We start from the raw sequence: 72,089 nt of genomic DNA on the forward strand, positions 1-72,089 counted from the left end.
GTTCAGGTGCCCTAATGTAAGAACCAATGAGTTCCTTAAGGTAAGAAATTTGAAACACACTTATCTGAGGTGCTGGGAGTGCTAAAAGTCTATGAAACAAATAAGAAGTTGCTTCGCTGATCATCGGTGCTGTTATCCCCGCTACAATCTGACCATCCATACTGTATTGCTTCTAGGTTCTGTATTGCTGAATTGTTTCTAGGTCCTGAAGAAACCGCTGCTCAGTAGATAAAATGAGAGGGATGTGGTTCCCTTTCCTACCCTTGTCCTAAACATTGGGAGCCATAGATCATGCAGAAAGACGTCCCTTCTTCATAGGAGCCCTAAATGTTTGTTCAAGGGTACATTTATAAAGTTATTTGCACCAAGCCATTACCATGAACTAACTAACATGATTTTATTGTGATTTAGATATTTCCATATTCCCACTGGAGAATGCCCCTATTGGACACAACAGACGGTACAACATGGTACCATTCTGGCCTCCTGTGAGCAATAATGAGATGTTTGTTACAGCCCCAGAAAATCTGGGCTACAGTTATGAAGTTCAATGGCCCGGTAAGTTCTTCATTATATAACACTCTGCATGTTGTCCTGTAGGGTTTATTTTCTCTGTTTAAGTAGATCAAACGTTGGTTTACTATTTACAAAATTATGATGTGTGACATAATTGCAAACACCTGTTCTCCTTTTTCTCGCTGCCCTGGCATGTCCATTCTATGTCCATAAAACACAAATGTTTCAACTTTCAATCTATTAGCCAAACTACAGTTGACATTAAATCTGTCAATTGCAATTCTATGCATGTCTGCTCAGAAAGCCCATTGTGTTCAGTTGGGCTTACTCCCAAGAAAGACAGGATTGCAGCCTCCGCACTTCATTCCAAAATAGAATGTGCAGATCAGGACTTCTGAGGGTTGAAGGGGTCTTTAACCCTCTGCATATTTATGGTTCTGATCTGAATCCCCCCCTCCTCCCATGGTTGCCATCTATCTTGGGATCATGCCAAGGCCAAGGGTTAAAAACCCCTGTTCCATCTGCACCCCTGTTCCGGATCTCTCTCCCCCCCACCACTACATTGCAACTATTATTGAAATGACACATCAGCACTAAATATGGGCTTAACATTAGGGATGCATGTGTCTCTCCTAATTCAGCCCAAGATTTGGCTCAATTATTTGTGTATATTCCAAGTGCATCACCCATGATTTTTGAGCAAACCACAGACTCCTTGCACACCAGCCTGAAGGGACCTACTCCCAGCTGCATCTGTTGCTGGCTCTCCTTCTTTCATTAACAAGCTATATTGGAAAGCAGGCACACAGTTAATTCCTCAATTTCAGCATAAAGCCAAATCAGATTCAACAGCCCAAAGTGCATGGAACAAACAAACAACAAATGGAAGTCCCCATAACAATATTACAGCAGCTGAATAGACTTCCTTTCCCTCTGGTTTGCTCATTATTTTTTGGTCCTCCATTCTGATTCAGCAGTTCCAAGAAGAAGGGGCAAAAGTAAATCAATAGGGCTATGATCTGCCCCAGGTAATTGACAAATAACGAATATATTAGTGGATCTGATTTACAGAGCAAATTGTTGTTGTTGCATTAGGTGAAGTTAGACTCTCATGACATCATAAAAACACAATAGTTTGCTTTGTAAGACCAGTAAAATCTAGTATCTTCAATGGGAAATATTCAAAAATGGTCAACTCTACCTGAACATATTTGCAATTAAAAAGAAGTGAAGGGATTTGGACTTTTGGTATCACCCATAACCTTTAAAGCAAGGTAGATGGATTGGTATTTGGTCAATAACACTGAGGATTTTAACCCTCTGTGCCCTTTCTTCTGCTTCTTCCTAGCTCGGGCTCTCCAAGTTACCGAAATCATCACCATTGCCATTGTAACTGCCTTGATCCTTGTTGCCATTATTTTTGCTGGTGCCACATGTATTGTCCATGCCAGGAGAAACAAGGACGAGCTGCATCAGCCTCTTCTCACTGACCAGTACCAGACCTATTCTGATGAGTATGACAGCTTGCCCACTCCAAGCCAGTCCATGGTGTGAAACTTGCACTCTGTAGCACCCGTTCTTTCTATGGAAACGTATCTGATTTGCAATAAAGGACACATTACTTGTGACAAAACCTTTGCTAGATTTCCTTCTCATACTAGGGGAATCTTCAGTCGTTTGTGTCAGTCGTGTATGGGTGGGTGGTGGGTATCAAACCATCTCAGAAATTCTCCTGGCATCACTCGCTTCTTTCTGTAGCCATTTATCTATAGTATGCAATAAATGCTTGAATTTCCAGATGATGATTTTTTTTTTATTTGAAAGAGTAATGCAAATGATTGAGTGTACTCCTTCCATTTACCCTCTTCTAAAGTTTGATTCTTGCTTCTTCACTGCACAGGATTATACAAAGATTAGGATCATTTCCATCAGAATCAGCTTTAAACCAACTGAACCAATTGCTCCCAATTGCAACCCAAAACTAAGGGGGCCCTCACTAGGGTATACTCTAATCTTGTATGCAATTTTATATTAAAATGTACTTAGACCAATTTGGTCCATTAACTCACCTGAATTTTAAAGTGCACATTTTGATTGCTTTCCATTCTACCATAGAGATATAAAGTCTATTATAAATTTTATTTCTATATCTAGGATTCTACAGACCTTGGCTGTGAACAGTGGCATAGCTAAGGGGGTGCACGGGGTGGCAGTCGCACCGGGCAACAAGCTTTAGGGGGGCAACAAGCTGAGCTTGACACTAGTGGCCAAAATTTTGAAAATCTTGGTATTCGAAAAGTACCATCATGTTATATTTCATTGGAAAGGTAATTTAGTGCAGAATGCAATGAAACAAACCACATTAGAATATCTGTATTCTATCAAACGTGATGGCCGATTATCCAGAAAACAAAAACACAACTGCCTTAAAGAACAAAAAGTAGATTTCTTTTACTCAAAACTGACCTATGAGACTGATTGTTCTGAGAGCCAGTGAGATGTTATTATGATACTGCATGGAACCAATAAGGTGTTAATATGAGTCAGCTCTCATTTCCAAGTATCATAATACAGCTAATCGGTCAACAGGCACTTTTTCAAGTGGTGATCCTCTTATCTTTAGTAGGGAGAGAATAACTACCCGTCTTCACCCCAGCACAGTGTCTCTAACCAATAAGGGGCACACTTTTTATTTATTTACTTAATTTTGATTTTGTTGTTGGGGGGGGGGGGCTACAAAATCTTCTTTGATCCCAGGTAGCAGGTAGATGCCTTAGCTATACCACTGCTGGGGGGAGATGGCAGATCAAGTGGGTGGAGAACTGCTGGGGGGAGGAGGCAGATTTTCCCCCAATTTGCACTTTTTAAAAAGCCCAGGCATGGTGTCACTTCTGGTTGTGACATCACTTCTGGGGCATCATTTTAAGCTCTGCACCAGGCTACATGTTCATTAGCTACGCCACTGGGGGGCCTTGCAAAACCTGAGGCCCTGCAAAAAAATGTTTCCAAGTGGGCCCCATAGCTTCTAAGGTTGGCCTGTGGTAAAGCCCTACGATGCCCTGACTGCCCATTCCATTGGGCACTGCCACCAGTATTATGGATTCAGGCTAGGCAGACCCCCTCTTATGAACTGGGTCCTCTGGAGAGCCCAACCTGTTTGGCCCCTGACACCATCTGATCACAACAGAGCCTAGAGTTTATGGAATTTCAGTGAATATTTCAATCAGTGTTAAAAGACACCTAACTCTTTCAGCACATTGCGGACATTATTGTGAAAGGGAATTAAAATGTTCACCTTTCCAGGAGTTACAGGTGGGATCTCAGTACGCACTGATTTGGTATCCACTGATTTGACTCACCACTGATACCGAAGTCCACCTTTAAATGCCTTGTAAAAAGGAAAAAAAGCACCAAAATCCAATTTCTTACCTTCACACTGCTAAATAATTATAATTACATTCCATTAGATACCATCATCTAGTGGCTGAATGCTGTAGTATACCAATGCATTCTGGGGCGACAATGGAGGAGCAAGAAATATGGAAGTGGGTATTTAAGGGCGCAATCCTAACCCCTTATGTCAGTGCTTTCCAGCACTGGCATATCGATGCCAATGAGAAGTGTGCTGCATCCTGCAGTTGGCTGTCACTCACAGAGGCCTCCTCAAAGTAAGGAAATGATTATTCCCTTACATCAGAGCTGCACTGCCCTTATGTCAGTGTGCTGGAAAGCACTGACATAAGCGGTTAGGATTGTGCTCTAAAGCTATTTTTCCACTGATTTGTTATCCACTGATTTTTTTTTTTAATTCACTGAGGGTTTGGGAACAGAATCCCAGTGAATAATGAGACACAAACTGTAATTTCCTCATAGTAAGAAGACATCCCCTTTAAAAACCCCTGACTGCCTATGTGACCAGTCCAGGCAGCACTGCTCTCAGCACACAGCTAAATCTGATTGTCTGTATAGTGTCGTGATGGCATCAGGTTCTCTCCTGTGGTTGGAATCAATTTAAGAATAAGATAGAATCTCTTATTCTTAGAAGTGTCACAAAAAGCGCAACAGTGGGGGGGGGGAGCACTGAAAATGAAAAACTTCTCCCTTAAAAAGGTGAACATTCAGATATTGAACATTCCAAAATATTTTTTGAAATATTTCTTTCCTATCATTATGACCCCAAAACCAAAATGGGGAAACATTCAGTGTTGTTTTTGTTATTGTTATTATCAATAGTAGTAGTAGTAGTTAATATGGACAGTAGATTATTAAGAATATCAGTACAACCATAATAAAGGTGCCCTCCTTTCCAAATATACACCATTGTTCTACTTTTGTGTTTTTGAACTTTGCTCATGTTGGCATCCTTCAGTCTTGGAAGACTATGGTATCGCGCTCTGAATAGTAGTTCTGGAACAGAGTGTCCTCTCCAGTGCGCGAAGCCTGGGTAAAGTAGATATGGAGGATAGACTGTTACCCATTCAGCAAATCCCCCCTCTCCACGTCACTGAAATGGTCCAATGGAAAGGCAGAGGCCAATACGGTTGGTTCCAGCGGCGTCGTAGGAGTTGCCAGAACGTGACTGTGTTCAGCCATGAACTGTCTCAGGGACTCCGGCTCTGGAATTTGCCTCGAGGTTGACTCCTGAAGCCTTTTCTATAACTGGATGTAGCCACTAGGCAGTGGAGGTTTGGGATCAGAGTTTTCCTTCTCTCAGATGAGCTGCCTTCCTAGGCAATCAAGTCCCATCTATCCGGTGGTTGTTTAGTCGTCTCTTATGACAAGTACAGCCAAACTGAGGGCCTATTCTTATCCCCAGCCCCCAGGGGATATCCCCCCACTGGGACTTTTTTCCCCTGTTGTGATCCTGAAATAGTATGTATGACATTCACAACTTATATTGTCTCCAGGCTCCCACATATGAAAATATATGCAGCTAAGTATTCTGCCAAAAATAGTTTATTTGGTCCACTTTAAGTTGCAGGTTTAAAATACAGCAGGTTGATATGTTATGCTTGCCTCCTGTATATACAACAAATGGAAGACAGAACCAATTATACAAAGCTGCCACAAGATGGCAGCGCTGAGTGGAGTTTCACGTTCTTTTTCTGGAAACGAACCAAACTTTTATAAATCAGTTGTGTAACGTGATTACATGGAGGAAAGAAAAATGCTTGAAATCCCATTAAACATTTGCACTCATTTGCAGAAAAATGAGCAGGAAAATATATAAATATATATATATATATAATTTCTCATTTTAGGGATGAAAGAATTGCATCATCATCATTAAGATTATTCATATACTGCTTTTCAACAACAAAAAGGTTCACAAAGCAGGTGACATTAACAAGAGAAATGAAACGCTGATTCCCTGACCCAGAGGGGTTCACAATTTAAAAATGGGTAAAGAGGTAGTAGCAAACACATAGCAGAAAAGGTGCTGAGCTGGGATAAAGTGGAACAGTTCTGTAAGAGAACCACCACTTCAAAGATGCCTCTTTGTCAAGTTAGTAGAATTATGGCCCTGAAGTAATGTGGTGCTTCAGTTGTTATAAGATCAGCCTGTACATAATTTACAGCACAATACTATGTGTGTCTACTCTGAAGTAAATCCCATTGTGTTCAATGAGACTTACTCCCTGGAAAGTGTGCATAGAGCCTCAGAGCCTAATCCTATTCCCTGCCAGGCCAGATCGTGCAGTGCCACAGTGCTGCATGCTATGGGCCAGCAGAGGACCAGACCACCCATGACAGTAAAGGAAAGAACAGTTTGACCTATAACCCCATAGGCAGCCTGGTCTGCAGTGGGTTACTTCAGACCTGTGCCAGTTTTGTAGCTGGTATAATTCTGAGGAGATGCAGGGGTAGCTCCAGACAGGAAGAGGGATAGGATCTGGCATGCATGGCTGCCACCAAGATCCTCTCCCTCCCACCCCTGAACTGCCCTGGCTCAGCCTGCTCACTGCCCCAATCCACCCAAACCCTTCCCAATTCCCTCCTGCTGTAAACTTACAGGCAACAGTGGAGGTTCCATGGGCCAGTGTCTCCTACACAGAAGCGCCAGGGCTTTGCACTGGTGGTTATGGCCCACAGAGCAGGTGCCACGCAGTGGCCTAGGACTTACAGTGGAGGATCACAAGATCAGCCAGCGTAAGGCCCAGATAGGGTAGGGTCAAAGGTTATTCTGATCCACTGTGTCCTTGTGCAGAAGGAAAGTCTGATGCATCTTCAAAAGTGCATCTTTTCCGTTTCCTTCAGTGGAACTATCCCTTCCATTGAAGAGATGGGGCTAGCCTCATCAAGAGATGGGGTGGCGTCTCAGCTCCAGAGGGTCCTGGATGAAGTGGATTATCTGGATCCTTTTCAATCTGGTTTCAGACCGGGCTTTGGGACAGAAACTGCCTTGGTCACCTTGGTGGATGACCTATGCTGGGGACTGGACTGGGGGAGTGCGTCTTAAAGACTCTGCAGTCTTAAAGACTCTGATTGCTTACTGAGAAATATCCATATAGATTAGAACAAACTATGACGGCAACATCTAATAATGATGTGCTGGCTGATTCTTGTGCTGTATTGATAGCCAAAAATGCATTGTTTTGCATTGCTCTCTTTGTCCCAATAACATTCCTCCAACATATTGAAGACATTGAAATTCCCCCCCCCCCCCCCGTGCCAGTGAAAAGTCAACATAGCGGCTCATATTTTTTTTTGTTAACAGTACAAAGTTTCCTCTGTCCAGCCCAGAGGAATTTGAATGGGTCTGCAAAGTGGAAATAATGCCTATTCTCATTAAGCTTCTTGGAAGGGGAGTGCTCCGCCTGTTGTCTGTTAGGCTGGCCAAGTTGCAGCCAGCACTGCTGTTGCAGCCAGCCTCTGCAGTGATGACATCACTTCCCTTCCTCGCTCTCTTTAGCTCGCTGTGGGAGGTGAATCCACCTGTTTTGCCAGCATCTCTATCCACAGCCATCCTCATAAACAGAGCTCAAGTTTTCTTCATTCAAACACAGTGCAAGAAAAGCCTAGACAAGAAAGTATAAGAAAGGCCTGTGATGGGCAAAGTAAACCCCCTCCCACCACAAAATTAAGATAATAGACAAAGGCATGTCAGAAATATTCAGAGCTGGCATGAACAACAGCTCAGATTCCAGGGAACATTCCAGGGCCCCTATCATGGGGAGGAATGTTCCCTGTGCGCAATGTTTGCACCTGCAAACAAAAGCTGACGTTGGGGACAGTGGGGCCAGGGGCTGAGAGATCCTGTATTCCTGACATGAACTTCATGCATTTCCCTCTCCACAGGGGAGGGAGGAAGGCCTGAAACAGTGTTCTGAGTTGACTTCAATCCCATGAATCCAAAGGGAAGACAGGAGCAGGAAGTGCTACTTCCTGCCCAAGGCGGTACACTGGCCCATGTCCCCAGTCAGTCAGAAAGACCACCTGGCTGGGCCAACCTTTGAACCCTCAGTACTGACCACAACTGTAGCACCCATGTATCGCCGGGGGGGGGGGGCTGAGGAGTGCCATTTGAATCCAGTGCAGGGCTGTGTCCTGCCCCCGCTCTGATGTCTTTAAGCATTAATAACGTGGCACTGAGCAGTAGGGTGAGCAACCAGTAAGCAGGGAGAACCATTTGCCCCTCCCCAGCCCGGAAATGGGCCTCTCCAACTCTGAAGTCTGGTAATGTTGGTGGAGAAACTTCCAGTGAGCCATAGATGTAGCATGCAAGAGAGTGTCATCTTCTAAAATTCACCCCTCTCGATTGCCCCAAACAGCTGACCGCCACAAAATCTCCGCGCTAACATCACTTTCATTCTAGTTCTCTCTGATCTCAAAGTGGATCCAGATGGGAGTGTTGCACCTGATGGAAAGTTTGGGACCCTTGTGTTTTGTTCTGAAGTGTGCATGGACACCCTCCCCCTTTCCCCCACCTGCGATTAGGCAGGTTTAAACCAACAGGCCTGCTACCATCATGGATCACTTGAGCCTGAAACTTCAAACGTGTACTCTGCAAGCGGCACAAGGCATGTAATTTGTATAAATGCATATTATACTCTACACTTTAAAGAGCAATGAACTAACCATGCAATTTGGCAGCTTGCAAAGGTAGTCCCAGGCACTATAATAATACTGAAATTGGTAACAGAAATGATGGGTTTTGATGGTGTAAAATTATTGCTCTCTTAAGGCATCTCTCATAGTACTAAAATACTCATTTGGCCCATTTTGCAAGTACAAATAATAGCAGCTCAATAGAAAAGAGAGTTTATGGATCTCAGTGCTATGGAGAGACATGAGAAGCCAACAGTGTAGTGGTGGAGAAAGGAATTTCTGTGGATGCATTATCTGGTTCTGATCATCCTTGAACTAGTTGATCCGCTGGGCCCATTCCAACTTCTACTGAGTCCTGTCCAACTACGATGACGAAACTGTCACCAATCCAAAATAGACTTCCCATGACTCAAACAACAAATACTAACTAGTGTTCTTTTTCCTCTTTCTCCCTCCATCCCTGATCCTGCCCTGTAGTTCCAAATGCTTCTCGTAAGCCCGCCAAACACTAGACAGCAACATGACAGCACATAATGAAAACAGTCCTGGATGTCACAAGCTGGGCCAAATATAGGAAGCTTCAAGAGGCCATTTATGCCCAAGGGATTATCCTGTAAAAAAAAATATGCAGCCCTGTGCTCCAAACCAATCAATTCTGTGACTTACATGAGGTCAAGGGACTTTACAGCAGAACAATCAATTTGGCTCAGTAAGTTCGAATGTGCATCTGAGGTCCTGGGCATTCATCCAAAATGGAAAAGAAAGAAGACAGTTTTTAAGCACACGTGCAACGTACACTTTTTATGTATAAATCCTAAAAAAATTGCAGTCGTGTATTGGGTTCACCACCATTCAAGTGCAATAAGAACACACTGTAACTGCACATTTAGTTTGTACTTTGGATGAATGCACTTTCTCTCTAAACCACAAAGTACACTGTGATTATATTCTCTTTACAGCAATCATCCAAAATAACTCAGTTGTCAGTACAACTGAGGGTTCCTTCACAGGAGAAGGTTATAGCTTTCAAGTCCTAATTAGCTTCCCAGAGACACCGAGTAGGTGCTCACAGCACAACCTTATATTCATGCTATGCCAGCATGGCGGCTGCTGCCCCAGCATGTGCTGTCACAGACGTGCTGGAAAGTAGGTTGTGACAGTGCAGAAGAGAGTTGCATCAGCAGGAAGGCCTGCACCATCCCATCAGCACCAGGGCAGGCCTCAATACACACCAGAGCGGGTAAGCGTCAGATGGGGTGGGATCAGCAGTGTGGTGCGTGCCGTATCCTATCCTCTGATCCACAAGATCTGCCTACGTGGATCCACTCATACCAGCGATTTATCAGGCGCAGGTCTCAGACCAGGTCTCAGGGCTTCTGCTGTGTGCGCTGCCATTGCCAATTCCCTCTCCCAACCCTATTTTTCCCCCGTTCCCCCCTCCTCCCACCCAGAAACACCCTTTCCCTTCCAAAATGCCCTCCTACCACTAACTTTCTCCCCCATGCCGATCAGCGTACACATACCTATACTGGCTGAAACGGGGACTGGATTAGGCACCGGCAAGCTAATGCACGTCATTGTACCAGTTCTCGAGTTGGCGCAAACGTGCCTTACATTTGCAACATTTGGAAGCGGAGCAGGTAGGCCTGCACCGGCTCAGATCCACCTTTGGATTGGGCTGCCCATCCATTTGAGCCTCATTTGCATTTGCAACGACAGGGTTGAAGAGAAGGATTTACCTTGTAGCTCAGCAGAGCAGTATATTTTAAACTCCTTTTTTTAAAAGGTTATAAAGTGCAAAAGTCATCATCTAGCAGCTGCCACCTTATGCTTTGTCCTCAAGCATCAGAAAAACAAATAACATCCTCATTACGAAAATGCATGAAATAACAAAAATGTGGGAAGTTTGACTGAAACAAATCTAATCTTGACAAATGAATGACCCAGCCATTGCCACAACAGCACACTACTCAGTGCACTGCCGGAAAGTGCTTTATGGCTGCTTTTCAACTGCCGCCATCAGCAGAATGCATGTTCTGCTGGTGGCTTTAGCCCATAAGATTGGGCTGTTTATTGAACCTGGCCTTATAAAGAATAATATGTTCAGGCTTCCTATTTGTGACTAGACAACCGAAGGTGTTGACATTCCACTTCCAATTATCTGAAAAATCCAGCAAGTTTAGTTGAAGGAGCAGAAGGTCAATTGCCTACAGATTACAAAAGTCTTCAGTTTTGTTGCTCCACTGCAAATATAGCTGCTGGTTCTAAAATCCAGGGCAATGTTTGTTTACCACCTGAGGACTTCAGGATCAAGTGATGATTTACACGTGTGAGTGGGCTATCATACAACATGCCTAACAGAACTTCCTGATTTCCTCATACTACCTCAAATGCAGTGTTTTCAAATGAGTCTGGTTACACATTTAGTGACCAAAGATCAAGTGTACCATTTTAGGGTCATTGACTGAAAAGTGGCACATAAATGGGAAAAAAAAATATATACATGTATATATAAATGGAGGGGAAGCAAATAGACATAAGAAACCAATGATAACTATATAAATCAAATTGTGTACATATATATGTGAACAAGAGGCCCATTCCTATCCTTCGCCAGTCCATAGCTGCACGCTATGGTGGGGGGATGCAACCGGACAGCCTAGGGAGTAAAATCAATTTTTACTTCTCTCTGTAAGCCATCTCACCATCAAATGGGTCTCCTTGGACCTATGCCTGTTCTTGAGCTGATGCAAGTCCAACAAGATTCCTGGGGGGGTGGATCCGGGCTGAGAAAGGAAGATAGGATCTGGGCACACTGCTACTGCTGCTGAGATCCACCTACTCCTGCCCTTTCTGGTCCCCCTGAACTGCCCACAAGGAGGATTCAAAGGCTGGCACCCCTACGAAAGAGGAAGTAGAACTCACTAATGGTGATGTGTGAGATGGTGATGTGCTTCTCTAAAATGCAGTTGGTGGCAGATGTCACACCAATGTGAATGAAACAACCCAACCCTTCTGTCAGACCTGGTGGAAAAATTGTTTTAACAAAACTCACTCGCCCTTTTTTACCCACACACCAACTTGTGTGCATAATGTGCATAAGCAATAAAGCAAGTTTCTGGCTGTCCAGAAAAAAATCTTAAGAACATAAGAAAAGCCCCACTGGATCAGGCCAGAGGCCCGTCTAGTCCAGCTTCCTGTATCTCACAGCGGCCCACCAAATGCCCCAGGGAGCACACCAGACAACAAGAGACCTCATTCTGGTGCCCTCCCTTGCATCTGGCATTCTGGCATAGCATTTTTCTAAAATCAGGAGGTTGTACATGCACATCACGGCTTGTAACCCGTAATGGATTTTTCCTCCAGAAACTTGTCCAATCCCCTTTTAAAGGCATCCAGGCCAGATGCCGTCACCACATACTGTGGCAAGGAGTTCCACAGAACAACTACACGCTGAGTAAAGAAATATTTTCTTTTGTCTGTTCTAACTCTCCCAACACTCAATTTTAGTGGATGTCCCCTGGTTCTGGTGTTATGTGAGAGTGTAAAGAGCATCTCTCTATCCACTCTGTCCATCCCCTGCATAATTTTGTATGTCTCAATCATGTCCCCCCTCAGGCGTCTCTTTTCTAGGCTGAAGAGGCCCAAACGCCGTAGACTTTCCTCATAAGGAAGGTGCCCCAGCCCAGGAATCATCTTAGTCGCTCTCTTTTGCACCTTGTGAGGCTAAAATGGACCAGGTGTCCTTTATAAATTCAGTAGGAGCAACAATCAGTGATACACCCTTCTCTTTTCAGATTACTGCATAAGCCTTCTCCTGACACCTTGGCCTGGGCTCATGTATTGTGGTTCATGGGACGATACTTCTGACGCCCACACTGACACTCCTTTATAAGGTGGTTCTGACACAGAATAAAAGAGTTTTGCTGAGAATAAAACTCTCAGTGTCTCTGAACATGATCCTCTTTTGTTCTCGCCGCTGAGCCTCTCTGCCAGTGAGTCAGGAAACGGATGTGAGTGGTGCTGAGAGAAAGCACTTTTGATGCAATATGTCACAAGTGACAGGAATACAATGCACACTTACACTCTGTAATGCCATACAGGGCCATGGGCATGGAACAATATGGTGGAACAGTAATTCAATTACAGCAATGACAGCTGTTGTGCAGTGGTCACTGAGTGCCTTTTGTATACCAGCCACACACAGGCATATTTGAAGTCTAATTGGTCACATAATCCAAAGGGCCTTTCCACGTTTTAAGCAACACATGGCTGCCACCAACCCAGATCTACCCCATATGTCTCCCTGATAACATCTTGTAAAATAAAATGTGAGGTGTGATGTCATCATATTGAGTATCTTTCCCCCCCCCCCCCCCAAAAAGCAACAGCCCATGAACTGGAGCAGAGTCAGGGAAACCTAAGCTCAGTGACATCATGTCATGTATCTCTTTGACTAGGGAAACATATGGGGGAGACATGAGTTGGCAACAGCTGCTCACACACCCATAACATCTCATTTATTTATCTATTTCTAGGCACTTCTATCTTGCCTTTCAGCCCCCAAGTGGTAGCTCACCAAATAGATAATTAAAATTAACAATCCACTTCAATTCAACAATAAGATAAAATTAAATTACAAATTAGACAAAACTTCAGAAAAAAATACAAATAGCAGCAGGAGGGGGTGAAATCTCAACAAGGGAAAAATAACGAAACTTACCTGGTAAATGTGCTGCAGAAAAGAAATTTATTTATCAGGCAACAAAAATTCAAAAAAAGAGGGGGCTAAATGAGCCTCCAGGGGCAGGGAGTTCCAAAGTCTGGGGATGCAACAGAGAAGGACCTCCTATCCCATGTTCCTAACAACTGTGCTTCCGAAACTGAAGGAATGTAGAGCAGGTCTTCTGCCAACAGCCAAAGAGGGTTGGAAGGCTCAGTGGGGACAGAAGGTCCTTTAGTTAGGGTCTCACTTATTTCAAATGTATTATCTCCCTCTTTCTCAGAATTAAGTGTGTTGGCCTTAGGAAATCTCTTCTCTGTATCTATGGCTGGATTGTTTTTCATATGTTGATCATAGTTCAATCATTTCCAGAGCATAATCTGTGATAGGAGTTAATCCCAGTGTCTATTTTAATACCAGGTTATAGACCTGAAATGAGAGAAATTATAATAAATAAAAAATACATCATACTGTGTGAAGAACACCTGTTATTTACCATACCATAAGATCAGAGAATTAGGGGATAGGGTTATTTGCCACTTTTTAACCACTTGACAAATTGTGGACAGTCTATCACTCACTAGGACATTACAGCAAAACTGATAGATCATAAAGGAGCTTATTGGAACCACAATAAGAACATAAGAACAGCCCCACTGGATCAGGCCATAGGCCCATCTAGTCCAGCTTCCTGTATCTCACAGCGGCCCACCAAATGCCCCAGGGAGCACACCAGATAACAAGAGACCTCATCCTGGTGCCCTCCCTTGCATCTGGCATTCTGACATAGCCCATTTCTAAAATCAGGAGGTTGTACATGCTGAGTGTGCATGTATATGTATACATATATCATATACCAATGTGCAGAACCCTTATTCTGGCACACAGCATCACAACTGTGTCATTCATCATCATCAAAGTTCTGAGTTGCTGAGCTTCATGTTGTGTGGAGCTCAGCTCAGAGCTGTGCAGCCGTGCAGCCCACAGGGAACACTGATGAGAGAGATCAGTCATGTTAGGCACTGGTTGAGGGCCCACATCCAACAGAGTGCCCACCTGGCTCAGCCACCCCATGGAAGAGAGAGATTAGGTCCCAATGCAAGGGCTTTGTCTGACTTTCATTTTAACCTCTCACTGATCAGTGCCCCACTTCCAGATTTAGTTATGGCAAAGCAAATATCTCAATAAAGAGGAATTCACTCTTCCATGAATTCCATGGAATTCACTCTTCCATGAATTCCATGGAATTCACCCTTCCATGGAATTCTTCCATAGTGGTCTGGGAAGAGCTATTGAGAGGATCATTGCCAGCATCCTCAGAAGCAAATCCCTTAACTGAGCAAAGTTCAGCTCTGCTTTCTGAAGGACTATACTGGGCCAGAGCCGTTTCTGACATCATGGGCTGGAGCAGGTCAACTGGCTGGGAAAGGCTTCACCTCTCTTGGATCCCTCCATAATCATCAGCAGCAGCTCAACTCATGAGCAAGCACCCAAACTAGTCATTTGAAGGAATAGACCTGCACCTGAGAAATGGCAGCAGCTCTTCTCCAGGGAGAAATCAGCATTTCCAGCAGCAAGGTGGAGCCGACCTCCACAAATGACTGAGGGCCCAATCCTATCCAACTTTCTAGTGGCAGTGCAGCCACCATATAGCCCCAAGGAAAGGTAACAAATGTTCCTTACCTGGAGGAGGCCTCTGTGGCTTCCCCCCTACCACAGGATGTAGTGCATGCCCCATTGGCACAGCTGCCCTAGAGCTGGAAAGTTGGATAGGATTTGTCCCTCACTCATTAATAAAGTGCATAGCCTGGTGTGAAGGCCTTTTGAAGACTGGGAGTTTATTCAGAAGTAATTCTTATAGCATAAGGATATTCCAGGGTGAGAAGGAACAAGGAGTTCTAGCTTTTCTTTCTCTCTGCAAAGTGTTAGAGTGAAAAAATACACCAGAGCCTGTTGACCACACAAACAACTGAGGTGAGTAAGGGAAGCTCATTCACCCTCCTTTTCTATCATTTTATCTTCAGTGCTAAATAAAATTGCAAAAACCACAAGAAAGCAAATCAATATGTTGTTTTTATCAGATACAAAACTAATATAGTAGATTTGATCACCTTGATGATTTGGAACCAGATCTTATCTAATGCACACACCCACAGCAACCAACCTTAAATTGAAGTCATTAATTTCAGTGAGATGACTCAGAGGCTTAAGTGGTAGTTGGTGTGACTAAGGAGTCCAGCTATAAAGATTCACCTCAACAAGCTCACACTATTCCTGAACTTGCCTAACTCATAGGCGTTAGCTGATTTCCACAAGCTGATAGACCTTGGAAGAGATTCTTTCAGGAGAGGGACTCCCTGGATGTGTTTTCTGTCTGCTTTTTAAAAGTACTTTACATTTATGTTTTTCAAGAAGACACAATTCAATCTGAGCGTTGCACTGCAAGACCCTCTACAGTGGTGTGAAAGCCATGCTGCTTTCACATGCTTCTAAGCCACTGCTACAAATGGATGGGGTGCAGCATGCCAGCCAGCCTCTCAGAGCCTCCACTGCATATACACAACAGGGACCAAATGTGTATACCTGTGGGCTGCGCAAAAATGGGTTAATCCATATGTTGGCCTAGTGTCCCCAGACTAGAGGCCTAGTGTCCCCAGAAAATATAAAAATAGTTAACTACAAGGCCTATCAGACAAGAGGAATTTTATCAGGGGATACAAAGTTTCTTTTGGGCCTCTTCCCAAAGGGGGAGGGAAGGGCAGAGTGGGGGAGGATGATGACAAGGGTGGGTAGAACAGGGGTGATGAGGGGGCAGAACAGGGGAGGGGGAGGGTGGCAAGAGCTGTAAAAACTTTTGGAGCCCAGGTCTACTGGGCTTCCTAATACAGAGCCTGGGTCTACCTGCTCATGCAGTGTTGGCAGCTATATACAGAAGCTGGAAGATATATGGAATATGGAAGATCAAACACACTCCTAAGTCTCTGTAAAATCTTTTAAATATAGAAAATCATCGCAGAAAATTAGCATCATCATATTTAGGCTCACACTAGAAATGGAAAGTGTCCTGTTTGCACCAAAATATACTTCTGCTGTAGCTGCAGCCTCGCAGCTGTGTCCCTGAGCTCCTATGCATGCCTTCATGGCAAGTACATCTACATGCCAAAGAGCTACTATAGTAGGCCAGTTTCCTCTCAGATTTAGGAGTGTCATGTATGCATTCCTTGACCCTGCACATATGGCTTTCAGTAGCAGCAGCAGCAGCTGCTGCACACGCAGCATCCCATGTGGGCAGTGAATCCAGGGACAGGAAAATATAAGATCTCAGGAAATTTCTGGGTCCCTTCTTTGGGAGGCTCCTGGGCCTCCTTTATGACCCTGGGCCTGGATAAAAATTACCCCCCTCTCATGGGCCCTGCTTCCAGAGTGAGATTCTTTCCAGACACTTATTTTCTAATCCTTGCAGACAGCACTCCTGATAAAGTTCACTTCTCTAGACGCAAGGCATCATCTGACAGCAATGATACAATTACTGTACTGAAGCTAAGCAGGTGTAGACCTATTCAGTGATGGGGTGGGTGACTGTCTCAAAAACCTCATAAATGCCACCTTGAATTCTATGATGGAAGGAAGGCAGGGCATCGATGTAACAAATAAATAATAAAACACACGCGAGCAGCTCTGTCTCACTCAACCCTCTGGTCTTTCTGACTTGTTGAGCACCAAAGAAGCATCCTTTATCATAACTGCACAGCCATGCCACCCAGACAGCCTCCTGAGTTCCTGGGATCCCCTTTTCGATGAAAGTGAGAAAAGAAAAGCCGCAGAGTCACGCATGACACTTGTTTCTATGTTATGAAGCAACACATGAACTAGTCTTAGACACCACAGTTCTAGGTCTTGATGGACTGGTTACTGTCACCCACGCACAGTGGCCTTCCCGTCTGATCCACATTTATGGCACATTTCCATTCGTAATGAGACATCTAAAGGCTGACTCACACTTGCATGTTTATCGCTTAATGACTGCAGCATTGAGTGGTGACCTGAATGTTTGAATGAGTCATCACAGATCAAACGCCATAGACAGAATTTCATAGCACCTGACATCAAGCAGCACAGTGCTTTCCAATGGAATCTGTTTATACATTCAGCTGTGTGTTGAGAACACAATTAAAAAGAAATTGTATATATGCACAGATGAACTGGTCCTGGGGGGAAAGGATAAAAGGACATAGTAACCAAGGTGCATATAGAAGTGCATGGGACTGTATCCTAAGACAGTTACAGCCCAATCCTATCCAAGGCTGGTGCAACGGGGCCACTGGGCCCATGCTGCATCCAGTATTTGATCTGAACAGGCGGAAGGTCTCCTCATGGTAAAGGAACATTTATTCCCTTAGCCTGAATAATGCCCCAGCTTCCTGAATGGTGCTATTTAGATATGCACCAGTTATTTAGCTGGTGCAGAACCAAGTAGCACCATGTAGGGCTTTCAGGTGAATGCGGTGGAGGCCTGCTCTGTTATCCTGCTCCCCTCCTGGGCCTGAACCACCCCCTGCACCTCCCCTGAAACACCCCGTCTCTGACTTCAGGGTGCTTTCCCTCCACCGGGTGCAGCACTTTCCTGCTTCAACGGCCCTTGGGAGACATGTGGTGCCCACAGAACAGCACAGGCCTTCCTGCTGGTGTCACTTACCCTCTAGGTGGCAGAAAGTGCTTTACAGCACTTTTACAACACCCAGTTCTGGTGCTGCTGCACTGACCGGCAATAGGATTCGGCTCTGAGTCAGCACTAAGCACTACTGAAATCTATGAGAGAAGCTTGTAGTGACTAATTTAAGTCCCATTAATTTCAAAGGGACTTAGGAGACCTCATGATTCTTTGTGTTTCTCAAATTTGTATTCAACTTGTACTGATTGCCTAGTGCAGCTCGATTATGCTGAGAAACATATTGGATGGGTTTTACTGGAGATTCATCTAGAACAGGGGTGCCCAATCCCTGGCCCGGGGGCTACTTGAGGCCCTCAGGGACTCCCAATCAGGCCCACAGGGAGCACCCAGTCTCCAATGAGCCTCTGGCCCTCTGGAGACTTGCTGGAGCCTGCGCTGGCCCGACGCAACTGCTCTGTGTGAGGATGACTGTTTGACCTCTTGTGTGAACTGTGGGACTAGGGCTCTCTCCACTACTTGCTGTTTCATGTCTGTGACACAGCAGCAGCAGCTAAGGAAAGGCTGGCCTTGCTTTGTGCAAGGCCTTTTATAGACCTTGAACTACTGCAAGACCATCATTCATTTGTATAAGTTCTATATCTAATATATTCATTTATATAAATTTATTCAAATTGTAAATGTAAATTAATTCCTTTTTTTTCCCAGCCCCCAACACAGTGTCAGGGAGATATTGTGGCCCTCCTGCCAAAATGTTTGGACACCCCTGGTCTAGACGATGAATCCTTGCTCTCTTGTTATCTTCTGTGAAAGAAACCCTCACCACAGATGTTGAAGTTGGTACAAGTCCAATTATTTGCTTCTATATGAAAGATGGGATTGGCAATTTGGTTATTAAAGTGTCTTATATTTCAAATTACTTGCTAGTCAGGCTCTGCAAAGGAGATGCTGCTTCTTTGAAAGCAACTTGAGCTAACCACTCACTGACTTCATCACATAAAAGACTTCCCTGTGCGTCGGTTGAGACCTGCTAAATTCAATACTGGGGCCTACATTTATTCTTATTCAAGCGTGGTTAAGTGAGCTTGCTATTTTTAAAAGTGTAAACTTATGTAATTAGGAACCTTACAAAGCATGACTATACAGTTACGTCGGAAGAGAAGAGCAAAGCTGAACAACAGGAGCTGCCTCCAGAAAATGAACTAGCAAAGGCTTTTTTTTCTCCCTTTCCCTACCCATATCCATTTCAGCATGATGTAATACCAGGTTAAATATCAACTCAGTCATTCTCTGAGGAAATTGTTGACCCAAAAGTAACAGGAATTTGTCTGAAACAGACAATGGACAAAAGAAAAACGGAATGGAAACCCTCTTTGGAGCTGTGTACCTGCTGACATTGTACAAAGATGTAATCCTAGTGTATATGCTTATACTTAGAATCATTCATTGTTTTGAAGAACCTTCTAGAATTTGACTTAAAATGGACAGGCACTGATCCTTCCGCATCAAGCACACAGAATGAACAAGGCCAAATGGTGCTGGAGACTGGGCCTATTCAGAAGGCGCCTGTATTATCCTTGCTGATGAAGACAAGACTAAGGACTAAACCACATGTGATGGTGGAAGACTTTTTGTTTAAACCTGTTTATAAATCAAGAGTTTGGGTTCAGATTTATACATCAAAAGTGCCATGTGGGTAAAGGAAACTGAAGCATTCCCCCCTCCCCCGTACATTGCATCCATTGTCCCACATCCATTGTCATTTTCAGTGCTGGAGCTTAACTAAGGAGAAAAGTGCCTGGGAAAAGAGTCTATAGGGCCACAAGCCACTGAGAGCTGGCACTGGGCCCAGGGCAAGATGCCTAATTGGCCCCATCTTCTTACAGTCTCCAGAATGCTTTGGGGTAATAGAGATGCATTGAAAGGATTAAAGCTATGGAAACACAGACCTGAGATTGATAAACATACCCACATTTATTTTGTAAAAAATTTATTTTGTACTACAGTATGTAGCTTTGTCAATGCACTAGCCCCCTAGAAGCCCAGGCCCTGGAGATTTTGCCTACCCTTCCCCCCTCTCCTCAGAACCTGCAGGCAGGGGGATGATTTACAACCCTCGCCCACACACCTACTTTAAATATTAGATCCATCTAGATCCAATTAGATTCATCTTCTACTGCCTTATACAAATGGATTAAAACAAATGGGTCTGTGACCATCAGTGTGAGATTAACCATAATAATAAAGCAGTATACAGATCACAGTTTTTTCCCAAATTTGAAAGCAGTTCTGTACAGTCACTGTTGCCCACAGTACACACTATAATTTTTTATCACCTGCCATAAAATGTGGTCAAATTGGTTTGCAGGTTTTCATAGGCCTTCAACATATACACTGTGGGAAACTGGTGCTAGCCCAGAATAGAATGAGGCCATTATCCTTCTCTTCTCCATGCTAAATACAGGTGGGGCTTCCATATCCACAGATTATTCATCAACTGAGAACAGATCCCCCTGCAGATACGGAGGCCCCACCTGTAAGCCAAGCTCTTTTAACCATTCTTCAGAGGACTTTGTTTCCAGATTCTTCAACATCTTTGTTGCCCTACCATAAGTCTGTTTCACAGAATCTGTTATCAATGTACAGTTGAGATTACTTCTCAAGCCTGAACTCATGCAAGCAGTACGGTGCTAATCCCTCATAGTAAGCTTCACACTTTTTGGAGGTGATCAAAATACTTTTGGGCTGATCCAAATACTGGGATTGAGAAAGTTCTTTATAGGAAGCACACACTGCAACAACACTAACTACCCAAACTTATCCTCCACAGTTGGCGTTGATACAGCCACGGTGATGGAGCTAGGAGTGATTCTTAATGCTTTCTTGCTGTGAAACATTTTCATTAAAAATAATCTCTCCAGCTGCTTTTTGCCCCAGAGACAAAATGAAGACTTGGATCCAAAGAGCGTCTTCCTTTTGAGTAACAGATCCCCATGCCATATCACACATTGCTTTTACAAACTCTCACGCTCTTCAGCTCCAAGTCACAGATATTTATTTAATTACATCTTGATCCCACCTTTCTTCCAAGAAGTTACAGGTGGCATCCCAGGTTCTTCCCCACCCTCTTTTTATTCTTATATTGGAAATGTGAATTTGAATCCATATCTCCCTAATGCAACACTCTACACCAGTGGTTCTCAAAGTCCTATTCCGATTTGGGGATCAAGGTACTTGCTTGACGGTGCTGCAGTGATCATGGCACTATCAGGAGCAAGGGGCTTTTAAATGTACCTGGGAGGTTGCACTGGCCAGGAGGGTCCCGGAGGCTTGCAGCCCCATCTGTGGGCCTCCTTGATGCTTCAAAGAGCTCTAATTGATTAGACGGGGCTACGAGCCTCCCGGATTCTCCCAGAGGCCAGGACAACCCCCAGGTATGTTTAAAAGCCCCTTGCTCCCGGTGGCAGTGTAATCAATGTAGTGCCATTGGGGCACCCATTTTGGTGCCCTTAAGGAGGAATGGCCCTCTTCCAGTTCCCCTCATGGGTCATGACCTACCAGTTTGGGAACCACTGTTCTACATCACTGTCCTGTATTGTTTCCCTTGTGGGGCAAAATTCAGCTTCAGGGTGCTTATTTTTGGAGGGGAAATGGTAAACAGCTTAACCCATTTTTGCTCGGTCCACAGGTATACACATTTGGTCCCTGTTGCGTATATGCAATGTTGGGCAGAAATGGCTTAAGAGTACATCTGGAAACACAGACACTGCAACAAGTTAGCTGCATTCTGTAAAATGAAAAAAAGTCAGGATCCTGCTTAACACAACAACTGAGAACTCAATCCCAATGCATGAGTACTCAGAAGTAAGTTCATTACAGTCAATGGGACTTACTTCCCTGTCAGTGTGGATAGGATTGCAGCCTGAGTGTCACATGTAATTTGGCCTTAATATGTATATAATATTGTAGATTATTTTAACAAAGGGTGTGTATCTCGATTACATAAAGAGATTAGTTGCCTTGTGATGTTTTTGATTACGATATTTCATACACCTTGACAAAGATGATATCATGTTCCATCAATACATGTTGCTAAGGACTGAGAAGGAAAAACCCACAGCAAATCAGTTTTTAACCTTTCAAATGGCAGCAGAGGAGAACATGTCAGACAAAAGCAAATAAAAAAACAGGTAAAGTTGTTTAGCCTGTTCCCTATAGGCCAGCAATAATGCAGTGAATTCAGGGAATCCCTTATGCCCCGGGCGGAATGAAAAAAAGGTAATGCAGCCAGCAAGGCTGGATTTATTAGGCCAAGGATCCTGCTCCCATTTTATGACCATGAGGTCTTATTTTATTGATTTCAGTCACATGGGAAGTTGGTCATTATTCCAATGGGCCAGGAGCCCTTCATTAGGAACCAGACAAATTATTTTGTGTGCTAGATTTCAGCAAGACTCTTTGTATCCACTAGGCCCAACTCAGCCTAGGAACTGCTTTTTCCATGCCACTTTAGTAATGCACATATTGAGAAGCCTGTCCAAAACTGGTGGTATCAGACATGCAGAGGTTTTTTGTTCCCTGGCATTAAAACTGACACACTTCATTCTTGCAATCCAAAAGATGCATGTATACCTTCTTGAGCTGCTCTCAGAAAAATAACCAGGCCTACTTTTGCAACTGTATAACTACCTAGTTAATATTCCCTCCTGCCTTCCTTGCAGTGAGGACTCAGGGATCAGGACCACTAGCATAGCTAGAGGGGGCAAAATGGCAAGGACTGCAGGTGTTGCAATGCGCTGTGTAAGCAATCCACTTGCTGTCAGAGCCATTCTAGGCAGCAAAGGCAATGCAAAAAGCACTCACCAGACCAAACAATGTGTCCTGTGTGTTGCTCAGAATGGTTCCAATGGTGAATGGAAGGGGCTGCTTACACAGGGTGTTGCAGTGCCTGCAGTACTTATCGTTTAGCCCCCCAGCTACACTACTGATAAGAACTGTTTTCTGACTGTTTTGGTTGGCAACCTTCAGTCTCGAAAGACTATGGTATAAGCTTACAGCACCCAGTATTCCCAGGTGGTCTCCCATCCAAGTACTAACCAGGCCTGATCCTGCTTAGCTTCCAAGATCAGACGAGATTGGGAATGTGCAGAGTAACAGTTGCTGTTGGCATTCCCCCACATCTGCTCCAACGCCCTGTAATAAGGAGTTTGTCAAAGAATCTTTATGTGTCCTTATTCCTCCTTTTGGGATGATATTGTTTATGTATTGTCAGGCCTTGCTGATCCAAAGGGCAGACCAGTTGTAATCAAAATAGGGCTCAGTTTCCCTCAGGAAAACTTCAGTCACTCTCACTTTGGAGATTGTTTATTTGCTCACAAGATTCACACCCCATGTCACCCCTCCAAAAGGAAATGCCCAAAGTGACCAACAAGGCACACAAATGATATAACAATGAAAAAGGGTAAAGTAAGCTCTGAAATAAAATAAAATTAAATACAGAGAAAGTCTAAAACAAAAAGCTAATACAGCAGGAGGGGACATTTCAAAATCTTCCTGAAATAAAAAAAAAAGAATTTTTTTTTAATTTATTAAGCTATGGAAACACCAGTATAGAAGAACTAAATGGGCAAGGAGACTGACTTCTCATTAGAAAATGTTCATTTGGGAGGGTGATACTGCTGGAAGAAGGAGTCACATCATTTGTTTGGTTCATGTGGCTTCTCTAAACACACATTAGGGGTAACTGTTAGAACAAGCTCCAGGGGAACAGACCACATATGAAACAGGCCAAGCCTATGACAGGAACTTCTGGGACCTGGTACACTGTTGGTTTTCAGGCCCACCTCTGATAAGTGAGAGAGAGAGAGAGAGAGAGAGAGAGAGAGATCCTCCACCATATGACAGTTGGTCATACTGTAAGGCTTAAAAACGAGGTCACTATCCAGCTAAAGCAAAAGGACTTGCTTGCTTGAATTGCCCATGGAAATCCAAAGGACTTGAGAATTTGTGATGGAGAGATTCCGCATTTTTTTTAAAATGCAGAGAATATAATGTTTGCTGTCATCTGTCATTGTACATAGAGACTGGCAGAATAAAAACACAGTACCCTGCCCCAGAAAGCTTACAATTCAAAATTCAACAGGAAGGAAGCTAAAGAGAAGCAGGGGAAGAATATTATCTTTGGTTGTCCACTAATTGCATGTGAAGACCTGTTCATTGCAAAATTAGTGTGCATAAATAGGATTATTTCTCGTTTGCAGAACTAGTTTTCCCGCCTAAGGCCCTGTCTTCTCCATAGTCCAGAGTAGGGGTGCCCAAATCCTGGCCTGGGGGCCATGTGAGTCCTTTGGGGTTTTACAGCCCACGGGCAACCCCCAGTCTCCAATGAGCCTCTGAAACAACTGCTCTCAGCGTGAGGGCTACTGTTTGACCTCTTATGTGAGCCGCGGGTTGAGGGCTCCCTCCACTGCTTGCTGTTTCACACTTGTGAAGCAGTAGCGAAGGAAAGGCTGGCCTTTTAAAGGCCTTGAGATATTGCAAGACCTTCATTCATTCATATAAGTTCCACCTCCAATATATTCATTTATGTAAATTGATTCAGATTAAAAATATAAATTAACTCCCCCCCTCCCCACACACACACAGAGTCAGGGAGATGATTTGGCCCTCCTGCTCCAAAGTTTGGAGACCCCTGGTCCAGAGGGAGAAGCAAAGGGAGCTGTAGGGTTGCTACTTTGTAAAACGAAGTGGGGAAAAAGTTTTTCAGTGTCCCAAAAAAGGTCTACACTCTACCGGCTTTGGATCAGGGCCAGACAGGGGTAGTGCAAGGCAGGTCAAGACAAACATCACCTGGGAAGAATGGAGTGCTGGTTTCTGCAGGCAAAAAGGAGGAGTCCCTTGTCTGGGCATGGCCTCCCGCTAGTCCACCTGCCAGTGAGGTTTAAAGTTTCCGCCTGGGGACTCCAAGAACTGGCTGCCTGCAGACAGGCTGGTGGTGTCAGAGGGGCAGGGAAAGAAAGGCGTCATCGCCGGGGAATCTAGAGGGAGCTCTCGACCTGCTGGTCAGCAGCCTGTCCGGGCTCTGATTCACCCAGGGCGCGCTCGCTCCTGCAGCATCATCAGGACTACAGAGGAGGAGGAGGGACGGGCTGCTTGCGAGAGGGCTGCTGCTGGCCCCGGCCACGCCAAGCGCCGGAGCGATCCTGCCGGGTGCCAGCCCAGCAGCGCTTCCTCCTGCGCCAGCCAGGCAGCGAGTGGCGCGTGCCTTTCTGGGCCACCCTCCAGGGCTGGAGGTGGCCACCCAGAGAATGTCCCTGCCGGGGAGCAGCAGCGTCTGCCGCCTCCGGAGGCGAGTCACCTGGCTGGCGTGGCGTGGCGCGGCTGCCCTCCGCCACCCCCACCTCTGACTGAGCTGGTGGATTACCGCGACTGGACTGCCATGGAGAGGCCGGGTTAGAGAGGCTGCGGCCGGCTCGCTCGTCCCTCCTGCCGCCGCCGCCGCCGCTCCCTTCAGCCGAAGAGCCTCCCCTGCTTGCCAAGCCATGGAAGAGCCTTCCCTGCAGCCAGACCTGCGAGACATCGAGCTCAAGCTGGGGCGCAGAGTCCCCGACAGCCTCGTGCGCTCCTTGCGGGGGGAGGAGCCCTTCGCCTGCTGCCACTGGGAGAGAGACCGCCAGCCAGCAGCTCCTTGCACCGCCGCCTGCCTGGCCCCCAGGGCCGCCGCCATGCTCAGCCCCCGCACCAGCCACCATTCCAGCGCCCTGGAGAGGCTGCAGACCAAACTTCACCTCCTCAGGCAAGAGATGGTGAGTGCGACTTGGAGAGAGCAGGGGGACCGAACCACTAGGCAGCACTGCCCCTTACTACCCTCCTCTGGCTCGAGCGCACGCCATTCTCCCGCACTTGGTCTCTCCTCCGCTTTTTCTGCACTCTGCCTGCTGCCTGCCTCTACTTCCCCAGGTGAAACAGAGAGCTAACATTCCAGCTATACCAGTTACAATATGTGGGCTTTGATTCTGGCTGGGGTTGCTTGCTAAAGCAGAGCTGTGTTTTTGTTTTGTTTTGGAAAGGCAGCAAAATACAGAGTGAAGTGCCTCTGAGCATGTGCAGAAAGATCTACCCATCCACTCTGAGGCAGCACAATCAGCAGCCAGAATATTGGGGTTAGGAGGCCAGGCTTCCCAGTTCATAGGACTTGGGAGTCCAGGGCAAACTTCGAGAGAAGCCCAGGGCTACTCTCTTGTAGACACTAGAACTGAGAGAATGTGTTACTCTTCTCTTTGTGTGTGTGTGGCTGCAATCCTAACCACACTTTCCTGAGAGTGAGCCCCATTGAACAAAATAGGACTTACTTTTGAGTAGACCTGGTTAGTAGACCTGATTGTGCCCTGTGTGTGTGTTCCGCTTCATTTGCAGCAAGCTATCGGAGCACAAAACTATTGCATAGAATTGTAGGCAGGAGCTGCAACACAATCCAAAGTTTGTGGGTGGGGAAGGTGACATTAGTGCATGAGAAGAAGCTAAAAAGAAAACCATGCCACACTGCACTTTTTCTCCAGTGCTTGTACATCTCCAATTTTCATAAAAACACTGGAATCAGAATTACAGGAAGGGACTGTAGAATTGCATTGTGGTCATGACCTAACCTATGTGCTTGCTACCTGCTGGTTCATTGTGAATTTGTACCTGTTATTATTATTGCCCCCCACCCCGTATCTGAGTATTGTCTCAGAATCTGTTGTTGTGTTGTATTGCACTTGGATACTCTGAGAGATAGTCCTTCATCAAATGCAATATACCTAGAAATAGCAGATATTCCCTAGTTGTGGGTTGAGCACTTTGTTTCTTATTGTAGTCAGATCAAACTTGCCCATTGCAAAATGGAAACACTACATTTAAAGAGGACAGTTGTTTCCATAAATCAGAAGTTTCCCAATGGAACAGACTTTTTTTTTTTTCTTTGTTTGGCGTTCCCTTGTCATTTCCATCCTTTCTGTGGAAATGAATTCTGCCCTCCCCCCACACATCCTCACCCTTTTTTGCAAAGCCATAATTTGTGCCTGGACATAATCCTGAATCTGTTCTCAGTACCAAGGCTAGTTCCTGGAATGCTTTGAAGTGATGATCAAGTTCCACAGAGCATATGCAGAGTGTCTTTTTCTCACAACCAATTACAGCCGCACACTTAGTCAAATCAATTTGAACTCCAGGACCTCCTTTTTAGAAATGAAGCATTGCTGGCCCGTTTAGGAACAACAGCCCAGAAGACACCTGTATCCCACTGGGGACTGAGCTCAACCCAGCTCTGTAGAACCGTTGTTATGTATGTTAAGAGCCTGGTCCTATTGACCTCCCCCCCATGCTGATGTAGCAGTGCTAAAATGAATTCTACTGCATCATGCAAGGCGGGTTGTTGCTGAGGTCTCCTCTGGGTAAGGAAACAATTATTCCTTTACCTGGGGTTAAGACTTTGTGATGTGAGGAGGTCTACTTGGACTTGCAGGAGCTAAATAACTGGCTCAGATCCACATTGCTCTGGTCCATGTGTTGGCAGGGGAGGCGGGAGGGGGATGGTGATGACAAAATGGGGTAGTGACTGGATGGGGGATGGATGGATCAGGTCCAGGAAGGAGGTGAGGAATCTGCGGCTGCTACTGCCAACAAACTCACCCCTTCCTGGACCTGATCCACCCATCCCCCACCCACTCACTTTCCCATTCTGCCCTCTTCACCCCTTTCTGTCTCCCTTGCCACCTTATCGTCATCAGCATTGGCAGTAGACTCTGATCCGCTTGGGAAGGCTCTGGCCTGCCCACAGACACTCCAGCAACATGTGGCTTTGTGCGCTGCCAGTGTGATTTTCACATCTGGCACTGACTGCCTAACAGCAGTCAGCCCCAGGGGAGGAGGCACAGTGACAATGGCTAGAGGACTGGGCCATGACAGGTGAGGTAAATAAAACATTTTTCCAAGGAAAAATAGCCATGAAAGTCATGAAAGCCTGTCACAGTTTCCAAAAACAGCCCTCTCAAAGTACTCCTCATGGGTGGCACATCAGCCACTGGGCCAAATTTCTTACCAAACCAGAAGAATAAGAGAATTGCAGGGGAAACTATGTGGCTGAAGTAGGATTTGTCAGTTGCCCCTTAGATAAATGGTGCCTGAATGCTTGACCCACTGACCCCCAGTCCCTTCTTAAGCAGTCCAACAAAATACTTGTTGTCCAGGGAATGAAATGGGTATGCTATGCACCCAACAGTATCTGTTCTTGTTACTCATACAGGCACTCTTCCCCCCCCCCCCAGGAAAATAGGGACACTGTTTACCTATTCAGCCTATTTCCCTTGTCCACTCAAACAGTGCTGTTCTTGAACATACAAACCCTTGGTTTTTCTGCCACAGATTGGAAGATGGGTGGACAAGTTTGTTGCTTGTTCAATACACACACACACACACAGAGAGAGAGAGAGAGAGAGAGAGAGAGAGAGAGAGCAATTGCTATTCCTTGCTCCAGGGCTGCTTTGATCACAGTTGCAAAGTGCCATGGGGGGGGGGAGCAATTTGACGAGTTGTCATTGGCAGTGCCGTCACTAGGGTTCATGTCACCCGGTGTGGGAGGCCAGCACATCACCCCCTGCAGTGGGTGGGGCAACACTCTAGGTGGTGGGCGTGGTGATCTACCATCACCCTGCCCCCACTGGTTTTTTGGCTGTACCTTTTGATAGAATAAAGATATTTCAACATAGTTTGTTTCATCGCCTTCTGCATGAAATTACACATTGATTGATATATAGCATGATGGTCTTATTCCTCCAAACTCTGATTTTTGTGATTTTGGTCACTAGTGGTGTCACCTCCCCCCAGGGTGTCAACTTACTAACACCTTATTGGAGCAGTTCTCAAACTTTTAGCACTGGGACCCACTTAGAATGACAATCTGTCCAGGACTCATCATAAAGCAAATTAAAATAAATAATTATAAATAAATTAAAGTAAAATCAATAAATAAGGGAAAGCCAGCCCTGTTCCACCAGGTGAATTTTCTCTGTAGCCTGCCTGCAATAACCCCCCCCCCCAAAGAATCAGTAAGATTTTCACCCCTACCCAGTACCCAGTTCAATTTAAGTTCTTATATTTCAAGCATATCACTATCAGGACCCACCTGGCATTGCAAGTCTGAGAGCCCAATCCTATGCCTGTCTACTCAAAAGTAAGTCCCATTATAGTCAGTGGGGCGTACTCCCAGGAAAGTGTGGATAGGACTGCAGCCTAAAACAGAAAAAAATTTCACCTTACCCTGTCAAGCCTGTTTCATTCTTTTTATGGGGGGGGGGGGGCTGCCTTCTGGAGCATTTGTTGAGCTTCAGTTGCATCAAATCAGGACCATTCTGGTGGCCTCACATTTCCCTTTGCCTGACCTGCCCAGGAGCCAAGGCACGTTTGCTTACTCGCGAGTAAACGCGACCATGTGGCTTAGTTTTGCTTTCCATAGGGCTCAATGTATTTGCCAGATTGGAGGGAGGGACCTCCTTCTCAGGTGTTTTTTGGGGTGTACATTCATTGGATCAGGACCATTCTGGTGTTGTTGGATCCCTCTTAGCCTGCCCTTTCAGATGAACTAAGGCATGTTCACCTACTCATGAGTAAACGCGTGATACCCCTTGGTTTCTCTTTCCATTGGGCTCCATGCATTTTTTGTTTTCTGTTTTTTTGCCAATAACTTTTGATAGAAATGAGATATTTCACTTTGGTTTTTTGCATTGCATTCTGCTCGAAATTCTGCATCCAACGGTATATAACATGATGATATTGCTCCTAACCACCACAATTTTAGTGCATCACCCTCCCAATGCGCGTCACCCCCCCTCTTGCGCGTCACCCGTTGCGGCCCGCACCCCCTAGCGATGCCACTGGATTGGCTAAGCTGTTGAAAGCTATTGCTATATGTGTGACTTGGGAGACCCATGTCAACTTGTGATGTGCAATGGATGAAATTCAGCAGTGTGCAGATAGTCCAGTTTACTCCCCAGTAGCTCCTCAATCAAGGTGATACTATAGTACCTTTCTGTACGAACTTGCCAAGGGGTAACTGTGCTGGTCTCTTGTGATTCCTTGAAGACAGACAGTTTTATTGTGGAAGAAGTCTTTTTGGACCAGAACCAACTCTGTTAGACGCACAAAGTGTTATCAACTGGCAGGTATACATATAGACATGCAGGTATACATATACACACGCATATACATACATTCGTCCACACAGGCACGCACACACTATGGGTACATAGAAAAACAATGAAAACAAGTCGTGAAGTCAAGTTGTGAAGTCATGAAAAACAAGTTGTCGTGATACTTGTGCCAGTTTAAATGTATATGAGACAAGCATAGTGACATTATGTAATCCCAGAACTGCCTGAAGATGACCTTTTGGAAAACATTCAATCCAGTCCAGCAGTCTGAAATATGTGTGCTGAATTGGGGCCAAGAGCATTTTTTGAGGAGGAAACCCTTTGTATCTAGGAATCCTAATTGTGCATGCAGTTCTAGACCCAACTGAACATTTTTAGATCGCAATAGGAGTTTGTGACCCCTTCACTACCACATTCATACAAGCACCATCCTTCACAGTGCTGGGAAATGTGTGAACTCAATGCAGGTACTTTCTCGTTTAGTGACATAGTGTGAGAGGAGGGCAAAGGGAGGCTAAGCAACAACAAATGAATTTATTGCTTAGTAAGCTTTATGGGCACTAGCTTAGATGAATCTGTCAATCATATTACCCACAACAGCTAAAAAAATTTAGGCTTCCATAATCAGTGGCAGTATACCTTGGAACATCAGATGCAATAAAGCACGTAATCTCCTTGTGGACAGTGGAAACCATGGGAATGGACTAGATGGCGTGGGGTCTGATCCTCAAGCTTCATATAAGCTTTGTGACAGCTACTGTTCTGCTGGAACTCGAAATCAGGACATTGTTTTGCTTATCTGCTTTGAGTTTGTTTGGGGTCAGAATTCCAAGATTGCTATCCTAAAATTACAGCTCTGTGTGTAAGGCAAGATCCGAAGTTGCTTTGGGCACATGCCAACTATTTCAGAGGTTTCCTAGACATCATTGTGTTTCTCTGGCATTATGAACTCCTTTAGAGATAATGATCTTGCTATTGTTTACATAATCACGTACTTGGGATGAAAGCAGTCCTTACCAGTCTTTTCAATCACTTAGGTGTCTCTTGAGCTTAAGAAATTCCAGGCTGAAATGAGTTTAGAAGTTGTTACTCCAACAGGGCTGTGGCCACAAGAAGGCTGGTGGGGGCCTGATCTGTGAAAGGTTATTTTAGGCTTCTTGCTAAAATTTCAGTTAACTTGAAAAAAGTTTCTAGCTCTTTTTTTCCTTATGGTGGCATAAAGAAGAAGCATTCAGACAATATCCTCTTCAGGGCTAGTTGAGATGGTATTTTCAGTTTTGCAGTGATCACACTCGGTTAAGAACGTGTGCACTCGTAGCACATCCACCTCTTGGCAAGTGTGTTTAATTGTACGGGGAAGGGTTCTCAACTAGAAGTATCATCTGAACTGCCCACCACTGACTCAGTATGAAGTAAGAATGCTTCCAATTCCCACCATTCTGTTCAGTGTGTAGAAATGGAACTGAGGTGACTGACAAGGGCTGCGGCCCAGTCCTATGGGCTGAATACACTGGCAGATCATAAGATCTGCCAGCATATCCTGAAATTCATTGACACCGCAGTAACTCTGTACTGCTTAGCAAGTGCCAAGCCCAGGAGGCCTTGTGTAGGTGCCAGCAGCCCACAGAACTTCCACTGCACTAGGTAAGTTAATGACAGGGAAGGGTCTGGGACAGGGTGGGCCATGGCAGATCGCAGCGGCGATGACTTCCGTTGAGATCCAGAGCCCCTGGCCCAGGCCTGACATGCCTTCTTGGACCTATTGGATTCATGTCAGCAAAATAGCTGGTGTAGATCCGTGTAGGCTCATTGGGCCCCAGGGAGCAACGGAATAGGTATGTAATAAATTACTTACTTCTCTGCAATTGCTTACTTACCTGTGCTCATGGGATGCAGCAGAAGCTGCACTGGAGCCACTGTACCCTGCAAGGATAGAATTCGACCACTAGTCACATTTTAAATTTGTAACCTCAAACAACACTTTACAAATATTTAATGCAATTTAGAGTGCAATGCTAAAGTACTCTTAAGTTGGTGCAAGTCACTTGCACCGGCTTCCAGGTATCACAAATGTGCTGTTAAGCACTTTGCACCACTGTGGGAGTCGGGGAGGCCAGTGCAAGGACATGCAGTAGTCTCCCCGTGTTGGAGAAAGCTTTGGCAAAGGTAAATTCACACCGGCAACAGGCTGCCAGCATGGAGGTTTGGGGAGGGGAGGACGTTTTGTGTGCATTCTAGGGAAGAGGGAGGGTGGGCAGACCAGTGGGCAGGCCCAGGAGGGGGGTGGGACTGGCCTCTGGCACTTAGGCTGGATCCTAACACCTCTCCCTAACAGCCTGGCCTAACACCAGGTTGCTTGGGTCTGCACGAGCTGGCGCAGACCTGAGTAGCCCCATTTTGGTGGCTGGGGCAGTGCTTGAGTAAGGGGGAAAATATCCCCTTGCCCCAAGTTGCGCCACAACCACCTCCAACCCTGTGCTGGATACATCGCAGGCCAGTTGGCCTGCCTGTTCCAGCGCAGGATAGGCTGGGCTGCTCATCCCTAAGGCCACTGGCATTTAAGTTCTGGCTCTTCAGCACTTGTCCCCCACCTCTGCCACCCTATTTTGGACTATTCAGAATAACTAAGTGAATGGGACATGTGTTCCCGCATCACCCACATTTCACAATGCAACACCAAGAGGTCTGATTCAGAGGAAAATGTGTAGGCTTGGATCCAGATAACTGAATGGAGCACGCTGCTTGTGGAATGGGGTTTTCATGCCTCCTCTTCTGTTCTGGCCTCCTGCAATGCCTGTCCTGTAGGCTTAGTGTGGGATAGTGTTGGGTGTGGCATGGTGGTCTGTTGATGGATGGGGACATCACAGCAGAAATCCCATTTCCTCCTTACCTGAGCAGAAGTGCTGTTCCACTCCTGCAAACACTGGTAAGGATCCAATTCATTGATTATATTACTGTTCAATCCCTAATCGCTGTTATGAGGAACTGCAAACCATTCCGTACTTTAAAAACACTGCATAATTTTTCCTTTCCAGCAACAGTGCCTTATTAAACAGAGTATTTCCTTAAAACATTTGAGGAAATTAAACTACAATAAATAAAGGAAAGTACTCCTAAGACCACACCATGCCAAAAGAGTTCTAGCTCTCCCTCGGGGATGAACATATATTATATCAGAATGTAAACACTTGTGTGCCTTGGCTGTGTTTAGCGTTTGTGTGGTCCTCTGTGTCTTTTTTCAACCATCTGCTGTTAAAAGTTTTAATACCAGATATGATTGTCTTTATACTACTTACTGTTATTGATGTTCACAATATTTTTGCAAGGGCATATGAGGCGACACATGAAATACTTGGCAGAAAAACATTCAAAAATATATTACAGGATGAACAACTATGACTAAATTTGATCATTTTTTATTAGTTATTTTTATTGGTTTTCAAAAAAAATATTTAAATATTAACCAATTTAAAAATTAAAAGTTGCAAAAAAAAAGTTACTGAATTTCAGTTAACTGTGTACCTTAGATGTTTGTTGAACATGTTTGTTTTGTATATAAAACGGATATGGCCAGGTTCAAGTGCGTGTACTCAGTGAGAATTGCCTTTTTCCTGGCGGGCATATACAGACAAGATGGCAATGGAGGTGTCCTTGTTTCACTTCCCCAGAACAATGAGGCTTTCCATAGTATGAACTACAGGTGTGTCCTCTTTATCCACAGATTTGGGACCAGTGGATTTGACCCATCACATATCCCAAAACTGTGGTTGAGGATCCACTGAGTCTCCCGAACATGACTGGAACCCAGTTGTGTCCGGGAGCCTTTCTGTGACCCCTCATAGTGCTTAAAGACTGGTTTTCAGTGAAACCAGGGGGCCTTTCTGAGGCCCGAGGAGGCCACACATGACCTCCCCAGACCAGGGCACAGTTCTGATCATGTTCAGAGGTCAGGGCAGGGCCTCTGAGAAGAATTTTATCAGGGGGTACAAAGTTTCTTTTGGGCCCCTTCCCAAAGGGGTGTGTAGGGGTAAAATAGAGTGGGGGAGGGTGATAAGAGGAGGGGTGGGCAGAACAGAAATGGGGAGGAAACTAAACAGGGCAAGGGGTGGGTGGCAACAGCCAGCAAAGTCTTTGGAGCCCAGGTCTACTGGGCTTCCCAATGCAGAGCTCAGGTCTATCCACCTGCACAGTGTTGGCAACTAGCTACAGTAATATGGAAAACCAAATTAAACCAGTCTCTCTAAAATCGTTTAAATATAGAAAATCATTGCAGAAAATTAACATCATAGTATTTAGGCTTACACTAGAATGGAGAGTGTCCTGTTTGTAGAATTGGCAGTGAAGAAGGCCAATTCTATGCTTGGGATCATTAGGAAAGGTATCGAGAACAAAACGGTTAGTATTATAATGCCGTTGTACAAATCTATGGTAAGGCCACACCTGGAGTATTGTGTCCAGTTCTGGTCGCCGCATCTCAAAAAAGACATAGTGGAAATGGAAAAGGTGCAAAAGAGAGCGACTAAGATGATTACGGGGCTGGGGCACCTTCCTTATGAGGAAAGGCTACGGCGTTTGGGCCTCTTCAGCCTAGAAAAGAGACGCTTGAGGGGGGACATGATTGAGACATACAAAATTATGCAGGGGATGGACAGAGTGGATAGGGAGATGCTCTTTACACTCTCACATAATACCAGAACCAGGGGACATCCACTAAAATTGAGTGTTGGGCGGGTTAGGACAGACAAAAGAAAATATTTTTTACTCAGCGCGTGGTCGGTCTGTGGAACTCCTTGCCACAGGATGTGGTGCTGGCGTCTAGCCTAGACGCCTTTAAAAGGGGATTGGACGAGTTTCTGGAGGAAAAATCCATTACGGGGTACAAGCCATGATGTGTATGCGCAACCTCCTGATTTTAGGAATGGGTTAAGTCAGAATGCCAGATGTAGGGGAGAGCACCAGGATGAGGTCTCTTGTTATCTGGTGTGCTCCCTGGGGCATTTGGTGGGCCGCTGTGAGATGCAGGAAGCTGGACTAGATGGGCCTATGGCCTGATCCAGTGGGGCTGTTCTTATGTTCTTATGTACCAAAACTTACTTCTGCAGCAGCTGTAGTCCTGCAGCTGTGTCCCTGAGATGTACTCCTTTATGGTAAGGTTCCACAGGCCAAGGACCGACTGTAGCAGGCCAGTTTTCTCCCAGATTTGATGTATTAAGGAGTGTCATGTGTGCATTCCTCAGCCCAGCAGCTAATTTCTGGGCCCACTCCTTTGACTCCTGGGCCCCCTTTTTGACCTTTGAATTACTCCCTTTACCCCTCTCTCATGAGCCCTGGGTCTGGGTACCCTGACCTGCGGTTTTCATTATCCATGGATTTTTGGCATCTGGGAATGCAGCGGAATGGCAAATGCTGAGGCACCACCTGTATTTCTTTGCCAGACTAGTGAAACCTTCTAGCTGGATTAAATTCCTTCAATTTAATCAATAGTATTCTTTTGGAGGATAACTATGTCAGGGAAAGTTATAGATTCGACACCCTTTGACTTCCACAGGTGGATGGGGAAAGCATTCAACAGTGAACAGACTGAAGAATATAGCAGGAGGTATGCAGTGATGGGGAGAGGATTACAGTGGGGAGTGAAGGGAGCTGGCAATCAGGAGAGCAGCTCCTCTCTCCTTGTTTCTGGAGCTCTCTGGAAACCTGCTCCTTCTCTGTCAGTACCATGATTGGTGCAGATTGTAACCTGTAGAGAATGGATGGGGCTCTGTAGAAAGTTTTTTCTCATTCCCCAAGAAGCTCGGCATATTGGGGAAGAATGCAAGAAGAGCCATGCTGGATCAGGCCAAAGGCCCATCTAGTCAGCATCCTGTTTTCCACAGTGGCACACTCGCTGCCTCTGGGAAGCTCACAAGCAGGAGAGAAAGGCATCCTTTAATTGGTGTTCATGGGCACATTAATTCTGGATCTGGAGGGCACACACAGCTACTAGTAGCTACTGGTAAACCTGCCCCCTCCCCCATGAATGTGTTCAGTTCTCCATTAAAGCCATCCATGCTGTTGTTCATCACTACATCTTGCAACCACACATTTCATAAACTACTTACACTCTGCATGAAGAAATGCCTCCTTCTGAATGTCCTATATCACCCACTAGTCGGTTTCAATGAATGACCCTTAGTTCTAGTATCATGAGAGAGGGGGGAAGGCTCTTCTATGTCCACTCTTTTCCTTTCCATGCATAACTTTATTGGTCTCAACCATGTCTTTCCTTAATTGCCTTTTTCCAAGCTGCAAAGGCCCAGGCACTGTAGACTTACAGTATCTCCTTTGGGTTGCCCTCTTTTTTTGCACCTTTTCAGCTCTACAATGAGATGTGGCAACCAGAATTAGGATTGTGGGTGGTTTGTCCCCCTGCACTGCAGTTCAAAGAAGCAACTTTAATCAGAAGTGGCTATTTATCTCTCTACCCTTCCTGATCCTAGACATTCCCTACCCCAGGGTACCACTTTTAAAAAATGAAAAGACAGAAAGACGACATGTTTAGTGTCACTTCTATTCCCTGCTAACCAGGCAAAGAGGGACCTGTGAAATACTTGTATTTAGCAAGGGGAAAACAACTGCCTATATTTCATGGCAGCATGGCTTCTTTTCCAATGGCTGTTGCTGGTATTTCTCGTGTGTGTGTGTGTGTGTGTGTGTGTGTGTGTGTGTGAGAGAGAGAGAGAGAGAGAGAGAGCGAGAGAGAGAGAGAGTAACCAATTCCAGGACCATCTTTCCATTGTTCTTTTGCTACATGAACCACTTTGAGAATTTTTTTTTGTTGAAAAGTGGTATGTGTGTGTTTTCTTAATAACCATAATCTCGTCTGATCCTTGATCTTCCACCAGATGTGTGACGCCAGCCATCAAGTCATAAGCAGAGAACTGCTTTGCCAGGTTTGGAATCTCTAGGCTGTTCAGTGGTCATTTGATCGTGTAGTTCCCTCATTGTACCAGAGTCGACAACAACAGTTATTTTGTTTACACTGTACTTAATGCATGTGTGAGTACATACACATCTATTTTTAAATGTAACTTCATCAGTTGCTCATAGCCTAACCAAGCACTCTTTGCTCACAAGTCCATCAGGCCAGGCTTTAAACCAATTAGATTAAGAGGGATCAGCAGCTCAGAATCCTCACTTACCTGTCCAAATTCAGGCATAAACAAGAGCTGTCCCACTCATGCTGAACATGGCGTACTGTTTAGTCTCTGTCCTGTCTCCAAAGAAGCGGCAATAAATACCCCAGCAGACACAGATAATACGCAGATTTCAGGCCATCCCCCGAATGTTTATATTCCGCAGCCACAGTTCTGTATTGCTGCTTGAGACAGATGTCCGGAACACATCATAATGAATCAAGCGCCATCTGCTTGCAAATTTTCTGACACCAGCAGCCTCTCTTTATCACTGGGCATTGACCTCAGTGTTTACACTTGTATTAGCATGTCTGACAACATCAGTACGTTTGTACAAGGGATTTTCTGAGCACGTCTCTCGCTTCCATATGACCAGAAATGTGTGCCAAATAAAATGTACACTTTTGCCTCCTTCCCGTGAAGCAACTGCAGCGCCAACTGCATTAATTCCGGAGAGCTTTGACGCTTCCTGTATTGCCCAGCTTCGTCTGTCGCTGTTTCCCAAGGACATGAAAGGGAAAAAGAAACATTTGCGGTTCAATAGTTCTCTTTTTAGTCCCAGTGACCCTCCTGCTGCCATATGCCAGACATCTGTCTTTTATTACAAGCAATCCAGGCTTCTTCAATGACTGAAGAGATGAATTAGCCCTCTGGTTATGCTAATTTTCATGTGTAACTAACCTTTTATACAGACCTTAACAACTGGACACCTTAGGCCACAACCTTGACTTTACTTATGAGCTCTTAAATCAGGTTTTTTTTTTTTTTCTGAACTGTGAGTACCGCCCCCACATTTTAGGCAACTGGGGTTTCCAGCCCAGTGAATGCATTGTTTAAAGAGATATAATTGCCAGTGTATGATATCCACACATTGGGTGAAAACAAATGTGCAGGGCCAGTATACATGCAGCAGTCCTGTTTGCTATGTCAAGTGTGGAGTTGCCATAAGCAATTTTCCACACCTAATTTCAGGATTGCCCTCTCTAGTGTATACCCCCCCCCGTGCCTTCAGCAGATCCTACATGCATATCAGTAGGCTGCTTACATTTCACAGCTTGTGGAATAATTGGGGGGGGGCACCAAAGTTGCTTCCACATTACGTCCCTTTAGTGATCCTGAGATGCTCCTTTTCTGCAATCAACTGAAAACCTAATTACAAGTGTGCATCGCTTAATGACGGACCGCATGTATGACAGTGGCCAAAGCATAATAAAGAGTTTCTTAATGAGGCAGTTAGATCTGCAGTGAGGCATAGCTTGCAGCAGAGCATCTGTTTGTTATTATTATTAACAGTATTTATATACCGCTTTTCAACTAAAAGTTCACAAAGCGGTTTACAGAGAAAAATCAAATAACTAAATGGCTCCCTGTCCCAAAAGGGCTCACAATCTAAAAAAATGCAAATGAACACCAGCAGACAGCCACTAGAACAGACAGTGCTGGGGTGAGGTGGGCCAGTTACTCTCCCCCTGCTAAAAAAAGGAGCACCCACTTGAAAAAGTGCCTCTTACCCAATTAGCAGGGGTAATTAGCAGAGCGTCTGTTTATACAACAAAGAGGCTCTTAATGCAAAGAAGAGGCAATCTATCTCCTATAGCCTGTGCAGCCAGCTAGTGTCTGGCAGGGAGTGTTTGTTTGCACTACAAAGGCACTAGATTGGGCTAAATGTTCACCTAATGACTAATCGCATAACAACAGGGATCCCCGTGGTTAAGTGATGCAAAACTGTGGTTCCTGCAGCAGTTAATATACAGGCGCCACCACCCCATATCTGTGGATCTGGTGTCTGTGGTTTCACACTAGAGGGAGACTAAGCAAATGTTAACAGGAAGCAAGAACTTTGATTACCCTCCTCCCTGTAGTGTGCAGGCTGGTTGCCCACATGTCCCACTCTTCAGTTAAGCAAAAATGTTCCTTGGTGAAGCAAGAAACACCTGTGTTTCCATCAATTCTAATGGAAAACAAAGGTAATGGCCATGTGGGGAGGCACAGAGGGCTGCTCTTTATATCGGGTTCCCCCATATCTGTGGGTGGGGGCAGAATGGAACTCCTATGGATAACAGAGGACACCTGTAGTGCTGTATTTCTCATTAAAAAATCTGGCAGTGCTCTGGGCAAGAGTCTACAATATGTTTACTCACATGTAAGTCCCTGACAGCAAAGGTCTTGCACCTCCCTGCAACTATCCTTTTCATAATGTCTTTGCCCATTCTTTTTTCCATTATTAAATTAGAATAGGGACGTAAGTTTGCTGTTGTTAACAACCTAATCCTAAGAATGCATACTCAGAAATAAAATGATCATTTCCAAGTAAGGCTGTAATGTTACTGGCGGTTATTAATGTTCCCTTGGTGTTCAGGATCAGGGCACAGATTTGGTTGTTCAATGTAGATCAGGGGTGCTCAAAGTTTTTGGCAGGAGGGCCACATCATCTCTCTGACACTGTCAGGGGCCAGAAAAAAAAAAGCATTAATTTACATTTCAAATTTGAATAAATTTACATAAATGAAAATATTAGAGACAGAAAATGAATGAATGAATTCAAGCCAGTTTATGATTCTAGTCACACTAATAAGGGGGGGGGGGGAGATCTTCAAGCCAGTTTATGATCTCATTCATACATACAAAGGGGGGAGATCTTCCACACTTTCACACACATACACCCGCCTGCTCGTATGCCCCCTTACCCTCCCTCCTTCCCTCTCTTGTTTGCTTGGGTGGTATGTGCTCCTGCCTGGCCGCCCACTTGGCTGCCTGCCTGCTTGCCCAGCTGCATGCCTACCTGCCTGCCTGCCCACCTAACCGCCCCTCCTTGCTAGCTAGGGTGGCATGTGCTGCTGCCTGCCTGCCTACCTGGCTGGTCAAGGCATGTGCTGAAGGCTGAGCTGGGCTCCGCTCCCCTCCCCTCCCCTCCCTTGTGCAAGATCTCTCTCTCTCTCTCTCTCTCTCTCTCTCTCTCTCTCTCTCCTGCACTCCCCTGGCTCAGGTTGCGGGAGGGGAGGGGAGCCGAACGGAGCCCAGCCCATGGGCAAGGCAGGGAGAGACCAGCCGGCAAGCGTGCAGGGTCTTTTATAGTGGGAAGTAACACGAGACCTGAAAGTCTCACGTTACCTTCCCACTATAAAAGGCCCTGCGCGTGCGCTGGGCTTATCTTTCCTTCGCTGCCCCTGAGCTCAGCGGCAGCAAGAGAAAGCAAGGCGCGGAGCTCGCGTGGCAGGCCAGCGCGGGCTGGGGTGAGGGCCAAGTGCCCATAGGAGATGGGGAAACCTCTGGGGGCCAGATGGGGACCTGCATTGGGCCACAAGTCGCCCGCGGGCCAGAGTTTGGGCACCCCTGATGTAGATGATTGAAGTTGAACTTCATCAAGGGCTCTTCTGTCTGTCTGCATGTATATGAAGTTGGGATACGTTTAATAAATATAATTTGCCATCTCTGTGAGTGACCCTGTGCTAGCAGAAATGCAAAATGTCATGCATTTCTCTAAATACAAATCAGCAGCTTAACACAGGTATGTGAAATACCTAATGGTAAAAGCCAAGTACTTAACATAGGTGGAGAATCTCATACATGTGTCTTTCTACCTCTTAGCAGCACTTGGCTACGGACACTTTGCTGTTCAGTATTCAAGACTTAGATCTGATCAGCCTGGCACACTTCCTTGTTGGAGATGACAGGTGCTTGGATGTGTGTCATGGCCTGGCGCTATGCTGTTTCCTCGTTCTATTTTGATTTATGGTTGTAAAGAGCAATAGATGCTTGTCAGTTGGCAGCACTGGAATATGCACTTTTTCAGTCAGTGTTACTATTGGAAAAGTTTCATAAAAGTTTGTTATATTTGATATATATCCTGTCCTTTCTGCCCCTTATCCTTATGACAGCACTATGAGGTAAGTTAGGCTGACAGATAGTGACTGGCACAAAGTCACCCCGTGAACTTTTTATGACTTGAGTGGGGCCCTGAATGTGTGACTCACTAGTCTTAGTTCAGCATTGTAGCCACTACACCAGTGATTCCCAAACTGTGAGCCGTGGCTCCCTGAGGAGCCATGGAATCCTCGCAAATATCCTGCCACGCTGTGTAGTATATAGGATTGTAGTCCTAATAGGGTGCTGCGGCCAGTGGCCCAGTAGATCAAGAGAGCCGCCAATTGAAAAAGTTTGGGAACCACTGCACTACACCACTCTGGCTAAAAGTTGCTGGCTACCTTCAAACAACAAAAAAAGTCTAAAGAAGGATTTGTGAGAGCTTCAGATTGCACCATTTTTATTAAGCTGCAAAAAACCGAACAATTGATTCTGCAGTAATGTAGATCTCTGTTTTAATCAACAAGGTCAGTCAGAAACCATAAAGCAGTCATGACTGTTTCTTTTAAAGAAGTAGGAGCTTCAGAAAACTGGGGATTCAGAGTATTCCAAACTGTTGGAAGGGTGACAACATGCAAGTTAGATCTGTACAATAACAGAGGGTGTGGATATGTGTGTGTTCATCCCCACCTGAAGGGGGAGCAATTACCTACATAGAGCCCAATCTTATGCATGAGTACTCTGAAGAAAGTTCCATTATAATCAATGGGGCTTACTCCTAGGTATGTGTGGATAGGATTGCACCCTTAGTTCTAGTTTAAATGCTTGTAGATTGCTCTCTCCTACTGTGACAGGACTTCTCACTAGCTTCTTTTTCCTGTCTTCTTCTTCTACATCAATAACAATGGCTGCAGTTCTTTCCTTGCCTCAGTGAAATTCATAATAAAACTCAGTGTTGCTGTGAATGGGACTGATCTATTCCCTCAGCTCTGCTGACACAAATTGTGAATAGTTGAAAATAAGAGATGGTAGATGCTTGGTTGAATTGTCTCACCCAAGTCATCTTGATGTGATTTATTTTGTCTTCAGTTAAAAATTTATTGTGAGAAAGGAGGAGTCATAATTAGGCTCTGAAGCAATCATGACAAGTTTCTATATTTGTATTATGGAATTTAAGGAAAAACATGTTTGGACAATTAAATATGTAGAGATTAAAGGGATTCAGGGCCCAATCCTATCCAACTTTCCAGCATGAATGCAGCCACAATGCAGCCCCGAGGTAAGGGAACAAATGTTCCCTTACTTAGAGGAGTCCTCTATGACTGCCTCCCCACCACAGGATGCAGCGCACACTCCAATGGCACGGCTGCACCAGCATTGGAAAATTGGATAGGATTGGGCCCTCAGTCCTCAGTTATACCTCTGAATTGATTGCACTAGTGCATTAGTTAAATGGTTCCAACAGTGGACTATGGCTATGAAAATTGTGTGGTTGGGTTTCATTCTCACAGTGAATTATGGCATTCAGCCTACCTGGTTAAGAATAAGTAGATGATGTACTGGGCTAGAGAAGTAAGATGTGTTGTATTATACTCTCACCCTTCCTTCAAAAGGCCTGCAGGCTGGAACGAACCATAAATTCATCCAACTAATTAAAATAAATAAGTACCTGAATACATGCATCAATAAAAAATAGAAAACCGCATTAGGAGTCTCAAATCTGAAACCTTGATCCTAAAACCAGTTTCTAAAATAGTTCAGAGCTTTCCCACTCAACTTGTGCATAGCACACTTCCTGTCCTTGGCTGCTCTCCAGAACTCCTCTGAAATCACATGTGCTCTACCATGTGGATTGCCTCTTAAATTTTGCTCTTCCAGCTGGGGTTTTGCCTATATAAAACACCCTATTCATTTCTGAGGGAACAGTACCAAGTGGTGCTTTAATAGAAAATAATAGTGAGCCTTCTTGTTTATAATATAATATAATATAATATAATATAATATAATATAATATAATATAATATAATATAATATAATATAGAGAATGAGTCTTGTGCATGATTTATGGATATTTTCCACCCTTTTTAATGCATGGCTTTATCTAACTTCAGCAATTTTAAAATGAAGTACCTTGACATATGGTTTAATTCTGCCTGGCCTTAATAAATATGTAGTAGTCAGGTACAGCAGGTACAGGTACAGCAGTATTTTAGGATGGGCCCGTATACCTGTTGCTTCTCCCAGGAGCTCAAACTTTGCAGGCATTTCCATTGAATCTAATGTGCTGGTTGGGTTGGATGCTCTTTGAGCTTACCTGGTCCCATTTGCTTTGCTGGCTTGCCTGAAACTGAGCAGGGATCCAAGCATGTGATGATGTCTGTGATGGGGTTACATATGACTTCTGTGAAAAACCTGGTTGGGGAAAAAAAAACAGCAAGATAACGCACACTTTTGATAGCTCACAGCGGAGTAAATATATTTGCTGTTGGTAAAAATGATATGTAAGATCTAAGTGTGCTTATGGTGAATCCAGTTTTCCATAGGTTTCTGATGCATTGAAGAGTCACAGTCTGTTTCTACAATGCTTCATAACAGAAGTACAAAAAAATGTTAATCCACACTTCAGAAAAGTCAGTGGCAATGGGAAAATAATCTTTCACACGAAACTATTAACAGTCCAATTCTAACCTGCACTGGCATAGGCAGGCCAACTGGTCTGCACCATATGCAGCTCATTTAGGAGGAAGCTGGCACAACTCAGAGTAAGGGGACATGTCCCCTTGCCCCAAGTAATGCCCCAGCCACCTCAATCGTGCTACTAAGATCTGCACCAGCTAAATAATTGGTGAAGATCCAAACAGCCCAGTGTAATGCCGGGCTGTTCAGGAGGGAGGTTAGGATCCAGCTTAAGTGCCAGAGGCTGGTCCCCTACCTACCTACCACCTGCCCTGCCCCCAAACGCCCCCAAACCCTCCCCTTGCCCTCCCCAAAGACCCACGATGACTTCCCCAAACTGGCACATACTTACTTTCCCAGGGTGGCCCGGAGGCTGGATTTGGCCTCTGAAAGGCCATCCTCGTGCTGGCCCAGCCAACCTCTGAAGAAGCACAAACCCAGCAAAAGTCCAAGGAGCACTCTGGATTGTGCTCTAAGAGTTTCTAAGAAATATAGTGTGTAGGTGGTGGCTACTGTTCACATTTTGTGTTTTAGGGGGTTTTCTAAGATTAAAGAAATCTATATTGTATTATGTGCAAAACAAGTCCAGCCCTGATAGAAAAATAAAATTAGAATGAGTTATCTGTGGTATCAGAAATATTTTCCATATAGGTACTTGAAGTAATGAAAACACTAAAAAAGCATTGCCCTTTTGACACACCCCTTGAATGGAAAATTGCAATATGTGTAGGGTGTGGTCAGTCAGAACTTTTAAGTTCCCTTGATTACATTTCTCCCACTGAAATCAGTGGGACTTAATAGTTTGTGCTGTAGCTCTAATGCTGCAACAACAATTTTTAAACTTAACTTTTCCACTGCGTTGCAAAGTTGGAAGATAAGTCTGAAAAATGGTTACTATTCATGACGGATAGAAAATACTTCCATGTGCTTCTGAATAGCAGCTGCAGCAGGGCCATGGCAATGGCAGGACAGGGCCACTGCCTTCGTCTCTTGCTTGTGGGCCTCCCCAAAAACCAAAGCCTATCCCCTTTGCTTGGCCTGATCTGCTGACATGGATCAATGTGGATTTGTGCTAGCGATATTGCTGGTGCATGTCCAAATTGACCCATTGCAGCTGCTAGGGCTTACTCTGGGGCAAGGGGACAAATGCCGTCACAGGCCTTACAGGCTTCGTTCTGTGAGACAGTTCCCCCCCCTCCCCATAACATCACTGCTGCCTTCACTAGTGTCGCCCCTCCGAGAAGATGGGGCAGTGGCAGTGTGGAGATAAGCTGCAGTGTGAGATCCTCCCACATGTTCTGGGACTTCTCAGATTAGCTCAGAAAGCTAGGAAACATACCCTACACCTTCAGCACAATATAAGAAGAGGGAGCTAAGAGTCGGTCTTAGGGGGTCAGTCTACATGTACATGTCTTTAAGTACAAAAACAAGGTGAAAATGAGGTGGAAGTCTTGGACTAGCATTTCATACTCCCCATAGAAGTCTTACATTTTTGAACAGTTACCTATGTAGAACTCTAACATACCCAAAAGGCCAGTTCTAGTTCAGCCCTCTCTCTAATGCTCTGGGTTTTTCTTGCAGGGAGTTTTTCTACATGGAGGGGGCACTCAGGAATGATACCCACAACCTGAGGTGGTGCAGTCTATATCACACACATGCATGCACACAGATCAGGCCTTGAGTTGTTCAGGGCTGTACCTACTTCCTCTGACAGTGTGTCACTTCTGCTGTGTGAAGGGAATGAGGCAAAGTGAAGTTCGTGCCCCTAAAGAGGATTGCGGATTGAACTGCCATGAATGTGTAGAAATGCCTGCCTTTTTGCATTTGCATTTTAGAACATGGACGAGCATTTATTCCACTCACTTTGTTGGAAGTATGTTGTTAAGCAGGCCTGACTGTAGGTTGCAAGACCATAAAAACAAAGACAAAACATGGTCTTGGGCACAAAATTCAGCTTCCTGAGAAGCTCAGCTGGTTGAGTGTTTTTCAATGCAAATTTCTTTCCTTTATCATTGTGATGCTTGGCTTAAAGATAAGTGGAAGACATGGCAAAATTTCAGAAACCAGGATGGTTGCTGAAATAGTTCTCTGGGAAATGGAGCTTCCCTCTTTCATCTAGCTCTGATCAATCTTCTAGCTAGTGGAAGCAAAATAAAACTTGAAGAATAACAAAAATTGCTGGGTAAATTATGCAGCTCATGAAAGATATGAAAATGGGCTTGGTCTGTATAATTTATACCAATGGTTCCCAAATGTTTTAGCACCAGGACCCACTTTTTAAAATGACATTCTATCAGGACCCACCTAGCTATACTAGACTAAAAAAATGGGTTCATTTTACCAGCCACTCAAGCCTCTGTTTTTAGCCTTTTGACTATGAGGGGGGTGCCTTCTGGAGTGTTTGTTGAGGTCAACGTTCATTGGATCAAGACCATTCTGCTGTTCTGATATTCCCCTTTGCCTGGTCTTCCTTAGAGGAAGAGGCACATTCATCTACTCGCATGTAAATGTGGACATGTGGGTCGGTTTTGCTTTCCATAAGGTTCAATACATTTTCCTTGTCAGCAAGAGGGTGGACTTCCTTCTGGAAGGTTTTTGGGGGGCTGTGTTCATCAGATTGGGACCGTTCTGGTGGCATTAAGTTCCTCTCAGCCTGCCCTTTGAAAAGGACTGAGTTGTGGTCACCTACTCACGAGTAAGCATGCACATGAAGCTCAGTTTCACTTTCCATAGGACTCAATACATTTTCCTTACTAGCTATCAGCTTGTCAGTTTCAGTTTCATGACCCACCAATAATCAGGTCACCATCCACTGGTGGGTCCTGACCCACCATTTGGGAAACTGATTTATACAGTTTAGAATGTGCCAGGTTTTTCTTATAGAATTTTCAGTGCATTTTTTGACTTACTGATTGCATCTTTGTACCACTTTTCTGCCTTGGCCAAGACATCCATGGCGGTTTGCAATATTAAAGCAAAATCAACCACCCAAAAGTGTTAGTAATGTTGCTTCATTTCTAGTAGGAGATGTGATGACCAGTGGTGATCTTGCTCTTAGTATTTGACTTGCCCTTTGGGAAACTACTAACTTATCTCACATATAACAAGCTATACTACTAGAGTCTACTATTACAGATGGAAATGTGCTAATGCTATAAAGATAGTCCTTTAGGCTTGGGTGGCTATTTAGTTTTATGATTATTTTACATTTTACTGTGCATTATAGTTTGACATGTAGAAGGCTTTTCAAACAAGGCAGGTAGATAAAAGCGAGCCCGCAATTACAAGTGCATTGCAATTCTTACATAATGATAGGTTGGAAACATAATTAGAGTTACAGTACTGCTGAGTATATCTCCAGATCCATCCACTGTTGAACGCCGAAATCCTTTGGACACTTCTGGGGTATAAGCGCCATTGAACACAGTGGGAGTAAACAAGCATAGGAATGTGCCGAAGGATTATGTTGTTGTAATGCCGAAAACATAAAGTTAATTTAATTAGCGAATTTATTAATTGTTTTGAAATTAATTATTATGTTCATGGAAGAAGGCTAATTTAAATTTTTTTAAAAATAGAACATATTGCTGAAACACCTGCCATTCTGAATTTCAAGCTTTGTGAATCCAAATTTTAGCTCCCCATGTGAGCAGAGGTGGGGAAGAGATGTTTAAAAGTGTGACTGTAATCTCTTCCATTCGCTGCAAACATCTGGATTCCTGGATTCAGACATCCAACAATGGAGGTTTTGAAGAAGGAATAACGACCCAGTCCTATTGATGGCTCTGCTGCTTTTTGACCATTGTAGAAGGTGATCTGAAAGCGCATGTAGCCATATGCTTGCAGACCATTGCCAGAGAGGCCTCAGAGGCTCAGCGTGTGTTGGAGGACAGAGGAGTGCAAGCTGATGATGGTGAGTCAGCGGCAGGGAGGCTGGAATGGGAAGTCAAAAGCAGGTAGCACCTGGTACAGGCAACTTGCACTGGATGCTGTGCCCTTCCTCGTCTCCCAACGTGCCCCTTTCTCTCCTTGGACTTGTGCTTGCTAAAGAACTGGTGCAGGGCCAAGGAAATGCACTGGTGATTGAGAGGCTTATGGAGAGGTAAGGGCAAATATTTTCCCTTGCCTCTCCCGAGCCTCTCAATCTACCACCACCACAGCATGTCACACAACCCGTTTTGACACAGTTGCATGCTATGGTAGAAAAACCATAGGATTGGGCTGTAAGAATAAGAAACATGTTTGTTTTATTTTATTTACAAATTTATACCCCGCTTTATCTCCCTAGTGGGCATGCAAAGCAAATGTTACCTCTTCCAGCATCCTGTCTCCACATTCTTGATTTTCCCATACCCTTTTACCAGTCAGTATACCTGAGAATCAAAGTACAAGTTATTTTAACTTGCTTTTCTATTCTCTTAATAGCAAGCAGCAGAAGGGTGATCGGAAGCAGGACCACAGTGTTGGGGGAGGGCTTTAAAACTTTGCTCCCACCATAGTCCAGATCCAGGCTGCACTGTTACTCTCATTCCTGAAGGCTCCTGTTTGAGCAGTGGCATTGCTAGGGATGTGGGGGGTGTGAGCCACACCAGTTGGTGCACACCACTACTTGCCAAGATTTTTAAAATCTTGGTATTTTTGAATAATACCATCATGTTGTATATCAATTGATGTGTAATGTCATGCATAACACAGTGAAACAAACCACTTTGAAATAGCTCTATTCTGTCAAAAGTTATAGCCAAAAAACCAGTGTGGGTGGGGTAATGGTGCATCACCACATTTATCGCCTGGGGCATTGAATGGAAGAAGGTCCATCGGGGTGACATGCTGACCTTCCATACTGGGTGACGTAAACTCTAGTGACGACACTGTCCAGGAGAAAGGTTTGACAATATTTACTGTCTAAAACAGGACTGCAAATGTAGACTTACAAGAGAGGGAAGGGCTTGGGGAGAGAATAGTGAGAAGAACAGCATCTGTGAGATGACACTCGGGTCCTGGGGAAGGAGGATGGTGGCTTCATGAGGATTTTTTGGTGGGGGGATGGGTTCATGAAATGTGAAAGTAATACAAACAGAAGAGGGTGGAACAGATGGGAACTGTGGAGGAACAGGAAGAACACACCAGTCTTTTGGCCAGTGGTCAGCAACCATTGATCTAGGCCACAAGAGCAATAATTCAAAAAAAAAAACAGCAGTGTGTAATTCAGGATATTTTGACGGACTGGAGATTTTGAAAGATTCCATGGAAAGATTTATATGCAAAAGAAAGGAGGCTTGCCAAAACAAGATAAAGAACTCACTTCCTCAGAGTCTGGAATTTTTTTTCCTCTGGTTATTGTGAGTGAACAATGCAGATGTTATATTCGTGTATATAAAAAGAGAGAACTTTAAGAGAACAGTATAAAATACTATAATACACAGTAGATTGTATTCATCTAATAAAACCCATTTGTTGATTGAAACTCATTCTGTCCATCAACATTATACTGTTCCTTAATTCAAATGTACAGTGCAATTCTGTACATATTTGCAACCCACTGGTGGGTCTTGACCCACAGTTTTAGAACCACACTTCCACCGTCATATATGCAGTCAGTCATTGACCGACACATCCTTATGCAACACGTACCTGTTCAACAACTACATACTAACAGCAGAGGATCCGCCACAACTTCTCTCAAAGCACAGAAAAGAAATGGCAGAATAAACAGGTTTTTTTATGCACACCTGAAAACCGAGAAGGACAGGGCAGCTCAGACTTCCTGGAGATGGAATTCCAGAGCAAGGTCTTGAGTGCCAATGCAGAGCAGGCCCTGGTTGCCAACCAGATCTCAGAAGGCATTGACACATGGAACCCAGCATGCCAAATGATCTGCGAGCTGGTGGTCCTCCAGATGCCCCAGTTATTACTACCACGTTGAACTGAACTTGGCAATGAATTGGGAGCCAGCGTAGATCAAACCAAATTAGTGCAACATGCTCCACATGATCAGTACGAGGGAACTATTTGTATTTTGCTGAGTATATACAGTAGATTTTAGCTGTAATATGGGGGTGGAGTGGGGAAGATAATGTAAATGAAACTCTGTGCTTCATTCATGAGTAGCACTGCCATAATGACTGTGAATCTGCCTGCCTCCAGAATCACTTTGCAAACACAGGTGAAGAGGAGGAGGTACAAAAGGAGAGGAAGGAGGAGGTAATCAGCTATGCCCAGGAAGAAAAAGATGAGCCTTCAGCTTGTGAATCAACCATCCACCCCTAATGACTGGCCTCATTAGCAGCATCTCCCTCAGCAGGACTAGACACAAGAGTAGAAATTGTTCTGCACATGTGTACATGGGTGCAGAAACGATAGCAGACAAAGGTAGGGAGACCAAAGAAAGAACAATGGAGTGGCAAGCTAAGAAAAGGAACGTGGAGCTTGATTCCTCTGATAGGTTTTATTCTTCGTTTTAAAGTTTGTGGACAGCCCGCCTTGCGTGTGTCCCATTATGTAGAAAGTGAACTGAAAAGTATGCGATAAAAATAAATGAACCTGGGAAGGGATGTTAGGCCTGGCATCTTTTGGGCCATGTAGCTTTTCACATACATTCCCAGCATTTGGTGAATCTTGCGAATTATTATATTGCGCGCGCATGCGCGCACACACACACACGCACACACACACTCCCCGGTATGCTTAACTTCTGTTCTGTTTCGAGCCACTGGGACCAGTAATAAGTATGATGCTCATTTCAGCATTGGCCTAATTCTGCTTCTGGTTATGCTAATGAGGGAGTAAAGCTGATCACTGCCCAAAGAAGCAGAGCTCATTATGCAGGCCCTGTCTGATTTTGGAAATCTGACTCTGGCATGTCATCAATATTAATGCATGTATTCTTGCTGTGTGGATACAGCCCAGTGCGGTGCTTATTTTGTCAAAGGTATTTTGGGCTGGTTGCTTGCTCAGCTTCTCACTGGAAGGCTGTACTCTTAATATCTCATATTCCGAAACTCAGAACCACCAACCATCAGGCAACAAATTAGCATGTTCATGATATAAGGTGAATGATTTGAACATCTACGTCAGGTCTAAGAAAGCTGGATTTTAAATGATTGCAGCCCTATGTGCGTGTTTAAGTTGATTTATTTATTTTAAACAAGCCAATCCTGATTGATTATTGTTGCACTCACAGATCGATCTCCGAGCCACCGACGTCAGTCTTATGCGACAGCTCCTGCTCATCAATGAAAGCATTGAATCCATCAAGTGGATGCTTGAAGAAAAAGGAGCCATCGTCAGCCGGGGTAGCAGTTTGAGCGGCAGCCTCTGCAGCTTGCTGGAGAGTCAGGAGACCTCTCTGCGAGGCAGCTACAACAGTTTACAGGACTGTAGCGATGGGCTGGATGGAATATCAGTGGGGAGTTACCTGGACACTTTGGCGGACGATGTCCCAGGCCAACGTACTCCGTCAGACATGGACCAGTTCAGTGACTCTTCTCTTATAGATGACTCACAGTCCCTGCAAAAACATCCCAAGATTGAGTCTGATGAGTACTACTGTTTTGGTTAAGAAAACAAAACTCCATGAGGGGCACGTGTGCACTTGTATTTATGGTTCTTCTATGCTGCTATTTGTTTTAAGCAATTTAAAAGCACCTTTGTAATGGACAACCTATTTTAAATCTGCTTTAGTCTGTCTCTGATGCTGCTGCTGTTGCTTCTAGATTGTTTGTTCCTTCATTGATGTTTTTTCCCCCTTCCTTGTCTTTTAATTTATTGCCGTGATTATTTTCTCTCTTTTATAATATCACTTTCAACCATTTTTTTTACGAAATGAAGGTGAGGGGAAATTAACTATCTTCAAGATAAAGTGTGGGAATGAAATTTTTACTGAATTCTATATCTGATTTACAATAAAACTCTTTCTGTCATCTGTGGCTCTGAGTTAAAGATTTTTGACTAATAGTATTAAAAAAAACTTGATTGCATTTAAATAAAATTAAAGCTGCTTTGAATGCCCATAAGGGTGATAAAGCGGGGTATAAATTTGTAAGTAAATAAATAAAATATAGATGCTGTTTCATAACTCAGATGGGAGTACTAAGGAAATGCCCCAGCAGTCGTATTAGTGGATTTTGGTTCTTTTGTACCACAAGGAAAGGCCAAAAATCTCCAGGCCCATATTAAACTAATGCACACTTCAGGATAAGCATGAGATAACGCTACCCTGAGACTGTACCACTTCTGAATACAAGTTGCATATTTGAATGTAGCTGCTGTAAAAAAAAAAATCTAGCTTTCTGCATACAGAAATCTAGCTTTCGGTGTGAAGGCCAAACTAGAACTGTTTTCCTTGATACACTAGGTTTCCACAGAGAGGATGTTTTGGAAATAGCAACGCTATTACAAATGCAATCCCCCCCCTTGCATTCTGAAAGAGGGCCATATCACATACTGTACTTTTAAACAACAACAACAAAATTATTTAATTCGTAATGTCCTAAGGTCATTGCCCCCCCCCCCAGGAAGTACAGCCTTGCCCTACTCCAGCAAACCAGGTACCCTTTATAGGTCCTTTTCCTTTTGAAAATCCTATCCACCCTTGCTGCTCTGGCATAGCCTCAGGCCTGACATGGTATTATTGGCTTTCAGCAGCCAGTCCTTTATCTCAGCACTTACATAGGTTTAGCTGGAACATAAATTGCTTGCTCAAATACCTGAACTATAAGAGAACATAGTTGATGACTGGTTTGGGAAGGACTGAGTTATGCTGACAAAGGGTGGGAGGCTTTTAATAATGCCTTCATGCAACCGACTTTTTTCTCACTTGCTGGCACTTATATTGCTTGGCCCATCTTAATTAAAAAAATTAATCATGTACTGCAAGTTTTCCTTCTAAAATACAGCCCACAATAAGAGTAAGCTAAATAATCCACGTTTCTAAAAGGAGGGTCATCATAAACTTGTCTGGCTGCACGCTCAAGAACAACCTAAGGACCTTGGCTACTGAGACTTTGCTAACACAAAGAATTTGTACTTTGATAAGAGGAGTTCAGAAATACCCTATCTTTCTTTAAACATTTCAATAATGGCTGATTGACCAGAGTATCTGTCATCTTTTCAGTCTTGCTAGCCCATCTTAAATATGCTTAGCATCTAGCATGGGTACTGGTTTTGCCTTTGCCTGCACAGATTGACATCACAATCCTATGCATGTCAACTCAGAAGTAAGCTCTGATGAGTTCAATGGGTCGTATCCCAGGGTATCCAAGTGGGTATCTAATCGGAGTCTAAACATTCCTATGCTCTTCTCCAATCACAAACATATGAAGTGCTATGTGTGCTGAGTAACTACTACTGGTAGTAACCCAAGTCTGCCTCTTCTGAGGCAGGACAGAACTGATCTCTGATACTCTTAAGAAGTTTGTGGAGTAGAAGCTCTCTCACAAAACTCATTTTTTTCATGTAGTTAGAGAATAGTTGGGACTCCAGTAACACAGGAGTGGGAGGAAGACAGGGAAGGTGGTTCAGAATTAGAGTCCTATTCAGCATAGCGATGCCTCCATTTTCTGTACTGGCATTCTGTTGGCGAGACCAGGTTTCAGACTGGGGTTTCAGACGTATGTTCATTTAAGCCATTTCTGCCCAGCGTTGCATATACGCAACAGGGACCAAATGTGGACACCTGTGGGCTGGGCAAAAATGAGTTAACCTAAACCTAACTACTAAACTTAAAACCTGATTCCTGCTCGGTCACAAAACGTAGTGGCAACGGTGTAACTAGAAGGGTGCAAAATGCTAAGTCTTTCATGATGTCCAACTGTGCCATGTAAGCGGCCCCTCCCCCTCACCACCAGAGCCAGTTGGGGCAGTGAGAACAACACAGAGGGTCTCCTCATTGTTTTCACCATCCCAGTTGGCTTTGGCAGTGAGGGGAAGGGGTTACATACAAGCAGGTCGGGCGCCGTGAAAGACTTAGCATTTTGCACCTCTCTAGCTAGGCCGCTGCTTAGTGGTGCAAAATGCTAAGTGGTGCAAAATGGACCAGCTGCTGTCTCTCTACCCTTTCTCGCACCACTCAATAGCCAGCCTGAAGTAAATATGTATTAGTAGGTTGGGCCCTTTTAATACTCGTATATTACATCTTTAAAATATCTCTAACTGACAGAGTCTGCATGTCTTTTGCCACATCTGTCTGGCAATAAACACAAAAGGAAAGCCTATTTTATTTCTTTTATTATTAGAAAACCATCCAGCTTCTGGAAGTTCTCCAGTTTCACAAAATAATATATTCAGGCACCACTCCATTAGCTAATTACCAACCTCCCATTTAAAATTAGATGCTGAAGAGAATCCATTAACCCAAGCCAAAAATGTACTGGTGAACGTTTAAAGAGGTAAAAATGAGGAAATAACGTGATAAAAAGTTGTGAGTTTTAATCTCTCGATAACCGGTCAGGATAAGATCTGAAACTGAGAGTCTCTCTGAGACCCAAATACCTAGAAAGGGTGTGGATTTGGCTGCACATGGCTGGCAACAGAAACCTTTCAAACCTCTAGCATGTTATTTTTGGCCTTTCATAGAGCTGAGCTCCAATATCTGAAAAATTATTTAACTCTGCAAGAGGAGACTAAGAAGGCATGTTGACCAAGTTTCCACATCTGTTTGTTCTGAGGAAAAACACACAAAAGACCTATTAAGCCTGACTTCTGCTCACACAAGACTCGCAACCGAGCCTGACCTCCCTCAAGGCAAGCCCAACTGATATGCTGTTTTGCAGCAGGCATTTAAGGCACATAGCCGTCTCCAGGTCTGAGATGAACGAAACCCGTGTCACACTTTTCATGGCACCAGACTTCTTTGTAACTACACTTATTATTTATAACAAAATTCCCCAGCAAAGGTGCTCAAAATGGCTTACCATTTGAATCAGACAAAATAAAACAATAGTTTTTTTTTAAACCCTCTACAGAAAATTTAAAATTGACAGAGAAGAACACTGATCAATTAAGGTACTATAACCCGGAAGCAAAGTACCGTACATCAAATGGTTACCACAGCGATTTCCAACTGCTGTGCCATTGCACATTGGTGTGCCATGAAAGGTCCGCAGGTGTGTCATGAGAGTTTGGAGCACAGGAGTTGAAAATAACTGAAAATCTCGAGATCTGTTGTAATAATGAATTGGCCGCCCCCTCTTCCTCCGCCGGCTCTACCAATTCATGACAATTCATTACTATAGACAGTTGCTCTAAAAACAGGACCACAGAACCTGGGTGAGTCTCCCAGAAGCGACATCATAAGAGGTGAAGACCATACAGAAGGTCATAGAGGTCAGTGTGCCATGAGGGAAAAAAAAACATTGAAAATTTCCGGGCTACTAAAATATGGTAGTGTCACAGTGCTAGGGAAGATAGAACCATGTGAACGAGGTAGTGTTCCATAAGCAAAGAATTATTACCAAGACATACTGATAGAAGAGTGGTGTCAGGGACTGGCCAGATATGGCATTGGCCAAGGGTTTGCACCCATCAGAGCAGCCACCTGAACTTGTCGTCCTGATGGTACGACAATCAATGGTACCACAGATCAATGGTACGACAGAGCCCAATACATGGTCAGGTGGTGGGCTGGGCACAGGTACCAAGGAGAGGCAATACAGGGCCTTTCACTAGGGTCTTAATAACGCTGCACCAAGGCTTGCTGGGGAAGGCGTAAGAGTGATGTCATATCCCTGAGATCCTGAAAATGTGAACCTCACACTTTACACTTCTGAAGATCTTCTTTCTGGTGGAAATTATGCAAATAGCATTAACTCCACTGGGAGTGCTGGGATCTCTACCCACACCGAGAAAGATGCCCTGGAACTTGAGCACCCACAGATGCCTGACCATTCCTCAGAGCCAAGTAAGCACTTTGCCTTGCATCAAGCAGAACACAGACACAGGATGGTCAGCAGTGGCAGACATCTTTCATTCACGTCTTTGTGAGGAGTCAATTTGATAGTTCACAGAGATTGAAGCTTCCACAAGGGTTCTCTTGGAGCCTGCAAAGTTCAACCCTATTTCAAGTCAAGCACTGGGCAGTGGTTAAACTCTTAACTCTGCATGTTACCATGGCAAACGTGAGTGTATCCTTGATGCCACTAAATGCCTTGATGAAGCAGCTCTGACAAGCCTCTGATTCTCAACAAGACTCTATGTGTGCACCAGAGTTCCCATGGACCTTTGCAGTGGGTGACATAACCTTTCACTTCTGATTTGTCAGTGGAACATGAAGTAAAGTTATATTATCCTATAAAATGCAGATAAATTTCCAGACACCCTCTGGAAACATGCTTCCCCTTTTTTCAGAAGAACAAAATATTCTCTCCTGTTACCCAGGGACGCAACAGGATATTGGAAAATATCCCCATCTCATATCAGTTCTACATTTGTTATAGCAACAGACAGCACAAGAACATTTTGCCCAAAACAAATCTCTGCTTTTGATTAATGCTGATAAAACAAAGTCAAGATAAATGTGTACTGGACTTAACCTTTGCTTTAGCCATGCTTTCGAATCCAGTGTGCAAACCCAAATGCAAAATGTCTTTCCCCTTTTCCACTTTTTTTTTTTTTAACAATGGTTATAAATAGAGTTTGGGGGCTGTCCTTTCCATTTTGTTTTGAAAGAAATTTGTCCAACAGGAAAATTCTTTTTTTGTTTGTACAGCACTGCTGCACAATATGGTTAACTGAACTCTGCAAAATCATACTCTTTAGGAGTAAAATCAAATTCCTTAGGACTAAACATGACACCTATCTTAACTCTTCTTTCTGGCATAGAAATAATGTTGGGCTAACAGGCCACACACAGAGAGACCCAAAACCACACACGAGAATGGGTGCAATGCTAAAGAATACCCAATGGAACAAATGGTGATGGTGGGAGTGGCCATGGCTAGATAACATTTGCCCAGGGCTAGAATTCACCCATAATTGCATCAGAGAAGCTCAATCGTTTTCTTCCTGACACAGAAAGCACAGGACAGGTTCATACAGTCCTCTGAGCAAGGCTTTTTATTCTAATGGAACGCGGGGGGATGGTGTTCCGGCACCTTTTTGCAGGGGCCCCTCCCCTTCAGAGGCATTCCAGGAGGGGGGGAGCAAAACAGAGGCATTTGCTGGGTGGGTGCTGGGGGGTGCAGGGTGGGGAGGCACCTGGCCCCTGCCTGACCGCACAACGACCCCCTCCTGCCCCCATCTCCAAGCTCTCACCTGAGCCCAGCCCACCTCCCTTCCCCCCGCACTCTGCTTCCCCACGCAGCTTCCAAGCCGGTGGAGGGCGCGGGGGACACGCGCCGACGCCGAGGACAGACAGCCAGGGAGACGGGCTGCGGCACCCATGGAATGCCGAAGTACTGGCTTGGCGGAGGAGGAGGGGAAGAAAGCTGGCTGGTGCAGCCCCAGTGCCAATCTGCAGCACGAGCCTAGGCATGTCTACTCGGAAGTAAGTCTCATTGTGCTCAGTGGGGCTTGCTCCTGGGAAAGGGTGCATAGCCTTGCAGCCTCAGAGCCCAAGCCAATGCATGTCTACTCAGAAGTAAGTTCCATTATGTTCAATGGGGCTTATGCCTGGGAAAGTGTCATAGCCTTGCAGCCTGAGTAGACAGGCAGAGGAAGGGCTCTGAGGCTGTAGACCTCTCCACACCTTCCTGGGAGGAAGCCCCACTGCCTCTAGTGGGACTGACTTCTGAGGAGACAGCCATAGGCTTTGGCTCTGAGGCTGCAGTCCTCTCCACACTTTCCTGGTAGGAAGCCCCATTGACTCTAATGGGACTGACTTCTGAGTCGACAGGCACAGGATTGGGCCCTGAGGCTGCCATCCTATCCACAGTAAGCCCCATTCACTAAAGTGGACTTCTGAGTAGACATGCATAGGATTGGGCTCTTAGGCTGCAATCCTAGGCACTTTCCTGGGAGTAAGCTCCATTGACTAGAATAAGACTTACTTCAGAGTAGGCATACCTAGGATTGGGCTCTTAATCCTGGCAGAGATATATATCTGCTTCCGTTTTCACATGCTAAGGGCAGGTGAAAAGGGATTCTACGTGTTTACAATGCGCTGTCCAGCCTTGCCAGAGATCCTCCTCATCCTTCCCCCACAAGCATGCCCTCTCCCAGCCAGCGTTTGCAGCTCCTCTCCAGCAATGCACAGCAGCTGCTCAGGGCAGCAGAGAACATGCAATTGCATGCCAAGTGCCTTCCCAAAGACACAGAGTATTCTGATACCTGAATTAAACCATATTTAATCGCTTGTTTGCAAACATAGCTGTTTCTATGTGCACCTAAGACCCCTCTCATGTAAGAATTCCTTTTTTGTTCTTACTCCCACAGTTGCTTAGCGTAATTTTACTACATGGAACTCATGCAAGCCATTTTTCGGAATCCATTCACTGCTTCCTCTCCTCGAAGTAGTGCCACACTACATACTACACGCTACAAGTGCACCTGTACAGTATTTTTCCCCATGTGTAGAAAAAGTAGCTAGGGGGAAGGGGATATGGAGATTGACAGCCCAATCCTATGCATGTCTACTCAGAAGTAAGTTCATCTTTAGGGGGGAAGCACATAAAAAATATTTTATTTCTCCAATAAATAATGGTTTATAAATAAATAAATAAAATAAAAGATTAACAAGTTGTGAGTTCCTGCACCTTTTTTTTTTTTTTTTTTTTTTTACAAAAAAAGCACTGCCCTTGAGCCTATGACAGACTTGATTTTCCTTCACAGTGCGCTGATGTTGAGCCAATCAAGTATGGATTCATGGTGGTCACATAACCAGCTCAACCCATGATGATACAGCTGAAAGGCAGCACAGCCTGCCAAAACACATGGCTTCAAGCGGGCTAAGTTGCTGGTTCTAAGCAACTTGGAGTAACTGTGTAAGCAAACTGGTGTGTTTTAACTCTTATTTCCTATCTCTCTTTTAATATATACCTTCATACATGACTGTTTGGAGATATTAGTTGTAAAACTATATGCCTAATAAAGGTTTGTTGTATGTTGTATGTTGTTGACATGGCTTCAATGGGTTTAAACAATGAGATGAAAAGGCCCTCAATTTGTACTTCAGCATGCCATCCCTCAGCCTTGTATCATCTCTGCATACCAGCAACTCGAATTGTCCCATTCTCTCGATTCTCAATGACTACATTTACCCAGATATCAGAGCAATGACAAATTGTATAAGCAGCAGAAAGCCCACAAAACATTCCAGATAAATATCAGAGGCATGTGAAAAACATAATGTACCCCATGTTTCTGTTTATGAACAAAGATAGGTTGACTGTGCAGTCATAGGAACTAGCTCAGAATCTTGTGAATTGCTGGTAAACCATTTCACTCAGGGCAGTTCCTCACCACTTGACTATGCGCAATAATTGGTGTAAGTAAAGTCAGGGACTAGTTAATGGTCGCAAACCCTGCAGCTTGTCCCCTCTGCAATGTTAACATTACAAAAACCAGAGTTTTCTGTACAAGGCAATTATAACACAAACTGACCTCAGAGACCAGTAAATTATTTAACTGATAACCAGAACCACCAGGTAAAGACTGCAGAATTATTTTAAGATACAAAACTATCATTTCTTTGTGATAAACGTTCAAGGAAGGAATGTATTAAAAAATAGAGAAATTCCTGAAGAATGTCTTATTCGTGACCTATACACAATTCCTTCAGATTTTCCCTCTGATTTATTCATGCTAGAGTTTTTAATTGTGGTTTTAAAATGCTGATTTTTAAAAAGTGGTTTTACTTACTGAAAATGTTTTGAATTGTTCAGGGTTTGCTTGGCAAGTCGGCAGTTAGGACATTCAGTTGGAAACTGACCGTCTGGAACAGTGTTTCTCAAACTGTGGGTCGGGACCCACTAGGTGGGTCATGAGCCAATTTTAGGTGGGTCCCCATTCATCAATATTTTATTTTTAATATATTAGACTTGATGCTACCATGGTATGTGACTGCATTTGGAGAAATGCTACAGACCTGTACTTTTAACAATCTTGTACTTGTTGGCATCCTTCAGTCTCGAAAGACTATGGTGTCACGCTCTGAATGGTGGTTCTAGAACAGAGTGTCCTCTCCAGTGCGCGAAGCCTGGGTAAAGTAGATATGGAGAATAGGCTGTTACCCATGCGGCAAATCCCCCCTCTCCACGTCGCTGAAATGGTCCAATGGAAAGGCAGAGGCCAATACGGTATGTTCCAGCGGCGTCGCAGGAGTTGCCAGAACGTGACTGTGTTCAACCATGAACTGCCTCAGGGACTCCGGCTCCGGATTTTGCCTCAAGGTTGACTCCTGAAGCCTTTTCCATAACTGGATGTAGCCACAAGGCAGTGGAGGTTTGGGATCAGAGTTTTCCTTCTCTCAGATGAGCTGCCTTCCCAGGCTGGCGAGTCCCATCTACCCGGTGGCTGTTTAGTAGCCTCTTATGACAAGTACAGCCAAACTGAGTGCCTATTCTTATCCCCAGCCCACAGGGGAGACTTCCATCTGACAGGGGAGACTTCCGTCTGATCTCGGAAGCTGATCTCGGGGTCAGACCTGGTTAGTATTTGGATGGGAGACCACATGGGAATACAGGGTGCTGTAGGCATATACCATAGTCTTTCGAGACTGAAGGTTGCCAACTTTTAACAAGCTACTATGTATATTCTTTTAAGAATGATAGTAAATGAGACTTACTCCTGGGTAAATATGGGTAGGATTACAGCCTAGGATTGTTAAAAATTGTCCTGCTTGATGATGTCACTTCCAGTTATGACATCACTTCTGGTGGGCCTTGACTGATTTTCATTCTTAAAAGTGGGTCCCATTGCTAAATGTGTGAGAACCACTGGTCAGGAATATTTCCCACTATTCTGGGGCATCACTATTCTGGTGCCAGAGCATGCTGGGATAGCTGGCCATTAAATACGTATCAGATCCACTAATCTTGAACTTGGAAGAGCCCATACCAACCTTTCTTGAAACGAAAGAGGATATCCCCAAAAATACAATAGTGGTTTCTACATACTCAGGAGACTGTCTAGATAAGCACATTATTTTGCAAATTAAGTTTTTAAAAGTTGTTTGAAAAAACCACCTATAAAACAGCTTAATAAGGGGCTTGTTTGGATGATAGTAATCCAACTAACCTGGCCTTCACAACAGTTAGAATGTGCATACTACAGAGCACTCCTGTCCCATTTTTGCTCCGAGCATGCCTTAGATTTGCTAAATTGCATGTGTGTTGAGAAGGATGTTTTGTCGTAACTGCCCTTTCATGCACAATTTAAACCATAGTTCTCTTCTTTGAATTAAACTCTGGCAGCTTTGGTAATCTCCCAGTGTGACTGTTTCATCTCTCACAGAAATATATTTATGTCACTCATGATGTCATGAGGACATTAAGGTCTGTGGCTCCTAGATAGGGTTGCCAATTAGCCCCAAATGACCTGGAGACCATGGAGCTATGTTGCTGTCATTCCCAAAAGTAAACCTCAAGAAGTAAACCTCAAGAAGCAGGTTTGCCAACTTGGATGCATGCCAAAACTGAGATTTCTGAGGTTGGGTATTTCTGCAGTGAGGTGAGGTGAAAACCACCGTAGTTAGGAACTTCCAAATCTTTTACCCTGGAGAGGTCAACCTAGAGAGGTGATGCTGTGGCCACACATACATCATTAGGGAAAGCACAAGTAACTTGTGAAAGCACAGGTAACATATGGTCCAGTCAAGTCTCTGCAAGGAATTTGTCAAACATGGTCAAGTGCACAAGAATCCAGGAATTTAAACAGGGGCAACTGAACATGTAGGCCAGGGGTGTCAAACTCGTTTCACATAGAGGGCCGAATAACATTCATTATGTCTGTTGAGGGCCAAAAGTTATGTCATTAGACAGGAAGTGATGTCATTAAACAGGTCATAACCAAAAATACACACTTTTTCTTACTTAGCTGCAAATGCCAGAAGAGAAAACATGCAAATCTTGATCATATTTCAAGATAAGGGACAGTCCAATTATCACGTGGACTGCCCTTTCAGCAGTAACATCTCAGTACTGCTCAGCAGCTGAGAGCCTGAGGGCTAGATAAAAAGCTTTCGTGGGCCACATCTGGCCCCCGGGCCTTATGTTTGACACCCCTGATGTAGGCATTAACCCTCACATATGCTAAGCAAACTGAAGGCTCAATTCTAGTATAGACGCACAATACCAGCCACATTGCAGGGCTTGGGGCTTTTCCTAGGGGAAGGAGACGAAAGTGCTTTTCCCCCGAGGAAACCTCCGGTGGCCTTAGCAGTGCTGCTGGATGCAGCAGGAGCTGTTCTGGTGGTGCTGCACCCAGCAGAGCCACCTGCTTTAGGATTGGGCTGTGCAAAGGTAAGACAACGTTGGCAGTGCCAACAGGCAGATCAGTAATTTTCAATGTAGGAAGACTTGCTGCTAGTGTTACTCATTTCCTGTGGGATACCTCAGGAAGTGCTCACTTACTTGAACCTATCCCAAATTCATTGTAGTGATCTAATAACTTAATTACTGACCAGGTAATCAAGTTTGAGCTGATGCTGGAATGTACAAGGCACAAAAGAACAATATGAAGCACAGTCATCGAAGAACAAAGAGCAATTCATCCCTTTTATTAATGATCCGTTTCCCTTCCGGGCAAATCATTTCAGCAGCAGCAGATAATAAAGGACTTCAGTCAGACACACTTGATAAATTCGACAGTTTGTTGGACCAGTGCCGTGTTCTCAGAAACAAATGCATGTTGTGGAGTTTTCTCACAACTAAGCCTGGAAAAGGAACACATGCACACTACCATCAGTGCCATTTAGTCTAACAGAGAGCTTCAAGGGGCCTTGGAGTGTGCACTGAAACAGAGAGGGTTACTCTTTGAGAATAAGAAAAGACCTGGAGAAAAGTCAAGAGAGTGTAATTTAGCTGTACTAGTAGATGGGGCTGAATCTGTTTCATCTGACACTTCAAAACCAAGCAATCAACATTGCAGAGAAAAATGCTGAGAGCCTGAATGGTTTAACAGAGAGAAACCTGAGTTCAACTCTACAGCAACGGAATCATTGGCTAGCTTGGGGACAGTCATTATTCACCAGCCTGTGTACATTGTTTGCAAAGTGGGAATAATGATGCTGAGCAAGTTCAGCCTGCAGGCCTGTTGCAATCATGGGGAAGATAATAAGTACACACTTTTGTTGCTGCCTAAAGTCTAACTATCCATTAATTGGGAAGGGGGATTGCTGCACATGTGCTTCACATTTCCAGCATATGTCTCCATCCAAGATGATCCAAAAGTTAGTGAACTGAAAAGTGGAAGGGATCTCAAAGTCATCCATTTATTGATTGATTCTGACTATGTAACCACATGGTGAACTTTTTTTGCTGAGTAGGGTAGAAATATTTTTTAAAATCATCATCATCAACTCCCCGATGCTAAAGAAAGAACTTTAAAGAGAGGAGAAAAGAGAGACATTGTGAGGAAGCATTTAGTACTGTGGTTCTTCATGTGTGAGGCTGACCTCTGTGGGGAACAGATGAATGCTGGGGAAAGTTCTAGGTCCAATTCGCATGTTGATTGACAATACTATGGACAAATGAGAACACATTGTGGTAAGTCCACACAAACCTTTTTCTTTTGACTCACCACTTGTCCCTTAAACTTGGGTGAAAATTTTCAGCCATGTTCTCTATTTTTCTTTGCATTTAAACAGACTTGGGAAATTATGTGTTAACTTGGGGAGGCTCACAATTTCTATAGATATCAGAATAAAGCCTGTGATGACACAAGCAATAGTATACCACAAATGTGTGAGGTTTTTTTTGGGGGGGCATGGTATTACACCCTGCAAAAACATACTCTTCTTCACCTGCCAATCCACATTTCTCTTCATCTCATCTATTTCTGCCTCTTACTTTTTTGTGGTCTTTCTTTCTTCAGCTCTTCACCTCTTTAGATCTTCTAATCTAAGTAACTTCCTGTATTGTTGCAGTGGTGCGATTGCTGCCACAAATGCTTATGCTGTTATAAGCATTTACATAGCCTCAGATCGCAAGATGTTGCAAGCATCTTTGCTGGATATACAAAAGACTCTTATACCATACTAGGCAACAGCATGTGTTTAATCACCTTTGCTGGCAGGTGGCTAATAGCTATTGGAGACCTCATTGGCTTGCTTGGGGACTGAGCAGCTCATAGCACAACCCTAGGCGTGCCTACTCAGAAGTAAGGCCCACTGACTTTAATGGAACTCACACCCAGGCAACTGTGTATATAGAAATGTAACTTTGGCATCTGAATATAGCCAGTGAAGGAGAAATAAGTTTTTTTGTGGATAGATCAGATTCTTGAGGACACGGGTGCTCCAAAGCCATTTTCTTTTTTCTTTTTTTTGCTTTAGAGGAAGTATTTGTTTTTTAAAGGGGTCGCTGACTATAATGACTCCTTCATGTTCCCATGTCTTCAGCTTGTATGTTTGCAAAGTGCAAAACTACCACAGGTTTCTTGTATTCTTTCTTCACAAGGGAACTGACCTGTAAAAGGCAACCATTTACAGGAGCAGAGATTGCAAATCACTATGTAAGGAAATCCAGATGGATAGGTTTTATCCCACGGGAAGGCTCTATGTTAGCACTGTAACTGTCTAGTGGCCACTAGTACTGACTGGAAACCTTCTGCGTTACATAAGTGTGTACAGAATGATCCGAATAGGCATGATTTTACCCATAAAAGTTGTTTCAGTCATGTCATGTCAATAAGTGCCTCCCCTGAATTAGGAAACAGAGCTTGAAAATGTCTCCCGTAATTAATGAGCCCTCATTTCTATGTGCCAGATTTCTGTCAGAGAAACTTTATTTCCTGAAACCAAAGTGTTATTTGATCCAAACCGCATTATTCAAAGAGCAGAAATAATCAGCTACATTATTTGAAATGCCTCTCCAATTAGCGTGGTAATGAATTGCTAATAAATAGAAAAGAGCTCCACTTTAATTTCTGCTTCAGTTACATGGCCTTTATTCACAGGACCCTGTTGAGATAGAATTTCCTTGTGATATTGCATCTTATTTCAGTCTTGATTAAAATTACTACCATACAGTACTTTGATAAGCATATGGTGGCAGTTTTCTTAATCAAAAAGTATAAACAACTATGGGTTCTTTTGGAGGACTCTCACTTGAAGAAGTCTCCACGTCTTGATCCATAATTTGAAGACTTTTTTTTTAATTAAGTAAAAATAAGTAAAAATAGATCTCATGCTGCCACTAAGATAATAAAAACCTTACTTAGCCCTCACCAGCAACCAGCAGGCACCATTAATATTAAAGGACTTTGCGGCACCTGTTAAACATGTTCCTCTCTCTAAGTTTCTAGTTTCTTTGTAAGCATGCCAAATGTCTTCATCAGTAGCCTCCTGGGAAAATGACCGAGTAGTTAAGGGTTTTCTTTCTTCATGCATTTTTCTCAGAATGAGATAAGAGGATCATTCTTTGATCAGTCTCACCAAAGACTGGGTCCTCTGGCTTTCCAATTCCAGCACAGTCCTGGAGAATTGTCACTAGGCAATGCGGGATGTCCACTTACTTTGTTACATGTGACACTGAAATATGCTTCCATTATATCTCTAAAAAAAGGTGGGGGAGTGATTCAAGTCATGAAAACCTAACATGGTAATCTGACTAAATTATGCACTGGGTAGTGCTCCTTGGGGCTACCCATGATCCATCTTCATTCCCGTAGCTCTTTAAATCTCCATGCAGCCAGCTTCCTCCTGCATGATTCCAGATAAAAGCATTTTTTGGCTACACCTTCGCCCTGATAGTGTTCCACAGATGTCATGTAGGAAGCGCACAGAACAATTGCCCCCTTCTTTCACATTTTGTCTAAGGAACAGAGAAGAAAGATCACTCAAGGGCCTGTCTTTAATATAGAAAAAATTGCGTGAGGGATGAAGATGAAATGAGAGCAAGTACACTTCTGACACTGAGTAGAACAGAGGAGATGAGAAAAATCTATGACGTGGGTCATGCCGATGGAAAAATATTCAGAACCAGATTACCTTGCTTACCTTTAGATCAGGGGTGTCCAAAGTTTTTGGCAGGAGGGCCACATCGTCTCTCTGACACTGTGTCAGGGGCCAGGGGAAAAAAAGAATTTTTACATTTAAAATTTGAATAAATTTACATAAATGAATATATTAAAGATGAACTTATATGAATGAATGAAGGTCTTGCAATAGCTCAAGGCCTACAAAAGGCCTTGCACAAAGCAAGGCTGGCCTTTCCTTTTCAGCTGCTACTGCATCACAGACGTGAAACAGCAAGCAGTGGAGGGAGCCCTCATCCCGCAGCTCACAAGAGAGGTCAAACAGTCGCCCTCACGCTGAGAGCAGTTGTGTCGGGCCAGTGTGGGCTCCAACAAATCTCTGGAGGGCCAGAGGCTCATTGGAAACTGGGGGCTTCCTGAGGGCCGCATTGAGAAGCCTCGAGGGCCGCAAGTGGCCCCAGGGCCGGGGCTTGGGCACCCCTGCTTTAGTTACTAGATTTCATTTGCAAACAGAAGTTGCAGAGCAGTTAAGGATAGTAACAGATACAATTTGCTTAGTTACATTTCTATTCTGCTTTTTTTTGCTCATTGTGGCAAGCAAGGCAGAGTACATGGGGATCTCAAGCAATCTCCCAGCCAAATACTGAGCATATCCACATTTGCTTCAGCAAACTTTGCTGTATCACATGCTTTCAGGCCATGCTCTGGAACCAATATAGACTCGGAGCCCTATCCTGAGGTGCCCAAGGCACGCGACTGTGGCGGCACAAAAAATGGCTGCCGCTGCATTCTACATGCCCAAGGCAGCTGCAGACGGCCCCTCAGGAGAAGGGGATTTCTGTCCCCTTCCAACGGGTAAAGGGAGTAGCCCCGCAATGGGGCTACTCGGGTAGAAGCCTCCGTGTCGGGTGGCGAGCCCAACACGGAGGCTTTAGATCTGGTGGAGCAAAGCTCCACAGATCCTGCCTCCCTGCTTCCTCCCCCCCCCCGGCATGTCTCCTCCTGCCCTCTCCCCGCTTCCTCATCATACCTCCTCTGCCCTTCACCTGCCTCCCCAGAACTCCTCCTCCCCGCCTCCCCCCATGCCCCGGCTTACCTCTCCACTTCTCAGCGGTCCATGCAACCACTAAGTATCAGAGGCCAGGGGCCTGTCTGGCCCTAGCCCAGCACCTGCCAGTGCTAGGAGCAGCACTCTCCCAGCGTTAGGGCTTGCAAACGTGCCTTATGGCACATTTGCGACAGTGCACACCGGCGGTAAGCAGGCGTGCGGAGCTCAGGATTGGACTCTTACTGTGGTATGAAGTTACAGTATCATGGCAAGCTAACTTCTGGTAACAAGAGTAACCAGACAGAAAGGAGCATAGACTGCCCTAACTAAAACCAAGCTGAAAGTTCTTTGGGGAACACTTTTGGCTGAGATTGAAGCTTGGGTTGGGGGACTGGAATGTTTCCTGAAATTGCTCTCCAGTTTTCACTACCACAGCATGTTTCAAGGGCCTGGTTGTGGTGGCAGTGTCTAGAGTCCTGGTGGCTGCTATTTTTTTTTCTTCCTAGAAATTCTACAGTGGAAAGCAGGGATCACTGCCCTCTCTCTGTCTGATTTTATGATACATGTTCCCTAATATTGCTCTTTCAAAGCTCTTTTGAGGATAAGCTTGACAGGCTCATGCCAGTTTTTCTTGATATGCTAACCAAAGTGCATGTTACAGAATACATTCTTTGGACCATTGATCTTTTCAATGTGACCCTTTAACGCACGGATGGCTGACTTACTCCATGACCAGAAGTAACAGATATTGAATTGATGTTTTGTTCAGTTCTATGAGGTGAAACTTAATTAAGCTTCCCTTGAATTTAATGGGGGCTTTTGACTTTGAAGGATAGCTTTATAAAGAGGTCATCATGATCAAATCTGTGCATATTTACCAGTAGACAATTAAATCCATACTTCAGATTCTGAATATATGCTCCATTTAATTGTTGTAAAACATCCCAAATAATCACTGTCCTACAGTAGCTGGAAAAATTGTCCTAAATAAGCAGCCTGGACTGTCCAATCCTATCCCCTGTCTGCACTGATGGAACATATGTTCCAGCAGTTCAGCATGGTTTGCTGTGTCACAAAACATGATACACTACTGTGTGCTACTGTGGGCTATGTTGCAAATGGTGAGCATGCTGGCCATGTGGTAGCAGTTCATCTGGTTGCTATGTTCATCTGGTGCCATCCAGCACCAGTACATTGGTACAGGGGTGGGTAGTGCGCAAAGAGGGGAGAAATCAGTGAAGAGGGGCAGGACTGGGGCAGGGATCAGGGATGGCAGGAGGCATGTTGAGGCAAGCTAGGGGGAATTATCAGTGGAAAGGTTCTGCCAATATCCTATGCGCCCCACCCAGCTTTGGCACACCCCCTTGAGTCTCCTTAGATTTGCACCAGTCAAAGAGCTAGCACAGATCTACATAGACTCATAGGGCAACAGGGGCTTACTTCAAGATAAAGGAAGAAAGGTTCCTTATTTCAGCGAGGCTTCTTGATTGACCCCCTACCATAGGATGTAGCGCATACCTCCATGGTGTGGCTACATCAGTGCAAGTGATGGTGGACAGAATTGGAGCATATGTTCAGTAGTAGTTGTATCACCATAGTGAAAATATTGTCTGTGTTGGAAAAAAAACAAACGTGCACTCCTTAAAGGTCAGAATTAAAACCCTAGGATTGCGGGGAAGCTTCTCCATATACAATTCCAACAATACAATATTCACCTTGTTACCCATTATAATTCCTGTCCTTACGTACGTAACATAAACAGAAGTCATCTTTGCTCCAAAAACCTTATAATCTAAATTTAGAGATAGGATGGCAAGACAATAAAGAAAGAGAATAGTGAGGCCAAGATGACACAGGATGAGCATGTGCAAATACAGTTACACACACTTGGGTTTTGTTTCAGTAGGCTATAAAGACTCAGCAGTTAAAAGATTTCCATGAAATCCATAGATAAACTTATGTCTAAATGTGTTTAGTATTATGACACCAGAGTGCAATGCCGCACCCAGTTACGTAGCTTAAATTCCATGGAAATACACAGGATTTCACTTCACAGAAATGGATGCAAGATTGCATCCTTAATTTCAAATCACACAAAACTGTTTGAGTATTAGGATATGCTACTTTGGTACCCTGACTTGGTTCTGTTTCACATTTTCTTCCTGCCAATCCCAATGGTTTTATCTCATTATGCCTTACCTTCTCTGTACAGTTTTCATGTCTGTATACGTCATGCAAAAAATTAACTGGCACCCAGCACTGTAAATTCTGTTCTCCCAACCGTGTGAATTAGATTTATAATAATCACAACTTTCCTAGAATTTGGCAATAAATCATAGCCTCTTAGCAGCTTGATATAATGATAACCATTCTCCTAACCAGCCGGAGCAAGCATTAAACCCATTTCATGGCACTGCTTCTACAAGCCTTGCATAAGAACAATAGGAATGGAGTTGCTTGTTATTTTTTAAGGAATGAAGGCTGCCTAGCACAGCTTCACTTAGAACACAAAAAAGATTTGGCATAACTTGCTAAAGAACTGGATTTCACTTCTGGATGTCTGAGTGATTGCTGATCAAACAGGCAATAAAAATGAACAGGTGACGGGTATTTTGTCAAAGCTAGTGTATCTTGAAGAACGCAATGTGACCTGTTGTTACTGGATGGTCTGTTTAAAAGCTTTCACTAGGAATTATTTGAAACTTTAAGACACAGCTGGAAATCCAGTCCTTAGCAGCTGCACCAGCATACCTATTTGCAAAAGTGAATTTTCCCAAATATTTGTGGCTTTGGCTCCCTTTCACCTTTTTGCATCTTAGTATAGGGATAATAATTCACATGAGATTTGATGCTAGAAGATATGGAGATTACACAGGAGGAGGATCTATCATTGGCTATTAGCCTTGGTACTTTCATGTTTTGAAGCAGAATATACTTTGGAGTACCAGTTGCTGGAGACAAACAACCAGGAATGATCATCACTTTCCTATCCTGTTTGGGAACCTCCGGAATGAAAGCAAGTGTGATCTCCTGGCTAGACTGGTGGATTAGGAGCAGAAAGAACTACATTCAAATGTCCCCTTAACCACAAGGCTCACAAGTGACTCCAGGCCGGTTGCTTCCTCCAAATCTAACCTACCTTATTCAGTTTTGTGACGATAACATGGGGAGAGGCTAAGCTTGATAGTCAGTGTGGTTCATCAGTGGAACAGATTGCCAAGGGAAGTGGTGAATTCTCCCTCACTGGAGAGCTTCAAGCAGAAGCTCAACAGGCATCTACCAGAGATGTTCTAGGAGTATTTCTTGCAACAGGCAGGGGGTTGGACTACATGACCTTGTTGGTCCCTTCCAACTTTATGATTCTGTGACCATCCTAAGTTCCCTGGATTAACATGCAATAAACAAAGTATGCTGGAATAGCTTGACCTTGCTTATGTTCTTTGAATACTACATACCAATGATTGTGTAGGACATAGCTACCTAGAGATGTGAAGTGCCAATATTAGCAAGATATAATTATGTCCTTGCCTCAGTTGTCAGTCAATTATAGTTAGTTTACAGCTGGAGTGTGAATTCCCATAGCAAAGCTCAGGAGAGCTTTGTATTTCCCATATACAGTAGATTGACTCTGCAAAGGAAACCGATTCTGTTCTTCATTGTACATTATTTCATTACGAGTAAGAAAATGGAGAGGAAGGGGCATGCTGAACTGGGTTTGACTTGATACTCACTGTTCTGGGCCTAACGTGTTTTCTTCTGCTCTGTTATTTCTTAATGTAAATTTGTTGTCTGTTTTCTCAAAGTGCATTTCTGTATTGAGGATGCAAAGCATAGTACACGCAGAGAAGCCTAGTGTATTGTTACCAACATACAATACTTATCCCACTTGTATGCATGGTGTAATGTGAACTGAACTGTAGCTGTTTACGTTACCGGGTCAAATCTGTGACCCCCATGCAGGCAATAAGGCAATAACTTGACCTCTGTTTCCTTCTGTTTCCTACTTCATCTAAGCTCTGTGGAATAGTAAGCACCTTTCATCTTCCCCTCCTGACTCTGCCAAAACGGGGAGCTCTCTTATCATTTGAACATACAAAATATTCTTCCAAATACAGGAAAAGTTGTGTTATATGGCACTTGGTGAAGTGGCAACCTTGTGGTCCAGAACTATCCACATGGCAATGCAGCAGCACCAGCTCAACCTCCACTGCATCCCGCAGTGACGTTTTGGCTGCTGGAGGTCTCTTCAGGGTAAAGGGACCCATCTGCTTGCCCCAGCAAGCTTGGACCTGCACCATCTCCTTCTCTGTGATGGAAACTTTTAAATCACCATAAGAATTAACAGCTCAAGCCTGACATGCACAAGCATGTCTACTCAGAAGTAAGCCCCACTGTGTTTAGTGAGGTTTGCTCCCAGAAAGTGTGAATAGAATTGCAGCCTAAAGTAGTTTGGATGGAAAAATCATTCCAAGCAGAGAGGGAAGTAATTCTTCTAGAAGTTGCAAGATAATTGGAAGTAACCCAATTTTTTTTTTCCTTCAAAATATCCGTTCTTAGTGAGATAGACACAATTTATGTTGTGTGAACAACAATAATACTGGTATGGAATTTGTTATAAAAGACCCTTCAGCACTTTACTTTACAAGCAGTCATCTGGAAGATTTGAAGAATGATGGCTCTTTTAAGTAAAGAACCATTGTTACTGCAGTCATTTTAGTATGTTTTAAACCAGCAGCTGGAGTTTACCATTAGATCTTACTAGAACATACTGTAAAACAAAGGCAAGAGATATTCCTGTTCAGCAGTTAGTCCCTATATCAAGGTGAGGTGAATTCTTGGATGTCAACTTATCCATTCATCCTCATTTCCAAACCTAACTTGCGATAAACTGGAGACCCAAGATTTCGTCTCAAGGGGCAGCAATAGCTATTTTCGCTTTTGGCACCTAAACTTCTCAGGGATTAGTCTAAGCTTTGGATTGCAAAGAGTTGTGTTTTTGTTTTTTTTTAATTAAAACTAGATTGTCTAGATCAGTGAACTGTAACACAAACTCCTTGTGTGCAAAAAGAGATACTGAACTTCTTCCTCTGTACCGATTTAAACCACTGCTGTGATTACATTTAACACTTAGGAGGATCGTTCAGGGGGTTTATAATTTTTCAAAATACAGGAA

General features: G+C 44.2%; 2 protein-coding genes and 1 pseudogene across 2 annotated transcripts in view; 2 read left to right on the forward strand and 1 right to left on the reverse strand.

Annotated features, from left to right (window-relative positions):
* Positions 1–2,070, forward strand: part of TYRP1 (tyrosinase related protein 1) — a 16,413-nt gene extending 14,343 nt beyond the window's left edge. Inside the window, exons 6-7 of the mRNA XM_066615742.1 lie at positions 412–558; positions 1,865–2,070. Coding sequence (XP_066471839.1) covers positions 412–558; positions 1,865–2,070 — 353 coding nt within the window. The remainder of the gene's footprint in view (positions 1–411; positions 559–1,864) is intronic.
* Positions 2,071–23,005: 20,935 nt separating this feature from the next.
* LOC136642312 (5S ribosomal RNA) lies at positions 23,006–23,125 on the reverse strand (annotated as a pseudogene).
* A 2,332-nt stretch (positions 23,126–25,457) lies between these two features.
* LURAP1L (leucine rich adaptor protein 1 like) lies at positions 25,458–51,358 on the forward strand. The gene is made up of 2 exons (XM_066618502.1): positions 25,458–25,762; positions 50,981–51,358. The coding sequence occupies exons 1-2, from the start codon at positions 25,499–25,501 to the stop codon at positions 51,356–51,358; spliced, it is 642 nt and encodes a 213-aa protein (XP_066474599.1). The 5' UTR covers positions 25,458–25,498.
* Positions 51,359–72,089: the final 20,731 nt, after the last annotated feature.

Source organism: Tiliqua scincoides, chromosome 2 (genome assembly GCF_035046505.1).
Source record: "Tiliqua scincoides isolate rTilSci1 chromosome 2, rTilSci1.hap2, whole genome shotgun sequence".
In the NCBI taxonomy this organism is placed as follows: domain Eukaryota; kingdom Metazoa; phylum Chordata; class Lepidosauria; order Squamata; family Scincidae; genus Tiliqua; species Tiliqua scincoides.

Coding starts and splice junctions, on each gene's coding strand:
- LURAP1L (XM_066618502.1), top strand. CDS start 25,499: ATGGAAGAGCCTTCCCTGCAGCCAGACCTGCGAGACATCGAGCTCAAG. Junction 25,763..50,980: donor ACCTCCTCAGGCAAGAGATG/GTGAGTGCGACT, acceptor TTGCACTCACAG/ATCGATCTCCGAGCCACCGA.